This window comes from Triturus cristatus, chromosome 7, assembly GCF_964204655.1.
Source record: "Triturus cristatus chromosome 7, aTriCri1.1, whole genome shotgun sequence".
NCBI lineage: Eukaryota > Metazoa > Chordata > Amphibia > Caudata > Salamandridae > Triturus > Triturus cristatus.
The window spans coordinates 1596149238-1596221326 of record NC_140590.1 but is presented as its reverse complement, the minus strand read 5'-3'; positions in this window follow the sequence as shown (position 1 = coordinate 1596221326).

Genomic DNA, 72089 nt, shown 5'->3' with positions numbered 1-72089 from the left:
CAGTTCTGTAGTAGGGGTATCTCTGTTATAGTCATAAGCGACCCTCCCTCCTCCCCGGTGGAGTAACCTGACGGTATCAGGCCTGTTGTTATACACCTTCAAAAAGAACTGAAAGTAACTTGTGTTGGCTGTGCATCCTGGGATACCGGGGGTCTCTGGAGAGTTTCTTAAAGGCACGGTATCCCTTTAGCAGACACATAATGACAGCCTATAGGGCTTGTCTGTCCACCCCTTCCTCTCTATTGTTTAAAGGGATTTTGGTGAAGGGAGTGTGTGATAATAAAGGAACATGTCAAATGTGAATAAAAATGACATTTCAACTTTATTTTGGCTTTTGTGTTCACTTCAGAGGAAGTGCTGGCCAGTGCAGCCTTGTGGTGATTAGGCTGTATTATTTTGTCTGTCTCTTAAGTGTCTTTGCAGGTTTGCAAATGCGGGACAGCTTAAGAGATATTTTTGATTGCTCCGGGGTCCCCGCACATGGGCGGGGATTATTCATAGATTATGACTATAACAGAGATACCCCTACTACAGAACTGGAGTTACAGGTAAGAAACTACTCCTTCCAAATACACATATACATAAGGTCACTAAAATGTCAAGCCTACCTTTACTCTTATTTTTCCCACATCAAACAGGTATCTACTGACACTGAAAACAATTTTTTGAGAAGTGTCAGTTTTCAGTATTCTTTCTGCCTCAAGACAAGACCTACTGCCCATATTTCGGCAAATGGGTTTGATCCATTTCTTCCTAGGTTTAGCATAAGCAGGGCAAAATAATAATACGTGTAGGTCATTTTCTCAAGTATCAGATTGGCATAATACACAGCACTCACTATTGTTCTCCCCTTGTTTACGGACCCATTTCGATGTGTTTGAGTTGATTTGTAGAACACCATATCGAAATGTCATGTATAGTGATTTTGCTAACTGTGGCTGCACTTCATCAAGAAATGGCTCTAAATTCGAAGTTGGCTTCATAAGAAGAAACTGAGTTGTTAGTGTAGCAATAGCAGAATTATGGGACACAATATTTTGGATGTACGCCCAAAAGGTGGATTTTTATGTTTTCTTATAAGCCAGTGTCAGTTGAGCGGGTTCTTCTCAAAAGTGCTTCAGCCCTAGTTTACAAAACCAACATAAAGCATGCTTGAGCTACTGGAGACTCGTACTTTGATCAAACCTTAGAATTTCTTCTAGGCCATCTTTATAGTGGGCAAGTTCTATTGTAGACCACAGTCGTACCCAAAACAATAATGGTCTCAGTATGGCTTGATGATCTATACGTTTAATGTTTAGATCCATAACAATAGGGATTAGAGGTGTGCGCACTGGGACACATAGGTGCCGATTACGATCCTGTAAAAAAATTCCCCGTACGACTCGTATCCGGTCTTTTTACCGTACGAATCGTACAAGTGCCGTACAAATTGCCAACTACGATTCGCATGGGAAAAAGTCCATACGAATCGCATTGGGAATAAATCCCCACACGTCCTCGGGTCGGAAAATGTGTCCGACACGTCCCCGGACGATTTACCGTACAAATGTGAAAAGTGAAGTCCGACCGCGCAAGTACGATCCATCCCGTGCGTCCGATGTTACAACCGTATGGAAAAAACACCGTCCGCACCAAACTCCCATAGCAACCATGGAGACATGTGCCCGCATACGCGCCCAACCCTCCCCCCAGCCCTCCAATGTACGAGTCAAATCCCCACCCGTGTATGTACACCCGTGTATGTACGAGACGTACCCCCACCCGTGAATGTACACCCGTGTATGTACACCCGTGTATGTATGAGACGTACCCCCACCCGTGAATGTATGGAGCGTACCCCCACCCCAACCGTGTATGTACGACACGTACCCTCACCCGCGTATGCATGGAGCGTACCCCCACCCCAACCGTGTATGTACGGACCGTACCCTCACCCCAACCGTGTTTGTACGACACGTACCCTCACCCGTGTATGTATGGAGCGTACCACCACCCCAACCGTGTATGTACGGACCATACCCCCACCCCAACCGTGTATGTACGACACGTACCCTCACCCGCATATGCATGGAGCGTACCCCCACCCCAACCGTGTATGTACGGACCGTACCCCCACCCCAACCGTGTATGTACGACACGTACCCTCACCCGCATATGCATGGAGCATACCCCTACCCCAACCGTGTATGTACGACACGTACCCTCACCCACGTTTGCATGGAGCGTACCCCCACCCCAACCGTGTATGTACGGACCGTACCCCCACCCCAACCATGTATTTACGACACGTACCCTCACCCGCGTATGCATGGAGCGTACCCCCACCCCAACCGTGTATGTACGGACCGTACCCCCACCCCAACCGTGTATGTACGACACGTACCCTCACCCGCGTATGTATGGAGCGTACCCCCACCCCAAACTTGTTTGTACGACCCGTACCCTCACCCGCGTACGTATGGAGCGTATCCCCACCCCAACCGTGTATGTACGACCCGTACCCTCACCCGCGTATGCATGGAGCGTACCCCCACCCCAATAGTGTATGTACGGACCGTATCCCCACCCCAACCGTGTATGTACGACACGTACCCTCACCCGCGTATGTATGGAGCATACCACTACCCCAACCGTGTATGTACGGACCGTACCCCCACCCAACCGTGTATGTACGACACGTACCCTCACCCGCGTATGTATGGAGCGTACCCCCACCCCAACCGTGTATGTACGACCCGTACCCTCACCCGCGTATGCATGGAGCGTACCCCCACCCCAACAGTGTATGTACGGACCGTACACCCACCCCAACCGTGTATGTTCGACCCGTACCCTCACCCGCGTACGTATGGAGCGTACCCCCACCACAACATTCTAAGGACGGAGCGCACCCCAGGCCCCAACACCAGCACCTTCACCCAACATCGCGCATGTACGAGTCGTACCAAGCCAGACACAAGGACAGCACTGTACAACAAAATTCTCGAAGTACACAATGTACACACGCTAAAAACGCACGTACACAACCAGGACAAAGCAAAACAACACAAGAATACACCATTCGAATGGCACAAAGCCACAAAACATGTCCAACAAGCACAAAAACAACACATTCACTGACCTGCAACTGCCAAAATCCCAAACAGAGGCCCAAAACACAACCACTCCTTATAACACACCCACCCAAAGTTCAAACACAGCCACACCCACCAATGGACCAATAAAAAGGGCCCACAGACACAAACCATGAGCCTTTGCAACAGACTCACTGCTGCCAGACGCCACAGACAACCTACAGCACCATACTTGAACCTTTACTACACCTTACACTTGCACACCTTCACACACCCACCTTCACAAACACCCCCTCATCACGTTCACACACACACCTGCACAACCACACCCACACACCCACAACCATCCACACCCACACCCCCCACAACCATCCACACCCACACCCCTCACCATGCCCACTAACAAGAATCCAAAGTTCACTAGCCGAGAGTTGGAGGTCCTTGTCGACGAAATCCTCAGAGTCGAGCCACACCTCTTTGGAACATTGGTCAGACAGACCTGCATGTCCGAAAAAACAGCCATGTGGCAGAGGATTGTCGATGCTGTGAATGCTGTTGCGGCCACCAGAAGGACCAGGCATGAATGCCAAGCCAGGTGGTACGATCTGCGGAGGAGGGTCCGAGCCAAAATGACCGACGACCACAACCAGGCCAACGTCACTGGAGGAGGGCCGCCCCGCAGACTCGTACACTACCATCCCTGGGAGGAGAGGGTGATGGCCATACTGCCGGTGGTGTCAGTGGACGGATTAGAAGGACTCTGAGACCCGGGTGAGTACACAAACAACTCACCTCACATGGGGGGAACGTCATCCACAACCAAACTCACAATCAGGCACGCAACCACCCCAAGCTATCGCATGACTCAATCACACTCCATGAACACGCACATGCCACTGGCGCCACCATGCCCCATGCACCCAGCTGGACAATGCAAAGTCACAGGCCACAGAAAACACCAACACAAGACACGGTAAGCCGGATGGCGGGAGTGTGGGCCTCAAAAATCACATAGTGCAACTCAGAAGCAGACAACAATGCCCTCTGCCCATATGACCTAGGTCACAGCCAGACAAACAGTGTGTCCCCACACAGGAAAGACTTGCCAGCAAATGGCGGACGCCTTGCATTAAGACATGGGGGTGAAGGCACGTTTTTGCACATGACAGCAGATAATGAACAGCCAACACTGTGAAAGAGTGGCAGCACACACCACCACAGCAGCAGCGCAGACACAGACACTACACCCAATGGGTGCCTGGAGATCAGAAACAAACTCACATCAACAAGCCAAGGTCCATTCAAAGAACTGCAAAAAGTCTGTGCCTAGGAAGCTGGGCTGAGGTGACAGAGGGTGACACACAGAGGGAGGGAGAGGGGGACAGAGAGGGAGGGAGACACAGGGAGACGGACAGAGGGAGGAGGCTGACACAGGGAGGGAGGGAGAGGGGGACAGAGAGGGAGTGAGAAAGGGACACACAGGGAGACCAATTCAGCCTTGGGGGGTGTGGGAATGTCTGCTCGTCAGCAGGTGGACTGCGTGCATGTAGACAAGGGTGGCCAGTGCCTGAATCCCCCTCTCTTCTCCATGGCAAAACACTGGGCCATGTCTCAACCTGTGCACGAGCACAACGCCAGCTACCTGCATTATATAAGTGTGTGGAACAACTCCATGTGCCCACGTACAGTGCAACACGGAAGGCGCCAATGCATGGCTCGCCACACCTGCTCACTCCACTGCTGACTGCAGTCACAATTGACGCAGCAAGTAAGACTGTGCCACACATAGGTAAAGTCGCAAAAGCTGTGGCCAAGGGACATACCCATGCACAAGTGCACTGTGAGTGGAAAGCAAGACATATCCAAATTCCCTGAGGAAATGTGGCAACTTAGAAACAAATGAAACATGGATGTTGCATGGAACAAAATTAACATTGTCTCTCTCAAACACAGGTCTACGTCGTGGATCACCCCCCAACACTGGGGGGGAAGACTCACAGGACCCGGCTCGGCGGGATGACGGACCCACCGGCAGCGACGACTCTCACCACTCTGTGGACGAACCCGACCCCGACCAACCTGGCCCCTCTGGTGTCCAACCACCTGCAGCACCTGCGTCAGGTACAACTGGGCCAACCACCACCCCCACTCCTGCCACATCCCAGGAGACACCCAGGATCCCTGCCCCACCACCACAATGCAGCCAGGCTGGCCAGGAGGGACACGGTGTACAGGGCACCCAGGAGGAGGCAGGCGACAACGCCAATGCCACCCCTCAGGGGTCCCGGAGACCCGATGTGCCCACAAGGGCAGGCCAGGTGCAAGTGGGCAGGGGTGGTGGGAGTGGAGGACGGCGGAGGCGCGAGTCTGACCAGTTGGCTGCAGAACCGGTATATTCCCATGTCAGAAACATCCTGGACACATACCGGCAGGACACCAAGGGCATGGCCCAGGTTGTGTCCATTCTCGAGGAGATCAAGACCCAGCAGGCCCAGCAACATGCGGAGCAACATGCCTGTCTACTGCGACACCAAGGGCGGATGGAGGACAGACAGGCTGAGCTCGTGACGATGCTCACGGGAATTAACCCTTCACTCCGTCGGATAGCCGACAACATGGGCAACCCTCCCTGTGCCACCAGGCGTAGAACATCACCACCCACAGGGAGGGAACAGGAGGAGGAGGAGACATCCGACGGAGCATCCCAAACATCGTCACGGCCTGCTTCTGAGGGTCCCCGCAGGAGGGCGGGTCGTCCACGGAAAAGACCGTGAGGGTCAGCGCAACAGCACCATCTACCAGGACACCTGGCCTGGCACCTGGCCCACTGGACCAACAGCAGCACAGCAGCAAAAGACATTCTCTGCCACATGGACTTGCTGGTCACTGTCTGACCAATGTTGACAAAGACTGTGGCATGGACTCTGAGGATTTCCAATGGCAAGGACACCAACTCCCCTAGTGAACTTTGGATTCCACACACCCGGAAAGCCCCTCATGTCTTACCCCCCCCCCCCCACGTACCCCAACAAAAATAAAAAGTTACACGATTAAGAGATGATGCCTACATTTTGCATTATTACCTTACATGTGTCATGTAAAGTCTAACCATGCCTGAGTTCTCATTTGACTTCAACCATCCACACCCTGGGGCCTGAGTCTGGCACAGGACACACATGGGTCACAATGTATTAGGCAACACAGACATGGAGCACCATACACACCCGTGATGGGCCCAACCAGCTGAGGGGGTGGCCGCACAACCGTGCCGACAGACATATTGAGTACAGCGACAGCCATGCGCAGAGGTCAGGGATCATGTGGAGTGTCCTAGGGGGCACCCAGGTATGTGTGGACAGGTGGCAGAACCATGTCCTGCAAGTTTGAGTCAGGTGGATGCAGAGAATGGTGGCCTGCCCAACGTTGGATGCATGGGGATGGCACATGTCACAATACCCACACAGTCATGGACATCATGCACAATACACAGTCTAATCCCACACAAACAGCTTGCATCTTGCTACTCGACACATAGACACATAGCCACTATCAGGGAAAACCATGCCAGACATGCCGTATGCACCGTGGCAACACACCAGCATTGACTGAGAAGAGGCACCTTGGAGGCATAGGGACACATTTATTATTCATGTATTCGGGAATGCAGAGGCAACTCGGAGTACACATAAACAGGTCATGTGGAGTAACATGTGGGTCCAACACTGGAACCCCCCTTCTGCAGCACAAATGCGTGATAGCCATGGAACTGGCACACAAGTGTCGGCTAACAGCTAAACACCCCCTGCTGCTCACGGAGAGGCTGCCATACACCATTGATCCTCTGATGTGGAAGTCCCACACCATGTCAAGCAAATGCAAACCGTATGTGTCCGAGGGCAGTGTTACACACATTGATGCCATCATCACAATCCACTATCCCATCACAGATGACTGGCAACAAGTCTGACCATCTTATCAGGTGTACCCAGCTACATGTCATGTGTCCCATGGTGATGCGACATGTCTGCAGAGGAACCAAACATTGACAGGGGCAGTGTGCACACATCGTAAACAACTGCCACACCCAATACACCCCTGATGCATCCCTTACCCTAAGGAGACTTCCAAACTTGTCCGTGCGTGTAACGCTGAGTCAGCATACGATGACGTGTCCATGAGGAATAGCAGTGCCACAACAATGCAACCAGCAGACGGCATACGCAAGTACCTGGGGATGAGAGACACACAAGAAGTCAGCCACAAAAAGCACAGCCACTTGCATGTGCATGTACTCGACACATGTAAGGATGACAACATGCTAGGTCACAATTATGACTGGGGTAATACACTCATCACTGGCACCATCACTCCAGTGACACATCCACACACACCTCTGACTCACGTGGCATACATGCAGATGGACACACACATCGCAACACATGCCACACGGGGACCAATGCGTGCACACACAGACACTGGTACTCACCACTAAGCAAAGAAGTCGCGTATGAGCCGACTCCGGATGTCCTCTTGCGGAACCACATCCTCCACATCACTAGCCCCATTGCCAAGCCCTTCGTCCTCCACGGGTGGATGGTCCTGATCATCTTGATCCAGGATGAGTGGCACAGCTTTCTCAACTGCCATGTTGTGCAGCATGCAGCAGACCATGAAGATTTTGCAGACCTTCGCCGGGGCATATGGGAGGGCGCCGCCGGTCTTGTGGAGGCATCTGAATCGGCTCTTCAGGAGGCCAAATGTCCTCTCTATCACTCGCCTTGTCCGGCCATGAGCGGTGTTGTAGCGGAGCTGGGCCGGCGTGATGGGGTTGCGGAGAGGTGTGATCAGCCATGGCATGTTGGGATAGCCAGCGTCCCCTACATGGAAACCACATGGACATAAGTAGGACAGGAGAAGCGGTCGTGCTGGAAGTCTACGCAAAATACAGGACAGACAGAGTGTACCCACCAACAACACATGCTCGTTCGTTGCGCAGCTGCGTCATAATTTCAGGCACCCTGCTACGCCTCATGATGTAGGCATCGTGTGCTGATCCTGGAAAACGAGCACAGACATGTGAAATCACCATGTTGGACAGACACACCACAAGGGCATTGATGGAGTGGTAGTGCTTGCGATTCCTGTACGCTACCTCCTGTGCCTGTGGTGGTACCAAAGCCACGTGTCCCATCTATGGACCCAATGACATGGGGCATCCCTCCCAGGGCATAGAATCCACGCTTGACCCCAGTCAACAGTTCAGGAGTAGGGAAATGGATGAACTCATCCAGATGAAGCAACATGGCCTCTAATGAGCTATGGTATATTGAAAGGTACCCGTGGCAAGAAAATGTAGGGCTGCCATTACCTTCAGCTTGGGTGTCAGTGCCGTAGGATACCTGTGCAGCGGTTGCAGGTGTGGTGCCAGCCTTGCCGTCAACTCCTCAATCAACGGTTGGGGGAAGCGGTAGCACCGGATACAGTCATTCTCCCGCATGTCAGCCAAGTCCGGAATTGGTCGGGGAAGAGGCGGCGCTCTGCAGTAATTTGGAAGTGACAAGGAAGAGTGAGTGCACTACAACAACAATTTATTTGTACTGAGCACATGTTAATCTGTCAATACACATATGCTACATACGGAGTCAGGTATGTGCCACATGCCCTGGACACGTATGGCTGCCAGGTGACACTCCTACCAAGACCCAGCTACACACGGAGATTGTGAACCTCCACATGCCATGGCATGGGATTAGCTGTGTCCCAGTGTAAGTGAACAGCCAGACGCAACACAGGAGTGACATACATCAACACATCAGCAGAAGTAGGATGTCGATTTCAGAGACAGGTAGCGGAACACATCGAGCCACAGGTCACATGACATTACACTAGGACAGCCCACACACCTTGCCAATAAGGTGTACATGTAATGACTTACCACACATTCATTGAGAGGATGCAGACATGTCCTTGTTACGCTACTCCGTGTCCCATGCATACATACGCACCTCACATCCGATACCACATGTGGCCTGGTGTGCGTAACAGTGTGCCATGTCCATCTACACACAGACACATGTTGGTTGCTGCAACAGCTGATGCTCTTGAGGGAACACCAACATCAAGCTAATGGGAACACACCACACATACATGACATAGACACATCGTGCACCGTGGGTAGTCACATGTCTGGTGTGGTAACCCCTGTAGCGGGCATCAGGGGACACTTGCGTGTGTTGTTGACTGTGCCATGCCAGTGATGCTCATCCCAAGTGTGCAGTACGACATGCACACATGTCAAAGGAGTTAAGGGCATGCCTGGCACACATTGCACCGTCACACATAACATCTGTACACATCTCATCATACATCTGGTGCCTTCTCGACTCAGGAGTAATGTGCCACATCACAGCCTTTCACACCTGTGCCCCACACATGTAGTACTGCCCAGACAATGCCTTGATGTCCATCCATGGACAAGTATGTCAGCTCTATTCCTTCCTGTGTGCTGCCTGTCACCACTGTGATGTGTGAAAGGCACCGTACATTCGCTCAGAGGGCCTGTGTACGTTCCCTATCACCATGGGAGTGCTGCCGTATGCGTACCCATAGTGATAGTGAGCGTACAGGCGTGTGTACGGTCCGTGCCACTATGGGTACGCATACGCGAGAATACCCATAGTGGTACAGACCTTACACATGCCTGTACGCTCACTATCACTATGGGTGTGCTCGCGTATGCGTACCCATAGTGATGCGGACCGTACTCACGCCTGTACGCACACTATCACTATGGGTACGCATACGCGAGCACACCCATAGTGATAGTGAGCGTACAGGCGTGTGTACGGTCCGTATCACTATGGGTACGCATACGCGAGAACACCTATAGTGATACGGACCGTACACAAGCCTGTACGCTCACTATCACTATGGGTACGCATACGCGAGCACACCCATAGTGAAAGTGAGCGTACAGGCGTATGTACGGTCCGTATCACTATGGGTACGCATACGCGAGCACACCCATAGTGATAGTGAGCGTACAGGCGTGTGTACGGTCCGTACCACTATGGGTACGCATACGCGAGAACACCCATAGTGATATGGACCGTACACACGCCTGTACGGGCCGTTGCTATGCATTTGGGGTGCCCTAGGGCCCCGGTACGCACCGTACCTGTGTGTGAAACTCCAAATTACATAGGGGACACATGAGGGACAAGTATAAAGGCCTACATGCATGCTGGTTGTCATGGAGACCAAGTTTAAAGTTTGAATTTTTTTCAGCAGGTGCACAGCAGTAGTCAGTTTGAATGAATCTACTTTGTTGCAATGTGGTTCTGGAGTTGACATCATGCTCAAGAAAAAAACACAATAAGAACCCATTGACTGTGCTAGGTTTGAAGGGATTGGAGGAAACATAGGATGCAAATGTGAGTGACCAATCACTCTGTACTCCTGTGCATGAAACAGGCCAGCAAGGCAGATATAAGGCAGCCAGGTCCCATGAGGGAGCACTTGCCTGCACATCTTTGGATTCTACGACCCAGCTGCTGCTACTGATTCCCTGGAACCATGTCAAGGTCTGTGGAGAGGGCACAACCTTTCACCCTGGAGGAGAACCTGGCATTGCTGGATGTGATCCTCCCACAGTACCCCCTGCTGTATGGGCGACCAGGGTATCAGGTGAGTGCAGAGTCTACTAGCACAGACTGTGTCCCTTGTTTGTGACGGTGACTTCTGGCATTGTGTCCAGGTGTGACACACATGCTATGTACTGTAGGAGGGGTCCCAGGGGGGGGAATGCCTGATGTCTCCCAGCCAGAGCATGCTGTGGTGCATGTCTGCCGTCCTCACTTGCATTGTGTTTACTGTGACAATCACTGCATGGTGCATGCCACATTCTGCCTGTCTTGTCCTCCTGGGAATGTAGCCTCTACAGTCCTCATTTGATTATGTGGTCAGCCCAGTGTGACAGGTGACTGTACCCACAGATGTGTGTTAGTTCTGTGTACCTGTGCTGAGAGTGTCCACATGATGTGTTCGTACCCTGGACATCGGTGTGTGTGTAAGTCCCCTGTCATGTGGGTGGGTGCATATGTGAGTGTGGCACCCGGGCTGCATGAGGGATGGATATACCCTGCCCATGTGATGTGAGCAGGGAGCAGTGCTGTGTGTCTGATGTGCAGAGCCAGCCCAACACCTGTGAGCCCCCCCCGTCTAGTGGCACATGTGCAGAGTAAGGTTTGTCGCTGCATTTGGCAATGGCAGGTGAATGTCCTGTGCCTGTGTGTGTCTGTGTACTCTGCTGAGGTAGCGTCAGTGGCCTGGGGCATGTGACTGCTTAGAGGTGCTGCACATTATCCTGGTGTAGCTTGTGATGCACAGTGTGAGCCTGGATCATTGATTGTGTCGTTGCCCTCATTCCACCTGTGTACTTTCAATGGCAGGTACTGCTTTTGCCCTTCCCCAGAGGATCATGTCCCTATGACAAAGGTGCAATGCGTTGGATGCATACTATGCCTTGTTGTAAACAGCAGATTTGTTCTAATATGTGTCTCTGTGACATGTGCCAGGTGTATTGATGTAGTGTCACTTGTTTATCCTCACAGGCAGGCGCCTCTGCCAAGAAGCAGATCTGGATGAACGCCATCAGTGCCGTGAGGAGGACGGACGGTCGCAAGCGGCGCCTGGCCCAGGTGAGGAAACGCTGGCAGGATATCCGGTGCTGGATGCGGAGGATCGCACGGGTCCTGCTGGGGGACTCACCTGAGACCCATAAGAACCGCGGGCGCCACTGTCTGACCCACATCCACAAGCGTGTGCTGGCGGTGGTATTTCCAGACTTGGACAGGCGCTTACAGGAGAAGCAGCAGCAGGAAGGGGGTAGGTACATGTGTGTTTGTTGTGTGTCACCAGCATTTGTAAGTGCACAGTTGCATGGATACACTGCCAGGGTTTAAAGGTGCTGTGCAGATCCTGTTACCCACAGTATAGCGGTGCTCTCCTGCCTCCCTTCCCCTCCTTGCAATGTGTTCCCTGGTCTGTGTGTAGTCACTCCTTCACAAGGTATGTAGGCTGGCACTTTCTCCACGTGAACTATGCCTGTAGCATCATGTGTGGGGGTGGTGTGTAACAGGTTTTGGGACCTTGCCTGTGCCTTGTCCAGTTCAGTACTTGTGGGTTCCATGTCAGTTGGCACTGATGCTGAGTCCAGACATGGGAGTTAGTCTCTCAAGTGTCATGCCTTACAGCACGCATGTCCTATGTTGTGGCCTGTGACATGATGTGCATGAGTGTGCGATACGCATAGTGCAGGGATCGTGGCGTGTGTTGCAGTCATTCCCATTCAGGACCATGGAGTTGTGTGGCCACTATTGTCCTCTGGGGCATATTTTCCTGTGTGTTATCACAAAATGTGGACACTCTCAGTGTCTACAGCATAGGTTGTGCTCTGTGCCATTGTCCCCTGGCACCATGTATATTGACGTAAAATGTAGTACAAGTGTCCACTGTACAGCCTGACCTGATTTTCCTTGTTCATACTCACGGTGGCCAGTGCCTGTGTGTCTTGTTACAATCATCTGATGATGACCATTTGTACATGATTATTTGGACAGGCGCACCTTGAGTATTTGGTGTCCAATCTTGCATTTATGCAGCCCATGTGTATTTCACCCAGACTAAGAGATGTAAGTGCTTCCTGTGTCTCAACAAATTGTCTCATGTAGGGGGTGGTTGGTGCGGGCAAAGCCTACATGTCAAAACCTGATATCTCCTTGCTAGGTCTGGCCAGTGTGTGATGTTTGTCTGCACATACACTCAAGGTGCAGTGAGCCAGTCATGGTGGGCATGTTTTCAGTATTACCTATGCAGCATGTGCCTCAAGTTCATGGATATGGTCCCTGCTCATCCCTATTTTCGGCAACGCTGTGTGGTGCAGATGCAGTGCTGGATTGTCCCCAGGGCCTGGCTCCTCTGTCAAACTCCATTTCATGTCATTTGCTATTGTGTCATGCTCTCCATAGTTTTTCAGTGGCATGGTGGGTCAACCAACTGTGTGTTGCATGCCCTACATCTGTACCTTGTTTTGTAGATGTTACTGATCTTTCTTTTCAGGCTATGCACTGTAACCTATGTAGATTGGACTCATGTGACATATGTATACAGGTGTATGATTAATTGCTGTCTCTTCACCTTGCCCACAGCATCGTCGGGGGACACGGAGGGAGACATGAGCACAGACGGAGCGGAGGGACCGAGCACCAGTGCCAGCGGCGACATCGTGCCTGGCACATCGAGTGGAACTGAAGCGGAGGAGAGTGAGGCCGAGGACCTGTCCACTGGCACGACAGAATATGAAGCTGACGGGTCCGAGGATGATCTCTCCGAGTGGGCGGAGGCTGCACCAGCAGCTGACAGCGGCACAACATCTCTCCCCGCCCCCTCCATTGCCATCAGCCGCCTCCCACTTGCTCGTGTCCCTTCCCAGCGTGCCCAGTCACCACATGTCTCCTTCCTGCCAGGCACCGCACCCCCTGCCCCTGTCTCCACTGCTGCCGCCAATGCCGAGTCTGTGGACATCCAGCGGCAGTTGCAGGTTGGTCAGGCTGCGATGCTTAATGTCCTCCATGGCCACAGCCAAGTGCTGAACAACATGGAGGCATACTTGGAGGGCATTTTCTCATCGCAGGCTGACCAAGGCAACTTGCTGAGGTCCATTGACTCGACACTGACTGCAGCAGTGGGTCTCCTGCAGCGCTACGTCCAACCCCCTACCCCTGACCCATCCACACTTCCCACTCCCATGCCTGTCCCACGTACACCCAGACGTCAGCATGCACCCACCACAACAGACACTGGCACCACACCAGCAGGGAAGTTCAAACGCACACCTCCTGGCACGCACACACAGGGTGAAGTAGGCACACCCACTGGGTCGGGGGGCAAACGTAAGCCACGCAGCCTGAGTGGGAATCCGCATTCCACCCAATCCACTCCCTCCAAATCCCCTCCCCTCAGCTCTCCTGGCCACATATCCGGCAAAGACTCCTTCATGGCCGCTCTGTCCCTGAGCCCCACAGTGACACCACCCCGCAAGCGGTCAAGGGAGTCCCCGGTCAGGGTGGTTGAGTCCCCCCCCTGTCCACACCCTCCCCCAGTGGCGCTGCGACCCATCCCTCCGCCCCCCCCCCCTCCTTGGGGCCTGTGGTTCCTTCGGGTGCAGGGGAGTCACTGGAGGACCTTGCTAAGGTGTGCAGCGCCATCCTGGCCTCCGCCTTTGGCCCTGCCCCACCCCCTGTGGTGGAGTCCTCCATCCCTGCACCCACGACGCCTACCCTTCACCCTCATGTCCCTGCGGTGCCTGGTCCTTCCCCCCCACATGATGCCCTCCCCGCTCTGGAAGACGAAGGAGTCTGACTGTGCAGGCAAGCTAGGGGACACGCGTCCCACTGTGTCCCCCACCTGGATTTGAACTTTGGATTGCCCTATGGGCATTGTACATTTTGAACTTTCAAGGGACAAACAGATTTTTGGATGCTGAATAAAGCAATTTATTTTTCCTTAGTACACTACTGTCTGTCTGGTATTGCTGTTGGTCGACCTGCCCCATTATTTTGGGTGGTGATTATGTGTTGGGTGTGTGGGAATTGTAGTCTTGTGCTGGTCATAGGGTGGATCCTGGTATCTGTGTGCCATCACAAGCTGTTGGCTACATAACTTTGTTCATGTACGCAGTTACTGCATGGTGACATCGTCCCAAGGTGTGTTCCTTCCTCTGTGTAACCTGACATCTTCCCTGCAGGGTCTTTCCAATATGTGGTGCTGAGCTGTGTCTACATTGGCTGGGTGTGTGACGGACTCGTTAGACTTGGGCCATGCATGCTGAGCGATGTCTCCACCTGCATCATTCGTGGCGTCCTTGGTGGTCACTGTACTTGTGTATGTAGACTGTTGCCATGACTTCATGTGTACATGTTTTCTTTTTGGCGCTATGCATGTGTATACTCCCAGCCTCGCACAGATGTGGTACATGTACTGCAGGATCGTTGTGCACCTGACTGACATTTGTGGGCATTGGATCTGTGGGTACTCCACCCTTTTCTTTGCAGGGGCACTGCTGTGAGTGTTAGGCACCCACCCCTCCTGTGTCTGGGCACTGCTGGGAGGACTCTGCACACACCCCTCTTGTGACTGGGCACTGCTGGGAGGACTCTGCACACACCCCTCCTGTGACTGGGCACTGCTGGGAGGACTCTGCACCCACCCCTCCTGTGTCTGGGCACTGCTGGGAGGACTCTGCACCCAACCCTCCTATTTCAGGATATGTACGCTTAGAACATACACGGGTGTGGGTTCGCTCCATGCATACGAGGTGGGGGTACGGGTCGTACGTACACTGTTGGCATGGGGGGTACGCTCCATGCATACGCGAATGAGGGTACGGGTCGTACTTACACTGTTGGGGTGGGGGTACGCTCCATACGTACGCGGGTGAGGGTACGGGTCGTACATACACGGTTGGGGTGGGGGTACGCTCCATGCATACGCGGGTGAGGGTACGGGTCATACTTACACTGTTGGGGTGGGGGGTACGCTCCATACGTACGCGGGTGAGGGTACGGGTCGTACATACACGGTTGGGATGGGGCTACGCTCCATGCATACGCGGGTGAGGGTACGGGTCGTACTTGCACTGTTGGGGTGGGGGGTACGCTCCATACGTACGCGGGTGAGGGTACGGGTACGGGTCGTACTTACACTGTTGGGGTGGGGAGTACGCTCCATGCATACGCGGGTGAGGGTACGGGTCGTACTTACACTGTTGGGGTGGGGGGTACGCTCCATACGTACGCGGGTGAGGGTACGGGTTATACTTACACTGTTGAGGTGGGGGGTACGCTCCATACGTACGCGGGTGAGGGTACGGGTCGTACTTACACTGTTGGGGTGGGGGGTACGCTCCATGCATACACGGGTGAGGGTACGGGTCGTACTTACACTGTTGGGGTGGGGGTACGCTCCATACGTACGCGGGTGAGGGTACGGGTCATACTTACACTGTTGGGGTGGGGGGTATGCTCCATGCATACGGGGGTGGGGGTACGGTCCGTACATATCCGTACCCACGCTATGGAATGCTTGTGCGGGCCGTACCCAGGCCTTTGCCACGTGGGTACAGCCGTCCCGCCATTGTTGGGGTGACGTAGGTGTGGGCGTGGTACGACTCGTACCTACGCTCTTAAGGCGTGGGTACGGGACGTACCTGTATTGTTGTGATGCCGGTTCGCGTCGTCAAGCACTTCCGTTGTGGCAGACGCTGGCTTTGCTGGACACGCCCCCACCCCCTCGTAGTGACCAGGGCCTGGGGGTCAGGTATGTCCAGGGCATGTGTGCTGTGTGACTTTGGTGGGGGATTTGTGGCCTGCCCCTGCTCCTGCCCCCCCCCTTTCCCCCCTCCCTTTGTTGTTCTGACCTTCTGCGGCGTCTGCGTCGTAACCTGTAGAGGAGGTCGACTGCTATGAGGGCCGGGATGACACATAGGTTCGGGTCCATGTCTGTCCGTCGCGTGCAGGTACTCCTTGTTCGCGTCGTCCTGATTTCCCGGCAGTTTTTGGCTGCCGGAAAATATTGTCTGTGCGGGATGACGTCGGTGCGAATCGTACTTCCTGGTTCGTGAATGGCAGGCTGCGTGCGTCCCGACGTCACGTCAGCGCTTTCCCGGATCACATTTGTATGTTTATTTTCGTCGGTCGGGGTTTTGTACGATTCGTACGGAAATGGTATTTCCGTGCGAATCGTACTTCCATGTTTGTATATTGTTACGACCGGGTACGTGTCGGACGGAGAATATGCTCGGTCCGACGGTTCGTACCCGGTTTTTACAGGATCGTGATCGGCACCATAATAGCTTCCTGAAAAATTTATTTTCTCCTATCGCAAAGGTATACTTACATGAGGTCCCCCATAATTTCGCCCCATAGAGGAATGACGATTGTACCCTGTACTTGTATACCTCAAGGGCAGGGGATAATGCCTTAGAAGTACTACCCTCGTGTTTCTTTACTATTGGTAGGGAATTTTGGAGCAAGACAGTCTTGCTTTTCTCCAATTGCGGTTTCCAGGTCATTTTGGTATCCAAGGTTATGCCTAAATAATACAAATTTTGCACATATTCTAGCTTCTAATTTTAACCCTTTAAATTCTTTCTAAAAGATTTATGTAGGTTAACTGCCATGTATTTTGTTTTGCTAGAATTTATTTCTAGGCCCTTAGTATCACAGTATGCGCTGAAAGAGTCTATTAGACATTGTAAACCTTTTGGGGTTTGAGATATTAAAATAGTGTCATCTGCGAATAAAAGGGCTGGTACTGCCGCCCCCCCCCTAACTTGGGTTAATCATGTGCGTAACCCAATAAATGCTCTGGGATATCGTTTACATACAATGAAAATAGGGTGCGCGCCAACACACACCCTTGCCTTACGCCCCTTTTTACTGGAATTGCCTCAGTGAGTTTGTTCCTCGGTCCCCATCTAACTTTTGCATAGTTATTCTAATGCAATCTTATTATTTGCACGAGGAGTTCTCCTGGTACCCCTTGTTCTTTTAATGATTGCCAGAGTAGATTTCTAGGGATGAGGTCGAATGCGGCCTTCAGGTCGACAAAGACAATATACAGATGACCTTTCTTTAAAATTGTATATTTCCAGCTCATACAGAGAAATCTAAAGACCTGGTCAATTGTGCTGATTCTGACTCTAAATCCAGCCTGATATTTTGAAAGAATGCAGTTCTCCTCAATCCAATCATTTAGTTTTATTAAAATGTGCCTAGCATACATTTTTTGTAAAATATCTATTTAATTAATCGGCGGTAATTTGAAGGGTCTTGACGGTTAACTTTTTTTAAAATGGTGGTAATTTCGGCCCCTTTCCATGATTCTGGGATTGGTGCACCCGCAGCTACTGAATTACAAAGAGAATTAATGTAAGGGCCCCAAACAGTTTTGTCATGCCTCAGTAAGTCTTCTGGTATCTTATCTGGGCCTGATGCTTTCCCCGGTTTTACTGCATCAATTGCTGCCAGAGTATCTTCCAAACTAAAGTACAGGGGGGCTATGCTAGGGATGATTACATGATCTTGCAGGTTGTGTGTTATTTCAGTTGTGGATATGGAATAAAGGCAGGAAAAGTGATTGACCTAGGTGTTGGCGTCTAAAAAGAGGTCTTTACTACACCTTCCTGTTTTATTGCCTTTGGCTATCAATCGCTAAAAACTGGCTTGATCTTTAATTTTTGCTACACTAATCAATTCTGTCCAGATATTATCATCCCAATTTTTCTTAGTTTGTACAAGTAATCTTTTATACTTAATCCTTTTCTCCCTTAAGGCCATGACATTGTTGATTTTTGTTGCCAATACAAGATCTTTTTTTGCCTTGCGGCATTCCTTGTTATACCAGGGATTAACTAATTTGCTTGTATCAGTTTTCCCCCCTCTGCATTCTTTAGGGATACCACTCATAATAGGTTTTAATTGATCTGACAATGCATGATGCACAGTCAGTATTGGGAACTCTGCAGCAGGTAAATCAATGTATAGAGAAATTACGTCTGCAAAGGTGTCATAAATATGCGTCATAGCTTTATTATTTCCCACTATGGATGACCATTTTAAGGCTCCACGGTTATTACTTACTAAGGGTTCATCCGAGATAGGGTTATTGTCTCCATTGCTCCAAGAAGTCGGTTGAAAAGGGTGAGCTGCTAATTTCAAATGTAGGGGGTAATGATCGCTATCTGTTCTGGCATCAACTACCAAGTCATGTACATTTGGCCAAAAGCCAATGGATGTCAATATGTAGTCAATGCTACTCTTACAATTACCCCTGTTAAATGTAGCGGCATTTGGACTATCAGAAGGAAATCGACCGTTGCAAGCTCTGAGTCCGTGCCCTGACACCAATCTTGTAAGTTGGGCAACTGCAACTGAGCAGGGTACTGCCGGACTACTTTCCAGAGAGGGGATATTATTTGCCATATCTTCCTCTTCAAAAATGTTTTCAAGTCCCACAACTGGTTTAAATTTGCGATTAAAGTCACCCCCCACAATTACAATTGCCCTCAGGTCAATTGAACCTAAAAACTGATCTAGCTGGTCTATCACCAAAGATTCCTTGCTGGATGGGCTAGGTCTACTGTAGATATTTATTATATATTTCAGTTTTATCCCATGTACAAATCTTCATACCAACTATATCCTGTGATGTAAAATCCAACTGGGTCATGTCAATACAAAGGGTGATTTTTACCCATATAACAAGGGCACCCGAGGGCCTACCTCTAACCGAGGGGGTAGCACTAACCCTACGGGGTCGATTAGGATGTAGGGCGGATCACCTCCGTCCTACATCCTTCCCCGCCTGCCACCCATACTAATATGGCGTGGGGAACCCCGGCGGACGAAAAGACCGTCCGACGGTTTTCCGCCGGTCGACCGGGCGGAAAAGGGGCTATAAATGGTGGCGGTGTCTGCTAGACGCCACCATCCATTTAGCATGGGCAACAGTGCATGGTTTTCCATGGCGGAGACCCCGCCATGGAAAGCCATGCAGAGTCTGTTTTCGGGGGCCTGTTGCGGGCCCCCAGGGTATTGGGGGGTGCACATGGGGGGTACTTGCATGGACATGGTGGCAGGCACCTTGCGGTGTCTGTCACCTTGTGCCTGACAATGCACACAGTGCATTCCCAGCATTGGGGCGGCCGGTGCTGTAAGCACCGCCTGCCACACTAGTGGGAATGGAGGATGCCACCGCCACGGTGGCATCCTAATTGCAGGTGCGGGACTGCCGCACCACTGGCGGCTGGTCCCAGCACCACTAGGGTGGCGGGCAGACTAAAGTCCGCCCGCCATCCTAATCGGCCCCTACATGTCAATTCAACAAATATTAATAAACAAAAATTATTTAATACATGTAATACAATTAAATTACTTCCCACCCTATTCCCCTATAAACCCACAACCTGCTACGGAACTAAAAACACAAACCTCTAATAAAAAATAAAATAATAACTGCTCAAAATAATAAATACATTTATATAATTAAATTACTTCCCACCCTATTCCCCTATAAACCCACAACCCGCTATGGAACTAAAAACGCAAAATTCAAACAAAAAGAATTAATAACTACTAAAATTTTAATACATATAATAAAAAGACAAACAATTCTTATACAAAACATACATACATCACACACATATAAAATATATACTAAAATACATAACATGAATAAAAGTCTTGGGATGATGGTGTTCTTGGTTATTTCTTTGGGTTTAATTTGTTAAAGGAGAAAATGTATTGTATTCTAAGTCCGTTTGCTTGTTTGTGATAGAATCCTCTGGTTTTCTGGAGTTATGGCCTTGCAGTGTTCTAGTCTAGATTGTTATACTTTGATTGTGAACATTTGGTCGAATCTGCCAATGGGCTTGCTGTCCTGCTGTTCTGCTCCTGTTCATGAATTGAACTTCAGCTGTTCCAAACGCTTACCTTGTCTGTGTGGTTCTTCACAGATTATATTACTTAGAGTTGGAATGAAGCTTCCACTTTGGCTGGGGTCCTTGATGGTTTGCTGAACAACTTGTTTACCAACAACGCATTAAACCACATTCCCTGTACATTTGTGTTGCCGTCTCACATTGTATCTGTAGTTTGGAACCTGTTGTCAACATCTGTGCAGGAGAATTACTTACAATTTCCCTCGGGCAATGCTAGTTAACTATTACTGTTAATACATTTGAACAATAGGCAGCTGCTACTCTGAGTGGGTTGTTGACTCCCACATTGGTCCCTAGAGTGTTACTGACGCATTCAGGGTCCCTTCCAGGGTAGCAGTCATGGTGCCCCCTGGATTCAGACAGGATACGGGAGAACGTGTTAACCTAAGTGATGAAGGACATCCACTGTGGTACTCTAGAGATAATGGAGGCTTTCTGGGAAATCCGTAGTACCCGGGCACGCAGAGTATGAAGGACTGCACGGTTTCTGGGATCATAATAATGTTATTAGCCAACTTCATGTTACCAGATACACTATGTTTCTCTCCAAGGCTTTCTTTGCACAGCCCAATATGTTCTTGGAGGAGTTGTGCTTGCTCACCTCCAGTGAACACACTGGGCTTGTTCTCTGGATTGTTATCCTGATGAGCTGGAGCAGCCCCTCTCAGAATCCCTTCAAGGGTGTGTTCAAAGTGAAAGAATTTGGCAGAATGGGACCTCTAGTGAGCGACATGTTAATGCCAGACCTCGCAGAGTGAGCAGCGCAGCAGACGAGACTGCTCAGTAATTCGAATTGTTGCTGCTGGAAAAATGCCATTTTCTGGAGGTCATGAATTCCAATCTTATCAAGGCGGACTCGTTCTTCTGAGTTCATAAATTGAATATTATAAATATTCTTTATGTAGGGTGCTTAGTAAAAGAAGAGCTGTGTCCTATGTGTAAGTGCATCAGTGTTGTGACTCGGAATTGTTTTTTGGTTTGAAGCATCACTCAGACAACATTATGATAGGTCTCATCCATAAAGCCATACACATTCAAAACAAAACGCAATTGGATATATCTGATCTTTTCATTCTATTTGCATAGGTGGAATTATCAGTGGTGTTTACTACTAAAGTGGAAATTGGGACTGGATCAATTTACAGCGGGTTTAAACTACTACGCAAGTATTTGCTTTTCATTGCACAAAATTTTCAAGAAACTACACATTTTTGTGGTAAATGTATTTATAAATGCAATTCGTGGGCACGCTAGCTGTGCCTTTTTTATGTAGTGTCCCAAAATGACGTACACTATGTAGAAAGTCCAGGTGACCGTTATTGGCTTACAGCGCTTAAATTAATAATTCCAAATGCTCTCTTTTGTGGTAGTGTGGCCGAGCAGTTTAGTCTTATAAAAGGGTAGTGTTAAGCATTTGTTGAACACACAAAGTCCATAAACGATACAAACTAAAGAAGAAACTCAAGACCATTTCAGAAAAATAACAGGCATTTTTATACATATTTTAACACCAAGAACTTTGTATTTGGGTAAGTACTTTCCGAGATATCAATTTTTACAGGTAAGTAAAAAAGTAACACAAATGTGATTTTAAGCGGTAATGCTTTCCTATTGAGAAAGAAACATATACTGAGTACAGGTAGTTGCCATCGTAATCTGGGGGGGGGGGGGGGGGGTCTCCTTTAGGACTTAAGGTGCCAGGAGGCCTAGGGCCAAAGCATCAACAGCAGTTCGAGTTTACCTGCCCTGGAGTGTCTGGGTGCAGAAGTGCTGGACGGGTTGGTAGTCTTGCTTGCTACACCGTAGGCAAAGAGGGGGGACACCTAGAAACAGGCTGCAGAGGAGAACTTGGGGACAAGTCGGGAAAATTCCAATGGGGGGCATGGTTTGTGATGGTGCTGAGAGCAGGGGGGCACAGTCGGCTGTCGTGGACCCGGGCCAGGGAGCTCGGGTGTAGAGGGTTTTGGTCAGCTGGCCCGTGCATCAAAGGCACTCTCAGTTAGACCTGTAGAGGGGGCAATAACAGGCCAGCTGGGCAACCCTCGCTGCTGGCATCTGCATTGCTGACATCCCTCATCGTCTGGTCGATCATTTCGGTGTTGAACTTCAACAAGCTTTGGTTGCTGCAAAGGGTATTGGTGCAGGGCGGTTCCGGTTGGTCCTGGCATCTTCACACTTCGTGGGGAGACAGATCTGATCTCCTAGAGCATTGTGACCTCCTGCGCAGCTGCAGCAACGATTGACCTGGTGGTCAGTAGAGCGGTGAACTGGACATTGCGATCGGTGCCTATAGATTCCAGGGAAGTGACTCCTCCACTTCAAGGGAGATGCTGACAGCTCGGTGAAGTGCTGAAGATGCTCCAATGCATTTGGAGGATGCACAGCTGCAGGACAAGTCGGGCTGCCACAACAGTCGGAACAGGAGCAGGCAGGCAGGGTTTGTCCAAAGTCCACCAGCAGTCTGCAGTTGTTACGTCTTCAGCTCTTCTTGGTCCTTCTTCTTTTGTCAGGGGAATCGGAGTTCCTGGTGTCAGGGGGCCACCTAAATGCTGAATGTAGGGGTCTTAAGGGGTGTGTAGGGTAGTAGCCAATGGGCTACTTACCCTGGGGTTACTATGCCCCCTATATGACCATTTCCTGTGGGGATTTGGTATAACCCTGTCCCAGAGTTCCTAATCCCACCAAAATCATGATGGTGGAATCCTTCTTTTGTGGAGCACATCAGGCAGCTAACCCTAGGGGTGGCCTAGAAGTACACCATGCCTCTTCGAAAAGCTGATTTCCCATCTGTCCTAATGCCAAATGGGCCTCAGGACAGGGGGTGCCATCTCCCAGGTCTGGGGGAAGGCGGGGGCGCATATCAAAGGGGGCAGAGATTTTGAAGTCCCTGGCCTTGGTATGCAGATTCACTAGTCATTCTGCTGTAGGAGGTGTGAACACCGTCCTCCAGTGCAGCCATTGTTTCTGGCCTCAGACAGCACAGGCTTTCACCTGCAGGGGGTCAGAAACATATCTGTGGTGGCAGGCTGGACTATACCAGTCAACCACCACACTAAGGACCCGATTACGAGTTTGATGATGCGGCACCGGGTCCGCCCTGCTGTGTACTGCCAAACCAATGGTGAGGCCGTCCACCAGATTAGGAGTTTCCTCCTGTCTGACGGGCTTTTTTTGGTGTTCCCATGGAGGTGCCTTGATAAACAGGAACCGCAATGGGAACGCCAAAAACAGTTCCTGCATGGTATAGACTCGAAAGTCTATGCTGTGCAGGAACTGGTGTGCATGCACACAGGGTGCTGAGGCACCGGGGGCCCCCTTTGCTTATTTTCTGCCAGGGTTTACATGGAGGAAGAACCGCCATGAAAACCCTAGTGGAGAGGAAATTTCTAATATGCTTGGTGGAACCGCGGCAGTCCCGCCAAGCATATGGATACATCCTGACCACAGCTACACTGCCAGGAAACGGCGGTTACTCAAGTATTGGAACTTTCATAAATTCACATGCTATAATCACATGCTTGAATCATTTCCCGTCGTCATGATGGGAGTCCCTGGTACCTTTAATATAGTAGTATCATGATAGGTATAGACTAGAAAAAAGGCCTAGGCCTCTTAGTTTAGTAACCTATCATAGTCATTATTAAAAAAGAGATCAAAGTTTTGCCTTAACCAGCCAGCATGAATCGCCTTCTAGAACACTCCTGAGAAAAGATCAGTACCTCAGATTTTCTACCGCACGTTGTGCTGGGGACTCTCCTCTGAGCTCTGCTCAATTTTTCTCAATCTTCAACTTCTGACAGAAGATTTCTGGACTTCATTCTTCAGGAAAGTAATTTCATTTGATAAATACTCTTAGACAGATATATATTACAGTCTTTTATATCTGTTTGTTGGATTCTAAATCTGACTGATCTATGTCAGACAAGGCAAAAAAAGCTCTCTTCAGAGAGTGTGCCACTTGCTTGAAGAAGTGATTATGTGTAGAAGACCCTCACAAAGACTGCATTTATTGTTTGTACCCATCCCATAAAGCATCAGACTGCAAAATATGTTGCACCTTTTCACATAAGACTCTCAGAGACCGTGAAGGATGTTTTCTCATTTGGCTCCAAAAGATGAAAACCAGGTCTGATCCTGTTCCAGGCTCTGAAAGCGAGCAGTAATTTTCCCTCAAAAGGGAGAGGGATTATCAACACTCAGATAAGGAGCCTCACACTAAATATGCCAAGAAGTCCTCTTGTGAATCTTCTACAGAGCGCAAAAAAGGTTCTCACAAAAAAAGAACAGCCGACCAAGACTGTATCTGAGCCGAAAACGTCACCTCTAGAGTTTAAACTGACTTTCAAAGGACTTTCTTCTGACAGGTCGTCTACGAGCTCTCTGCCGTGAAGAAAAGTTGGGCTGCACCGTTGATGATGAAAGGCTACACTTCAGGGACTTCGACTACTTTCTCTACTGGCCTCTCATCGTCGACATCTCTATCGTCGTCAACACAGGCCCCAATTTCGTCAACCATTCCTCTGTCATCTTTATCTAAGGCGGTTGACCCATCCGCGCTGAAGCACTCGTGGTCTCTAAAAATTAAGCGGACCTCGACGGAGAAGCTACCGCTGACAACGTCATTGTTGACGGAGAAACCAGGGTCGACGAAGATACCACTGTTAACGAAGGAGCCACCGTCAACGAAGGCGCCACTGATCCAGCGGTTCAACACCAACAGGTACTCCACTACCATATACACACCTGGGCCCATAAAACTCACAGTACGTAAACCCGCTGGGGTCAAGTTTATAATTTCCACAGTGTTCAAGATTAGTTATTTAATATTCTGAACTAACCTTTCACTGATCAAAAAGTTCTTTCCTCTGGTCAATGGACCATTAGTTGAACTAGTTGATGGTGAAAATTAACATAAAACGAACTATACCTTTATTCAATGTAAATAACCACAGACTCAGGAACATTTTAAAACCTTTATCTAAATTGAGTGCATGTGAACCACTTCAAAAATACAGTAGCCACCTTCATTCATAGGAGGGAAAATTCAATTAAAGTATCAAACAAAAATAACAAGGACTTACTCAATGAACGATGTCTAAGGAAAAGGAGAGGATAGAGAGAAAAGAACCTCTGCGAATAACGTGAAATTATAGTTACCAAGAATGGTGTGAAGACCAACCCCCTGGCCAAAGGGCTGGTAAGGGTCCCCCGGGATAGGTCAGGCGACAAAGACTTAAGGACAGGATTCAGGACAGGATAGTTGACCTTTCTATAATACTGACGGTTGCCCGCACCCCTCTCTGACACTCTCTTCCTCCTCGAGATTCTTCCGCGATCTTCTTATCTAACCCAATTAAATTAGGATAGAAGGTTTTGCATTCGGCTCTTCATAAGTATCTCACAGCATCTCTCCCAGCATCAGCATCTCCCGCTCCAAGCTCACAGCGTTCAGCTCTTTCAGCAGCCTCTGTTCTGACTAACTAACTAAAACTATCTTCATTATACCTTTCGTTCTTCATGTACCACCCACTAAAGTTTCAATATTGTAAAAATATGAAATCTAATTGGTCAGGCAAGGGGGGAAGGTCATCACACCATGCTTAATGTCATCTAAATCAGTTCGACCATTGTTCACAAACCCATCTCCTTAATTTTTATTCATAACTTTATTTCACACACGCATCCACGTCTTATTTGCAACATTTTTATTAACAGTCTTAATACGAGTCCACATAGTTGAAATTTTCACCATCTGTTGCCAGGGTAGAACACTTTGTAACCTTGGCTCCCGTTCAGCATCTAAGTCCTCATTCCGGGTTAACTTTCAGTGGACATGCGCAGTCTTCCTTTTACTCAGCATACTTCAGTTATACATGAGAGGCCAAAATGCGCACTAGTGATAAAGTCAGAAAGACAAATATTAAATTAACGAACATATGGTTTCACTGTATACCACCCATCTCTACTCTATTCCCCTTTACTTATTAATACTTTCCCCGCATTAGCATTAGTAAAATAGCTCATTTTTGTTTCAGCTAAGCAGATGCCATGCACGCAAGTCTTCAAGACTTCATTTTAGTGCCTTCTGCCCATGCGCAAGAATTTCACACCAAGTGATAGCTCGTCATACTGCGTAGATGCAGTTGACACAGGCGCAGTAAAGATTTCCCGTTTAAAGCGGTATTAGTCCGTTTTCATTGTTATCCACATTAGTACACACATAAGCACGCTTCACTAACCCGCGTGTTCAATGTGGTGCGCATTAGTTGTTCACAAAACAAATTTTAATAACTTGTTAGTAAGCTAAATGAGCGGATTGCTTCCGAGCAAGTCTCTTTTCTACGAGTCTTTGCTCCATGAATCCCCTCTCTATTGGCATTTTGAACTATCACAAAATTACCCATCCCTTCTCAGATGCCAACTTTCAGCACTTCTCATTCGCTTCTTCTTCTTTCTTATTTTCATCTTAGTTTTCTAAATCTTTCATCTTTTTGTATATCCTTCATTTCATTTCCTCCATTTGTACCTCCTCGTATTCCCTCTTTCCTTTCCCATTCACTTTATATCTTCTTTCCTTTCCTTTGTTTCTGCAACATTTACATCAAATCATTATTGTTAAAAACTATTATTGTTATACCAACTATTGGAAGAATTATTTGACCTAAAATACTTTTCCCTAAATCAGAAAACCAAGTCCCTATTGAAGACATACTTTTTGTTAGTCTTTCCCATGCAATGTCAACCTCCAGTGGTTTAAAATCTTCATTAAGTTTTGTAATATTCTTAATATACCTTTTGATTTCCTTACTTTTGTCAGGAATGTAAGTGCAACAATGTTGAACTTTCAGCATTCTACAGACTCCGTCCTCTTTTGCTAATAAAATATCAAGCGCAAGTTGATTTTGTAAAACCATAGACCTAATTGCAACCATTTCTGTATTTATCATCAAGAAACCCCTAGCACTACTGTCGATAATTTACAAATTCTATGTGAATTCAGAATGACTCCCACTGAAAGTATCAATGCACCAAATATGTCACCTACTATTTCTGAAAAACGAGCTCTCTTTCTCCGCGTTAGTCCATTAGTGTTTTCATTGTTTCCAGTGATTCTTTTTACATGATACATTTTTGGAAATACTATCCCAAAGTAGCAACTTCCGTACCACCTTGCAGCAACTTATAATAAGCATTATTCCCACACACGTAGTAAATACTGGATCAGTTCCCCCTTTTAGTCCCCAACCTCCCAAAATTAGGAAGTTATGTTCACATTCACTGGAACCAATAAATACGTTATTATAATCCGTCTTTAACCTATGGAGGCAGGTTTTCCCTTTCTTCACAAAGTCCAGGGACATCGCAACATGAGCCTTGCCAGTTGTATAGATTCCCTCTTTCCCAGCCCATGGTGGTACATGGGTTTTCTGTTCAGCAGCTTTCTTTTGAAAATCCTGTCTCCTTCCCTCGTCTAAATTCAAAAACACTTTCTCTTCTTCACGTAATATACATGTTAAATTATTCTTATGTGCCTTGACTATATCTATTGATTTCATCGTTAAGAAAAATTCACCCATGAACTATGCATCTTGGCTACTGAGTACCGGATTCATATTCTTTCGAATAGGAAGTTCTGGAAATACTACATCTAAGTTTGAATAATAGTACTGAAGTTTTCCTGTTGCATAAAACAAACTTGCCAGAACACTACATGATATACCATATGTTAAAGGTAAATGGTGATATGTAACTCCCTCTGACACTGACGCTGGTAATTTCATACAGACATAACAATCACTAATCTCCATTGTGTCTACATATTGAAATAACCATTCACTTGCTCTGGTCTTTTGTTTGTTTTTCTCTGATAGTATCTTAGTCTTTTCACTCCACTGGGCCAGTTATCACCTTTTCTGACCCTTTTAACCAGAACTGCACTTTCACCCTCTCCGTCTTTTTCTAGAATTCTTTTATTTTCAGTATGTCTAGGCACAATCTGTTCTTGTTCTGAATCACTCTCTACCTGTTCCTGTTCAGGTCTTCTTATTGTTATTTCATCCTCCTGAACCTGTTCTTCTTCCTCTATCTGGTCCTGTTCAGGTCTTATTTCAAATTGATCTTCTTCTTCTGCCCGAACTTGTTCTTCTTCTCATTAACTGGTCCTGTTCAGGTCTTACTACAATTTGCTCTTTTGATGCCTGAACGTGTTCTTCTTCCCTATCTGTCCCTGCTCAGGTCTTCGAATAGTTCTGTTTTCCTTTGCCTGTGTATATTCTTATTTCCCTGTCTGGTCCTGCTCAGGGTCTCGAGTAGCTTTGTTCACTTCTTCCTGAGCGTGTTCTTCTACACCTATCTGTTTCTCACTACTTTTCTGTCTCCCTAATCTGGTTCTTCTTCTTGTCTGAATAAAAACTTCAGGTATGTCAATCACTGGTGTCCATCCCTCCTGACTTGTGCTCGGTTGTTCCTCGTCTATTACTTCAGAAACTATCACTAAAGATTCTTCGACTTCACAACCTTCAGCTGTTTCACCTGTTTCTCTCAGTTGCTGTTCTTCTTCAGTAGGGCCTGGAACTCTTTTGGTATGACTGGCATGAATCCAATTGGGTAAACCTGCACACTTCACTGCTGTTGTAGTGACCAGTATTACTTGACGAGGTTTATCCCACCTAGGTGCTAGGCATGACTTTCTGGCGTGTTTCTCCACTACCACCCAGTCTCCAGGATTCAAATCATGCGCCTGCGTTGGCTACCTGGCAACCGCGTCTTCCCCAACCTGGTGAGAGACAGAACGCACTAGGTCAACCAATCCTTTGCAATAGTCCAATACCAGATCATCGGTTATATTTATCAATTTATGTCCAGGAATAAATGCTTGTCTCATTGCCCTTCCCATGAGTATCTCATGTGGATTCAATCCTGTTTTTCTGTCAGGAATACTTCGGAGTTCCATCAACACAAGAGGCAACGCATCTGGCCATTTCAGTGATGTGGATGCACACACTTTCCCTAACCTTGACATGATTGTGCCATTTAGTTGCTCAACCACTCCAGAAGCCTCTGGACGGTATGCACAGTACAGTTTTTGTTCAATATTGAATGCTTTACAGATTAATCGAATTATTTCATTATTAAAATTAGGTCCTCTATCTGATTTCAAAGTGACTGGGAAACTGAAACGAGGAATCAACTCTCTTAACAGCAATTTAGCAACTGTTAGACTGTCATTTCTCTTAGTGGGGTATGCCTCCACCCATCGTAAATACAAAAACACATTTTGACAAGGACGTACTTCATTCTGTTGCTTGGAGGCAACTCTATGAAGTCAAGCTGCAGTCTCATGAATGGTCCTTCTGCCTTTTCAATTTTTCCCCAACTGACCACTGTCTTTATGCCTGGATTTAGCTGCTGACAGATCAAGCATCTTTGGCAGAGGCTCTCTGCGACTACCCTGAACTTTGGATTGTACCAATTATGTCTGAATAGCCTAATCATTGTGTCCCTACCAACATGTGTGTCCCCATGATACATTCTTGCCATTTGAGAGAGTAAGCAGTCTGGCATGACTGATCTGCCATCGGTGTATACCCAAACATCATCTTCTGTCCTTCTTGCAGAACCTGACTTTATCCAGATGTCCTTTCCTTTTGCCTCAACTCCATACTGCAACTGTCTAACCTCATCCCATGTTTCTAGAGCTGAGAAAAACATAAGTTGGCAGCTGATTTCATTTGTTTCAATTTTTCTGTTAAGTGCCATGTTATTTCTTGCACAATATTGAGCAATTTGGTCAGCGTATCTGTTACCTGACGCCACATAGTCATTTCCTGACTGCTGAGCAGCACACTTGACCACTGCTATTTCTTTTGGCATTTATATTGCTTCTAACAATTCTTTTACATTGTTGCCATTTCTTATAGGAGACCCTGAAGAGGTCAGAAATCCCCTCTGCATCCAGAGCTGGCTAAAGTCACGCACAACCCCAAAACCATATTGACTATCCGTAAATATGGTTATTCTCCAATTTTTCCCAATTTTGCATGCCATTGTTAAGGCCACCAATTCGGCTACTTGTGCAGACTTGACTCCCGGTAAACAGGATGCTTCAATGACCTCCAAGATTTTACATACAGCATAGGCTGCATTAAGTCCTCCTACCTCTGTTCTCATGCATGACCCATCTACAAATAGTTCATGATCTGGCTCTTTCAAGGGCACTTCTTTTATGTTAGGACGGGGCTTGGTATATCTCTCAGTTACATCCAGACAATCATGATCCACTTCATCTTTCACTTCTTCACAACATGGGTCTGGCAATAATATGGCAGGATTCATTATTGTACATCTTATTACTGTCACATTTTCCGCTCCCAGAATCACTCTTTCATACTTAGTGATCCGACTAGGGGTAAGGTGCTGTGTTCGAGTTCTTGTTAAAAGAATCTCAACTGAATGTGGGACGTAGACTTTGACTGGATGTCCCATCACAATCGACTCACATTGCTCTAGACACATACAAGTAGCAGCTACTGCTGTTAAGCAGCCAGGTAATGCTGAAGCCACAAGATCTAGAGTAGCAGAGAAATATGCTACTAGACATCGGCTTAATCCATGCCTTTGAGTCAAAACTGAAAGTGCACAACCTTCTCTCTCACAACAGAACAGTGCAAATTCTTTCGTATAATCAGGAATGGCTAAGGCAAGGGCCTCACATATACAATTTTGTAATTTCACAAACGCTTCCAAGCACTCATCATTCCAGACAATCGGATCCTATGTTCTTTTCCGGGTCAATTGAATCAATGGTTTTGCCAGCAGGGAAAACCCAATAATCCACTGCCTACAGTACCCAACCACTCCGAGAAACCTTCTAATTTCCCTTTGTGTTTGAGGTAATTTAATTTGCTTAATTATCTTTATGCTCTCTGGGGTCACTTTTCTAACTCCTCTTTCTATTTTGTGGCCTACATATTTAACTTCTTGCTGACAAAACTGCAGTTTCTCTGGAGACACCTTGTGTCCCCCTTCGGCCAAATGGTTCAGTAATGCAATTGTGTCAATGACACAATTGTTATATCTTGCTGTTTTTCTCCTCATTTCTTTCTCTTTCTCCCACTTGGTATTGCCCCCCCCCCCCTCCCTGTTACCTCACTTTCGGTTCCGTCCACCACCTAGAGGGCACATTAGAATGTTGAGATTAGGTCTGTGGCGAGAGCAGGGATCTGACGATCATTAAACGTCTCTTCACACTTCGCTTTGTGTGAGATTTACTTTATTACAGATTGGCGACGAGGATGGGATGGGGACAGCGTCAGTTTCCCCCCTGGTCTTCAAGTTTCGCCTGCTTTGAAGCTCTCCCATCCGTTTTCCTCATCGCTCTGACTATAGTACCCGTCACCTCGAGGGTTCCCACTTCTGCTTTGCCTCTCTTCCTTTACCGAGGCAGTGTCTGAGGAGTGTCTGCGCTTATCATCGACCCAGCTCTTCGCGTGTGTCCCGCTTCGGCGCATGTGCATCGGCAGGGGTGGTCCGTGGCAGTGTCTCTTCAAGCGCCTGCACAAGACATCACGGAAGCTTATCGAGAGCAGTGTCCTGTTTCGTCGCCTGTGGTCTTAGATGCATACAGGGAAGAACGTTCCTGCTCCAGCGTTTGCCTTTGTGATCTTCACCTTCTCCTGGGTGCCACGAGGCGTTTTCCTCAGCGACCCTTCTTGTCCTTGTCAGCGGTGCTCTGGCAGTCTTTGTTTCCCGCTAATAAGATTCCGGAGAAGATACAACGCTTCCCCTATCTTTGGTGAGGTTGCTCCATGTTTTAAGTTCCCAAGTACTGTAGGTGCCTGCGCTTACGCGCTTCTCCAATGCGCCTCAATTCTTTATATCGTTTATTTTCACAAGACGGTGGTCTTTTAAGCTTTTGTGAGATGATTTGGGGATATTGGGGTTTTCCTCCGTGCAATCTTTCCAAGCGCCAGTGTGTTTTTTCCTTCTTCTGCGCGCCTGTGCTCAGTCTTTTTGCTATTTTCAGGGGTTCATGTTAAAGGATTGTTTCAGCATGCCTTATTTTTTTCCTTTTCGCTTGGTATTTTGTTTTCTTCAATCAGCCCAGGGGCAATCTGCTTGCGTTTTGTCTTCACAGAGGTGTACTTATATATTCACGCTGACAGGCACAGTTTGCCTGCAGTTTCCAAGTAACAATCCTCAAGGCTTGTTCCGTCGTCACAGAGGTGCATTTACAGATTCACGCTGACAGGCACAGCTTGCTGCAGTTTCCAAGTATATTCCTCAAGACTTCTTCATTTTAAATTTATCTTTACAATAATATTTTCTTTTTCCACACAGTATTATCAACTGTCTAATTCATGTACAGTAATTAGCATTTTTCTTCTTGTGCAAATTGTGGGAGTGTTCATTTTCCTCTTGTATGTGTATTACCTTCCGGTTTTTTTTTCTGATTCTTGCATTTTTCCTGGTACAGTATTTTACAAACATGTCTGTTGCGAATATGAGTCAACCTCCTCCATTTTTGAACGACGATGGGGAACCTGGTATTCCTTGGGACAGATGGGTTAAAATGTTACACACTTATTTAATTGCTATTGGTGGGGAGAAGTTTTCTTCAGTAAGAAAGCAACATATCCTCCTGCACAATTTGGGTACACAAGCGAGAAAAGTTTATGAGGACCTCGCAGATGAAGGAGGTGAAGGGGATGACGATGTTTTCACCACTACTTTAAGGAAATTGGGGTCCCATTTCAAAGACAAAATCAATGTAGTTTTAGCAAGACACAAGTTTTTTAAAAGGGTCCAAGGAAAAAATGAGAAAGTAACATCGTATATTGCAGCTTTGAGAGGTCTTTCAGCCACTTGTGATTTTGGTGCACTTAAGGATTCCCTTATTAGGGATCAATTAGTTTGTTGCACCAATGACCACAAAGTGCAAGAGAGGCTTCTAACCCAAAATCCTGATTTGGATGAAGCTGTAAGTATAGCTAAAAGTATAGAACATACTGCTTACGGTGTCAAAGAGATGAAAACCAGTAAAGATTTTTCCCATGACGAAAAACAAGTAAACGAGATTAAAGAGGATGAGGATGTTTTAAAGGTAACTGAAATTCAAACCTCAAACAAATCAAAAGTTAAGAAAGACAGTTTCAGATGTTATAGTTGCGGCAATGGTAATCATCTTGCCAATTTTCCCAGGTGCCCAGCAAGAGGAGTATGCTGTAGGAAGTGCAATAAAATTGGCCACTTTTCCAAAATGTGTAATTCCAAAGAGTGAAGTACATTTAGTACATGATGAACATGTTTCTGTCTCTTGGGACAATAAGTTTATATTTCAAGTGAGTGACCAAGAGTTGGAAGAAAAAATTAATTATCCTGTATGTGAAATATTTTTAGATGGTAAGAAAATTAATGCTTATGCTGACTCTTGTTCTCCGTACACTTTAGTAGATGGAGAAACATTTAACTCGTTGTTCCATAACTGTGCATACACACTTGAGAAACCAGATGTACACCCTGGGGGATATAATAAGGAACCCATACCACTAAGAGGTAGGATGAAAATGCGCATCACGTTCAAGGATAGACATACATATGGCAAGGTGCATATTACTGAGATGGGGAGCAACCTACTGGGGTGGAAACACCAAAAGGATTTGGGTATCACCCTTGACCCTAACAACAAAGAACAAGTTTTACTTGTAGACAGATCTTTAACAGGTGGGGGCATATGTGAGGAATTCCCAGAAGTCTTTTCTGACCAGGTAGGAGTATTAAAAAATTATGAACACAAGATAAGACTGAAAAATGATGCTGTTCCTGTCGCACAAAAAACCAGATCCGTGCCTTTGCTTTTGCGAGAACCTCTAAAAAAAGAGCTTGAGAAATTGGTGAAACAGGGTATCATACAAGTTGTTGACAGCTCGGAATGGGTGGCCCCCATTGTGATCACGTAAAAAAAAAAAACGGCCAAGACATTCGCATGTGTGTGGACCTTAGAAGTTTGAATTCTAGCATATGGGTGGACAGGTTTCCGCTCCCCAAAATCAATGAAATGTTATCGATCATAAATGGAGCAATTGTTTTGGGGGTATTCGATCTTACATCGGCATATTATCAAGTACCATTACACCCTGATTCACAATCACTAACCGCGTTCACCACACCGTTTGGCACATATACATTTCTGAGATTGCCATTTGGGTTGGCTTCTGCTTCATCCGCTTTTCAAAGAATAATGCAACATATTTTAGCGGACATAGATAAATCCTTATGCTTTCAGGACGATATTCTTATCTATGGGTCTAGTGAAATGGAACATGATTCCAATTTGAGAAAGGTGTGCAACAAAACTAAGAGAGGCAGGTCTTACCATAAAAAAAAGCAAGTGCAAAATTGGGGTAGCCTCAGTAGATTTCCTTGGACACACACTCTCTAGTGAAGGGATTAAACCTAAAATGGACTTGATAGTGGCTGTTGTAAAAGCTCCCATACCAATGAACAAAGAGGAAATCAAATCATTCCTAGGCTTAGCAAAATACATGTCTAAGTTTATTAAAAACTTCTCAGAATTAGTACAACCCATAAGAGACCTGTTGAAAAAAGACGTAAAGTACGTCTGGTTACCTATTCATGACCAAGCATTTTCAAATATCAAAAGGGAAATAGTTTCGGCACCCTGCATAGGTAATTTTGATAGCATAAAAGACACTATCTTAACCACGGACGCCAGTAACAGAGGCATTGGTGCCACACTCTCACAGTTTCAAAATGGCAGGGAGGCAGAAATCAATTACTCTACAATTGAGAAAGAAGCCCTCTCGTGTTTCTGGGCCACCAATCACTTCAAATATTTTCTGTGGGGTCTACCGTTCAAATTAAAGACAGATCACAAACCGTTAGTTGCCTTGTTTTCATCAAACGACATTGAAAAGACCTCACCAAGAATTGGTAAATGGTTGGTTTCTTTACAAAATTACAATTACACAATAGAGCATGTGCCTGGTAATAAAAATCAGGTTGCGGATTTTCTTTCTCGCCTCCCCATTGACATGCCTAATGATGGTAACGTAGAAGAGTTTGAAGTTCTTCAGGTATCCATTCCCGCAATTCTTGAAGATGAGTGGAAGTTATCTTATAAAGAGGATTCCACACTTAAAGCCGTGAGTGAATTAATCAAGAAGGGTTGGCACAGTAAGTGTGGAAATCTTTCTAATGAGTTGCAGCCTGATTGGAATGTAAGAGAAGAGTTATCCATTGTGGGTTCTAATATTTATAAAGCTGAGAAAATTATACTTCCGAGGTCCTCAGGAAACGCATTTGTGATTTAGCGCACAAAGGCCATTTGGGGAGGAGTCTAACTAAAAGTAAACTACGCTCAGGATATTGGTTTCCGGGCATGGACACCCATATTGAAGAACTAGTCAAGGGATGTCATGCATGTGGTATAAGTGACAAAACAAAATGCACAAGAACACCTCTTGTATCTGTACAATTTCCCATTAAGCCATGGGAAAAATTGGGCTTAGATATTATAGGGTCATTACAAGTAACAGGTCTGCAAGAAAGGTTTATTCTGGTGTTAGTTGATTATTTCTCCAAATGGATTACCCTCAAGTTTGTCAACAAAGTGGATACCAAGGCCATTAAAATCTTTCTATCTGACACATTTGCCTGTGGAGGTATTCCACATACTTTCATTGCTGAAAATGGGGTTCAGTTTGTCTCGGAAGAGATGAAAGAGTTTTTGGTTAGCTTAGCCATAAAACACATTTCTACCCCGTTGTACTGTCCCCGTGCTAATGGGTTGGTAGAACGCTGCAACAGAATGATAAAAGATGCATTGCAGTTAGCCATAGCTTCCCACAAACCCATAATCCAATCGATCAAAGACATGATTTGGTCGCACGCTATAACCCTGAACAGTGTAACAGGCTATTCCCCTTTTTGTCTTTTGAGAGGACGAAAACCGGGATCCAAACTTACGCCTAACTGGTTATTTGAGGATAGTACCTTTGTGTGTGATAAGCAAATTATTCAAGAGAGGATCCGGAGCCATCAGAATAAGTACAAACTACAGTATGACATAAGATGGGGAACCAAGCCATGTGAGTGGAAAGTTGACCAACAAGCCTTGGTGAAGATACCAGTCACTGGTGCTAGTAGGTACAACAAATTCTATGGTCCTGAAAAGATAAGTGATGTTGGTAAAAACGTTGTTACCATGGCAGATGGCAGGAAATGGAGCATGGACAGACTGGTTCCTTATTCTGAGCAAGTCACCAGTAACAAACCAAGTAGTGTGTCAAGCGATGGGCCTGGAAGTATGGACTCTAGGCGCAGTAACAGAACAATAAAGGCACTGGAATGGCAGAAAGACTATGTATTGAAATAATTTGTATTGTATCTTTTATCTTCTGTTAGATTTCTAAGGAAAGGAAGATGTGTTATAGCTTGCTGTTTTTCTCCTCATTTCTTTCTCTTTCTCCCACTTGGTATTGCCCTCCCCCGCCCCCTCCCTGTTACCTCACTTTTGGTTCCGCCCACCACCTAGAGGGCACATTAGAATGTTGAGATTAGGTCTGTGGCGAGAGCAGGGATCTGATGATCATTAAACGTCTCTTCACACTTCGCTTTGCTTGAGATTTACTTTATTACAGATAACTTCTCGTGTTTTTGATGCCACCAGTAGGTCATCAATGTACTGAACCAAGACTGAATTTCTGGGCATGACCAATGTCTCTAGACACTTGTTCAGGATTTGATTAAAAATTGAGGTACTCTCTGTATACCCCTCAGGAACTCGGCACCATGCCAAGACACGGTCTTCGAACCTAAAGGCGAACAAATATTGGCTATCTGGGTGCAAAGGAATAGAGAAAAAGGCTTGGCATAAATCAATTACTGTAAAACACTCTGCATTCCAGGGTATTTGATAAAGAATCACTGCTGGATTTGGCACTACTGGGCAACAAGGCACTACAATTTTTTTGATCTTTCTCAAATCCTGTACTATCCTGTATTTTCTGCTAGGCTTTTTAAGTCCCATTATTGGTGAATTACAAGGACTACCCATTATTTCTTTTAAAATTCCTTGTTTAATCATTCGGTCAATTTCTGGAGCAACTCCTGCTTTCACTTCTGGACTCATTTTGTACTGTTGTGTGTTTGGATAAACTGCACCCTCTTTCACTGTTACTTTCACTGGATCTACATTTGTCATCAGCCCAACACCTTTTCCTGTAAAATCCCACACTTCTGGATTTACTGTGGTTCTCAACTGTTCTGGTAATTCACTTTCGGTTATCAATGAAAATATCTCATCTACTTCAGTACCTTGCTTAGCGAGCATCATTTCGTATACAACGTCTTCATCAGGGTTTGGAAAGCAACACCATCTGGTGTACGGTAGATCGTGCAGTTCATTTTGCACAATAGATCTCTTCCCAACAGATTTAATGGACTGGAATCGCAAACTATAAACCTATGCATGGCTTTAAAATTTCCGATATGTACTTCCATTGGTTTAGTGATCGGGGTTCTAATCTGTTGATTCAACACACCTACAACTTGAATAGATTCTCCCGAGAGGGGTAGGTTTGGGATGTCTGCTGTTCTCACAGTAGACCGGGTAGCACCAGTATCCAATAGAAAAGTGATATCACTACCTTCCACTTTCCCATCAATAAATGAACCTCACTGATCTACCGGCAAGGATGCGCCAAGCACGCACTCCTCTTCCTCCCCCCTCAGGCACCGTCACTGTACATAGTCCGCTTCGTCATTATCATTCTGTAAAAAATATTGTGTAACCACAGAATTTTTCTTACCACTTTCTTCGTGAAATCCGGCGTCCGCACTGTATTTTTGAGTGTTCACAAAGTTTGGCATAGGAGCAGGTGGCACCTGATACCTACTGCGGCTGAATCATAATCACTTCATTCTGCGTCTGTGGATTTAAATTTTGGTTTGGCCCATTATTATTCTGAATATTCTTACACTCGTTCTTCCAATGTCCAAGCTTTCCGCACGCACGACAAGGAAACTTCTTCTTCGCTTCCTCTCTATTCATTTGTCCTCTTACTTTAACACCATTCACCGCTTGATCATTCTGATTCTGCTCTTTCACCTGATTATCAGTCTGGGTATTTAATTTATTTTCCTGCTGTTCTGCTAATTTCACTTGTACCCACATGATTTTTTTAGCTTTCTACGCCTTACCTCAATGTTATCTCCGCAATACTTGGCATACTTCAAAATCTCATTGATCGTTTTACTCTGCCAGCATAACACGTGCTGCTGAATCATCTGACTAATCTCCGGCTTCAGAACATACACAAACCGATACACAAAATGTCCCATATCCTTATCACCAATATTCTCAAAGCCACTATACTGCTTAAACACTTGCAGCAACCGCTCATAATATGCATGTACAGACTCATTTGGGTCTTGAGTTGTCCTATCTATCTTTACCCAATCTGTTTCTTTAGGAAGGATTTTCCCTTTCAGGAAAGTAATTACTTGATGATATTTCTTCATCACCTCCTCTGAGGGTGCTCCTGTTTTCGAGTCTCTCGGATACTCCTCATTTGGCCAATCAACTGTGATCTTACACTCTGTCCATAAGTCAGCAGGTACCACAATATCAAACAAACCATCCAGATCCTTCAACAGAACCTTCGAAACTTTCACAAATCTTTCAACCTGTTTGTACCATTCAACGGGTTTCTCTCTCAACCTGGGGAAATCATTTGTAAATGACAAAATATCCTGTCTGCTCCATGGAACATGAACATATCCACCACCAGGAACCTCTCTCATGGGACACAATCTCTCCACCTTTTCTGATTCTTTTAGTAAGAATGCAGATGATGCTTCTTTGGCGTGTGCTTCCTCTTTCTTTCTGGTCCACCTAGTCCTCCACTTGTCATTGTCTACCCACTTCTGCAAAATGTTAATTAACTCCTTTATCTAAAGTCGTTTACCAGACAAATTCATATTCTCCAATTCCTTGTCAGTGAACTCCACTCTATATGGTTTCTGTAATAATTTTTATCTCCTTATATCCACTCCCATCTCTGAAGCAACCTCTGTCAATCTCTCATGAAACGATTTTGCATTTCTGGTCACACTTCTACATATAAACAACAACTCTTCGTCATTTTAAAGGTTCAACCTCTCTATTCCCACATTTCCAACTATCATCTCTTCTAACTCCACTTTCAATCTGTAAATATCTAAAATCTTGGTTGTTGAGCTTAGTTTTTCTATTCCCTGTGCCCATCTTTCTAAATCTTCTGGAGTAACTGCTGTTGAGCCTCTAGTTCCTAAAGCTACCATAGACCCTTTTTCTTTCAATTTTCCGGGTGTAACTCTTCAGAGTTTCGGTTAAAGGTTCCCTTATTGGAAGGTCCATTAATGAAATGACTGAATCGCACTCACTAGCCTCATCTTCAGATATTGCTACCTCTTTTCTGGGATTATTCAAAGGAATTGTTACTTCTTGAGGTTTTGGGCTACCCAATTTATCTCTATATAATGGGATGACAGGACCTATAGTTATAGTTACAGGTACTGTCAAAGCTTCAGTATTTAAATTCAATTGACTTATTTTCTGTACTACTTCCTCCCTAGTTCTGTTCAATGCTTCTCTTTCTTTATCTTGAAGCACCCTATTAACTGGTGTATTATGTAAAATTTGAGGAATTAAGGGTGTTCCCATTACCAGTGCACTTGAAGTGACTCTACTGGGTTCTTCTTGGTACGAGGATTTTTAGTTAGAATTTCTCTTTACACTTGCTTCACTTGTTCCTCAGCCATTAACACTGGGTATAAACCTTCTGATACCACAGCTCTTCTCCATTGTTTCATCTGACCTTCGCATGACTCATGCATATATTTGGGAAAAAATCCTCTATATCTCTTACCACCTCTGCTTTTCTCTCGTTCAAATGACTCAGTCTCCCATTCTTCCAAAGCCTCATACTGAGTTAACCTAGGTCTTCGTTCCAAATCATTTATTCTCATTCTTAAATTCTGAAGAATTCTCCCATTAAACGTACCATGTTCTGGTAAAGCTAGAACTCCGTAACCTTTTGTATATTCCATCCAATTCTCCAACCATACACAAGTATGATATCCTCTTTCCTTCATCATAAAGGAAGCAGGTGTCTTTGGTGGCGGAATAGGAATTCCCTCTCTAGTCAACACAGTCTTATCTTTCTTAAAGAAATTCTTAATTTTCTTTTAATAACGACATTTTTCTCTTCTCTCTATACATTCTAGATGAACGATATATGAAAGAATATTCCGCAAACCCTTGAACTCTATCTGTGCGACTCACACCAGCAGTCAAATCAGAATCCAACGTACAATTTCTTCTTAACCAATGCTAACAAAGCTTTTATCTATTAACCAATTAAAGCTCAGGTATGCGCTGTTTGTTTAACCAATACAAGCGCGGCTTCTATCTATTAACCAATCTGACTCAGGCTCACGTTGTGGTCTGACCAATGCCAGCGTGGCGTTTTGTGACATCAGTTTTGCTCCTTACTACTGACGCCTCCTTTACAATCTGCTTCTGTCTCACACCCGCTGTTTCAACCAATCCCAGCACAGCTCTCTGTGATGTCAGCACAACTCCGGCGACTGACCATCCCTTCACAAGGTAATACGAAAACGTATTTCTTTACATTTCTTAAAATAAAACTTTGTTAGTAACAACATAAAAACATTCGCTACTCTGCCTGTTCCACTAAACAAAGGACAGATTTTCGACTTATTCTGGAGTCTCAGAATTGCTCCTCTTCTGCTGCGAGGAAAACCCCTGTTTACTCTTCATTCAAGTTTGGGAGAACCTGTTACTTCTTCAGTGTTACCCCTACTGGGAAATGAGACCAAAGTTTCACCAGCGAACCCTCTGCTATCACTCACACTCTACTTTTATATGAAAGAGTCCCTAATTTAATACTGCCAGCCCTACGTAGCTTCTCAGTATTATTCCAACAGATGAGTAACCTCACTGCGGTGTGGCTTCTGTCACCACCCGCTATTCATAACCCCGGTATTTCCGGACAACATAAAACAAGACACTAACTCTTTTGTTAAACAATAATCAATATTTATCACCAAACTAGTCAATAATAACCATAACACTGCTACCAGAAAACTGATCCTGCGGTTCAACACCAACAGATACTCTGCTACAATATACTCACCTGGGCCCATAAAACTCACAGTACGTAAAACCGCTGGGGTCAAGTTTATAATTTCCACAGAGTTCAAGATTAGTTATTTAATATTCTAGATTCCATCAGCAAACGGTTTTCAGCAATGTCAGCACTGATAGTGAGGGCAATGAATTCTCTGGCAATCTTAGGGCGCTATGATCGTCAGATGTGGTCAGACATTGCTCCCTACATTGACCAACTGCCAGGGGATGCCAAGGACGAAGCAAGAAAGATTTTGCATGACGGAGAGAAAGCATCCAATAAGATCATAGATTCAGCCATGGACGCACTATTCAGCCATGGACGTCGCAGTTAGCAGGGGTGGCAGTTCTAAGAGGATAGAGATAGCTCAAGGCCACCTCATTCTGTCCGGAAGTTCAAAATAAAATACTGCACCTCCCGTATGATGGAGAAGCCCTTTTTGGAAGTCATGTGGAGGAGGCCTTCAAAGAGATCATGGTGGACATGGATACCACCAAGTCTTTGGGGACGCTGCAGTTCCAGAAAACTCCTTTTCGAGGATCCCGAGGAAGAGGGCAGCCTTCTTACAGAGGGGGGTATCAGCAGTACTGATACCCTTCCTATTCCTCGAATACTCAATCTTACCGGTCCCAATTCCAGCAGAGACAACCACCTCAGACAATATGTCAGATCAAATAGGGGAAAAACACCACAGACTGGCAAAGATGCTAACGCCGGCAATGATATTATACAGGCTCCGGCACCATCTCCTCCTCCTCTACATTATCCTCATTCTTTTCAGTCTCAACCTCCCTACCTTGGAGGCAACATTTGCAGGTACCTCCACCAAGGCGAATTATTACCACAGATCGGTGGGATCTACGCCTGGTACAATTTGGACACACATTAGAGTTTATCCATAGACCAACCAGAACCCCCCCCCCCACAACCCTCCCTCCAGAGGCATCTCAAAGCTCTTCAACAAGAGGTCAAAGGCATGCAAAAGTTCCCACTTTCCCACATGGGCAAAGATTTCTACTCCTGTTTATTTTTGATCAGAAAAAAAGTTAAGGCAGTGGTGACCAATTTTAGACCTCAGAAACCTCAACTTCTACTTGAAAAAACAATAGTTTCGGGTGGTCACATTGTAGGAAGTACTAAAGCTCTTAAACCAGCACAATTTCGTGACCACCCTAGACCTCCAAGCTGCCTAGTTCCACATACCCATTCACTCAAGACACAGTAATTACATGAAGTTTATGGACGCCACTACCAATTCAGGGTGCTCCCTTTTGGTCTCAAATCCGCGCCCAGAATTTTTACAAAGTGCCTTGCTCCGATCGCAGCATTTCTCAGACAACACCAACATCAAGTCTGAACAAGGCACCTTCCAAGACAACAGCGAGAGGGTCCATGAAGGCCTGCTCAACTCTCTTACGGCGGTTGGGTTTTACTCTCAATCTATAGAAATCCTGACAAAACCATTTGCAATCAATTGCCCTTCTAGGAGCCAAGTTAGACACGGTATGCTTAAAGACGTATCCTGCAGAAGAATGAAAAATGTCTCTTTTGGCACGTCTTTACAAATCACTCTTGAGAAAGATGTCATCATGCATACTGCTGATCCCATTCTGTCCCCTCAAAATGCGCCCCATTCAGGAGAAGCTGGACAAGCAGTGGGTACAATCCGTCGGTTCCTTCAACAACATCATCAAAGTAGCTCTCCGCATGCCGAAAGCCTAAGAGTGGTGGAAAAACAAAAGTCATCTGTCAACAGGGCTGTCCCTAAAACAAATAACGGCACCATTGGTAATTACTACAGATGCGTCCCTGGAGGAATGGGAAGCTTACCTTCAAGAGCTCCAAGTAAGTGGCATCGAACTCGAAGTCAATCCCACATAAATTTGCTTGAACTGAAAGCAGTGCATCTGGCCCTCCAAGCTTTTCTTCCCAGAACACAAAATTCAACAGTGCTCATCTATACGGACAATACCACAACAATGTACTATATAAACAAGCAGAGCGGCACAAGATCTTTCCAGAGATGCACAGAAGATCTAGGAGTGGACAATAACTCACGAAATCTCCCTCTGAGCGGAACACATTCCGTGGAAACAAAATATGGTTGCAGACACACTGAGCAGGCTCACAACGTCATGCCACGAGTGGGAATTACTCCGGCAGACCCTACACAAGATCTTCCTTCGCTGGGGCAAACCAGACTAGGATCTATTTGCAACTCCCCAGAACCGCAACTGCTGGTACTATGCAAGTTGGTGTGATGCCTTTTCAATTGCTTGGTCCGGCATCTTTGCTTATGCTTTTCCTCCCATTCTTCTCCTCCCAAGAGTCCTCAGGTAGTTTAAAGCCGAACCCTGCAAGCTGATTCTCATTGCTCCAGCCTGGCCACGTCAACACTGGTACCGAGAATTCCTTCTCCTATCCCCGGTCCCACACATCCGACTTCCAGTCGTTCCCAATCTTGACAATGAACTAAGGGCAGAACTTACACCCAGACCCCAGGCACCTCCACTTATCGGCATTGCTCCTGTGTACAATAAGTTCCAGCATTTGAACATTTTCAGGGAATGTAGAGAAATCTTAGCCAGGGCCAGGGCTGACAGTACAAACAAAACTTCCCACTTCAGATGGACGTGTTTCTGCATCTGGTGCCATCAAGCAGGGATAGATCCGCTTTCAGAGCAAGTCTTACCATACCTTTTGCATCTGGCGCAGTGAAGCTTGGCGCATAGTTCGATAAAGGTGCACCTAGCAGGTATTTCCCCTTTTAGAAGATCACTTTTCTCTCCACCATTATGGTCTTCTAGAATAATCAAAGAGTTCCTCAAAGGACTATTTCATGTTTTTCCTCCTCTAAGGCCTCCATCGTGGCAGTTAAACACAGTTCTTTGCAATTAATGAAACCTCCCTTCGAACCAATTCACAAAGCGGAGATCAAGTTGCTGTCATGGAAGTTGGCTTTACTCCTTGCCTTGACCTCAGCCAGAAAAGTCAGTGAAATTCAGGCTTTTGTTATACAGGAAACATTTTTGCAATTCAAAACTGACAGAGTTCTGCTCTGCACAGATCCAAAATTCATACTCAAGGTCCCTTCTCACTTCCATCTTAATGAGCCTGTGGTACTATAAAACTTTCGTCCCAAATCTTTCGACAGCAGTAGAGAGAGCTCTTCACTCGCTAGATGTCAAGCGCTGCCTTAAGTTTTACCTTCAAACGACGCAAGCTTTTAGAAAGACCTCAACTGTTTGTCGCATACAGTGCTGCATGAAAGGGTTTCCCAGTCTCCAAGCCAAGTATTTCTAGGTGGACCCCAAGTGCCATACAATATTGCCATCAGAAGGCTAGCAGACATTTGTCTTCAAGAGTTCAAGCCGGTTCCACGAGGGCTGTATCTACTTCTACAAATTTATTTGCGGAAGTGTCACTTCCTGAAATATGCAGGGCGGCAACGTGGAAGAATAGACACATATTTACTCGACACTACTGCTTGGATTCTGCAATTCTAAACGACACGGAGGTGGGCCAAGCAGTACTCCGACATATTTTTTATTAAGGTGAGCTACCCCTGTCTACCCTCCTACCACTATTGCTGTATCACATTTCCATAGTTTGAGACGATTTTCTGTTTAATGCTTAAAGAAATATATTTCTTAACTATTATTCCGGTTATTACTGTTAATATACTTTCTATATATTGATTGCATGTTGTAGTGATAAACTGAAATATATCTATTAAGACGTTCAGTGCTATTGTAAATGTGCTACTAAACTGCTGGCTATTTTGATCCAAGCAGGTTAATCTATGAAAGCTCCAATACTGTAGTAAGAAATTTACCTTTAACTATAGTTCTCCAGTATTGGAAGCTTTCATAGATTCACATGCGACCCACCCCCCTCCCCGAGGGAAGCTCACCTTCATCTATCTCAGTATATTAAGGCTAGCACTAGTGCTCGAAAATCTGAGGTATTGAGCTTCTATCAGGAGTGTTCTAGAGGGTGATTCCTGCTGATTGGTTAAGGCACAACTGTGGTCTCTTTTTTAATAAGGACTATGATAGTTTACTAAACTAAGAGGACTAGGCCTTTATTCTAGTCTATACCTATCATGGTACTATTATATTAAATGTATCAAGGACTCCCGTCATGACGACGGGGAAGGAGTCAAGCATGTGATTCAAGCATGTGAATCTATGAAAGCTTCCAATACTGGAGAACTACAGTGACAGGTAACTAACTAATTTCTTCCCTGGCAGCTTCATCGGGCAGTGGCAGTCCCACTGCCCATCTCGCAATAGGGCGGTGGGGAGACAGTCACCAACGCGTCCCGCAATGGTAATCTGCATGAGTTTGGTGGTGGGTCCCTTAAGGTGGCACCATACATGCGGCAAGCGCATAGAGACCTTCTTTAGTACTCATGCCCTAGGTACCATGGGTATCATTTACTAGGGACTTACAGAGGTGCTAAAGATCTTGCCAGTTGGGGAACAATTGAACAGTTACTGTGTTTCAGGGAAAGAACACTGGTACTGGGGTCCTAGTTAGCAGGAACCCAGTGCACTCCAGTCAGAATTGCATCAAATACCAGGTAAAAAAGTGGGGGTGACTACGTCAAAAAGGGGCACTTTCCTACACACCCCTGAGTACTGATGCCACTTCACTTGCTGCACTGTTGAAAGCCACACCTCTGGTTCTATGAGACAGGCCATCTTACACTGATATATGAAGTATATCTGCATATCTAAAGTTCAGATGAGGTTGAGGGACATGAAACTAAAATTCAGTCTTTAGAAACCTGAGTTCCTTGCTTACTCACCCAAGCAAATACATTAACTTGCCAGTGTAGTAGGTACAAAAAGATTATCAAAATGAAAATCACATCAAGAAGCGTCTCTTCCACTAAGTCAGTAGGTGTTCTACTTAACTCAAAACTCAGCCTGGACTATTTTATAATTATTTGAAACATCAAATATTTTCTGCAAAAAGCAGACCTAAAGAATTGTGTCCAAGCCATGCTCATAACTAGAATTAAATACTCTAATTCACCAGCCTTCCGTAACCTTTTTCGCACCAACCACTTAAAGCAAACTTACCCTCCACTGCCCGACTCCCCTCCAGAACTAGGAAATTCAGTCACAGCACTCCTGACATCTCTAAACTGATTACCCCGCAGCAGCTGCAAGACTCCATACATTCCTTACAAGGCCCTACATATTGTATTGCATTGATATGGCGCATACTACCCCAGACGAGGTTGTCGAAGTGCTTTTTCGGCGAGTAGCACGCTACTCCGGAACCCATAAAGGATTAGTGGTGAATTAGTATAGTGAAATATGAAAGTAATTTGAGTGGTGGATATGTTAGTCTGTTATTGGGATTGAGAAGGATAGTGGAGGGATAGAAGAGGCAAAAAAGGTTTGCATTAATATAGCGAGTCCTACCCCTGATGGGGCGCTGAAGCGCTTTTTCGGCGAGTAGCACGCTTCTTTGGAACCCATAAATATTAGTGGTGAATTAGTATAGTGAAATACGAAATTAATTTGAGTGGTGGACATGTGAGTGTGTTATTTGGATTGAAAGGGATTGTGGTTGGATAGAAGAGGGAAGGATTTAGAAATATATATATTTCTTTTTTTGGGAGCCCATTGCAGTTGTAGGAGGCTTGGGATAAGTAAAAGGGAGGTGGAGGGGGGAAGTCAGAGGGGAGGGTTTAGAAAGGCTTGTTTTGGGGGATCATAATAGTAAAAAATGTATGAGATGATGCAAGGAGGGGTAGAGTAGGGAAGTCCAGAAACGGTTGTTTTGGGGATCATACATATGAGTGGCAAGGAAACTACACTTGGTGTGTGTCAGACAGGCCCAGTCTTACAGCAATTTTGGCATGAGCAAGAAACAGCTTGTAATTCGGCAAAATTAGGTCAAATACGTTTGAAACAGTGCACAATCTCTATTTAAGATTCAGACTTTTCCTTTGCTTGTGTACCTACTCTTGTCAAACACTACTGGTCTAGCGAATATGGAAGGTGCACTGGCAGTCTTAGCTAAAGTTATGATTATTATATGTAAAATATCAAAACAAAATCAAATTGCTATTCACGTGTCAATACATTTTGCACTGTAGCTGTGCAGTGTTTGAGGGAAGGTTATATTATGCCAAACAAAACAGAAAATGAATTCTGAAATAATTCCCAGCGCACACAAAACCTGCCTTGACCGATGTGTTTTTGATAGTCACAGAGAGAATTGTTGATACCGTAAGACTTGGCAGAGGTCGTGATGCTTCTGACAGTTTTTGTACACTGCAGTGAACTTGGCAACCCTGCGCCGTTTGCTTCAGCTATTGAGGTGCATTTCTCAAAAGCACAGAATTGCAGAGATCACTGGAGTCTGTTAGGAACTGTCTTGCCTCTGCGAAATCTCAAACTTAGTCAGTGCCAGAGTCTGTATTGTTTTTTTTAAATATAATGCTGTCTGTCTTCCGAGGAATTTAAGGAGATGGCTAGCGGTAATCTTTCGCGCAGCCACGCAATTGGCCGGTGTTCGCCGCCAGCGGAAACGGTAGGAGGCAAGGCGCGTCTGCCGCCTGGGGAGAGCCCGGACTACAGTCAGCGGTCCAGAGGTTCAGAGCCGAGACACTTTTTTTGCTAAATTATATTTGTGCTAGGATCCATCGTGGCCCGCCTGGGCTAGCAGGGAGAGTTGGAGTGCAGACGCAGGCCCCGTGAACTCGTGCACCAGAGACAGCAGTACGTAGATATCGAGTCACAAAATGCCTGGGGAGGCGGAAGTGACATCACTCCTACATCACCTGACCGAAAATTACATCACGAAACCTTTGGTCCCCGCCGATGACCTCTAAAATAACAAGCAATGAAAATTCAATAGATCTCGCCCTCGTTTAAGTTAAAGCAATTCTGTTTGTAATTAGGCGGTTTTTTAGCTTCGCTTTTATTAGTGTTTTTCAAACTTTCATGTACATAACATGCATATGTATGCATATATGTATATGTATGCATGCATACATTTGTATTTATGAGAGGTAGAGGTAGAGAGTAGAGAGTAGTAGAGAGAGGTAAAGAGAGAGAGGTAGAGTGTAGAGAGCGAGTAGTATATAGTGAGTAGTAGAGAGTAGTAGAGTAGTAGAGAGTAGTTGAGAATGAGTAGTAGAGAGTGAGTAGTAGAGAGTGAGTAGTGGAGAGTTGGTAGTAGAGAGTGAGTAGTAGAGAGTGAATAGTAGAGAGTAGGTAGTAGAGAGTGAGTAGTAGAGAGTGAGTAGAGTAATAGAGAGTGAGTAGTAGAGAGTAGTAGTGAGTAGGATAGAGTAGTAGAGAGTGAGTAGAGAGTAGTAGAGAGTAGTAGAAAGTGATTAGTAGAGAGTAGTAGTAGAGAGAGAGTAGAGAGTAGTAGAGAATGAGTAGTAGAACCAAGCCTCTTCTGCCACTCAAAGTGCAGCAAACCCAGCCGGAGTAACTTCATTAAGTCAAAGTGTATTTTGCAATGTAAGTGTAGGCCCGGCCGATAATGTTACAGACCATATGGTTTATGAATACATAAAAAATACACAAACCAGGGCACAAGTTCTAAAAAAAGAAGTGGGGGGACTGACCAAGTTAGGCAGTTGGTAAGTGACTACCTGATGCGTGCCATCAGAGCACATGACATGACGCATGACATTCCATGTGGCATCACAGGAAGTGACCTCACTGGAAATGACATCACAAAAGTGACATCAGATACTAAGATCTCACACATATGTTTATTAGGTACATCATGAGTACATTTAAGTGTTAACAAATGATATTTGGAGTCGAGGTTGTGCCAAATAAATGGCACAATCCTGATGCAAAATCTGGGCCTCAACGAATACATTTGTTTTAAGCCTGTCAAAGAAATTGGCAACAAGGAAAAGCATGGTAGTAGAAGTTCTGCCTAACTGGTTGCAAGGTCTGCGTTTTAAAATATTTTATGGGGTTAAGGCATCTGCTGCAGAGGTGCCCAGTAAATCTCTGGGAATAATAATAATGATGAGATAACTTTGGATCCTAACACATTTGTTGGAGAGTTCTGAGTTTTGTGTAGTCCCAAATTTGAATCAAAGAAGCATAGAAGATTAAGTAGTCTCTTGCCAAACAATCATCCACTGTTCGGGATTTTTACATCTCTATTTAGTTGCTACCTTCTTCAGGTTTGTTATTTATGATATCACAACACACATGGTGTGCATTTTAAACAATGTTGTGGGCATTAATCTACCTCTTAATTACACAATATTGCTCTGATATGTGTATGTTAACATGTGCAAACTGAAAATGCACTACAATATGTTTTTTTTTTAAGTTGTCTCCTGAAAAGCATATCATGTAACATGCAGATCACAGATTTTTTTATGTAGATAGGTAAGTGGGTTACTGCTTTTAACACAAATATGCTTTTGTTATTTGAAGTTAAACTGTAATCCTTCTAGTAGACCACAATGAGCTATAAAGGGTATTTGACTCCTACACCTTGTAACCCTGACTCATGTAATGCACCTTGTACATTGATTTACACACTTACATGATTTGATTGGAATGGATAATGTGTGTGTTATGTAAAGTGCTCGAACATACTACATTTTGATAAGTAGTGCTATAAAAGAAATAAAATTGTGCTATTTATATTATTTGTCTAAATACTGGGACAGACCAACCAATCTAACATCCTTACAGTACCTGTAAAAAGATAAGCCATGTGCTTTTGTTTCCTTGCCAGCAATTTTACGAGATTCCAGGATGCCTCCAGTCCTATACTCGATCAAAAGGAGGCCTGATGGCCCTTTACTTCTGTATTTATCTGTGCCCAGCTGGAGGTGAACCCTCCCCCTCCTGCCTCAACGTTGCTGCTGGGAATGGAAAGGTGCAGGAACTGCTAAACGTGTCCCGGTGTTTGAAAATTACTCTGGGACAAGTTCAAAATATTTCTGTGGGGCCCAACTTCTTAGAAGAGTGGACGGCGCACACCCTGTGAAAATAGTGGGTGGACGCCGTGTACCCCCGACTCATGCCATGACATAAACCCGATGACAGGAGGTTCCACTCACCCCAGCCCTCTGAAGGCACTGCCAACCCCACTTTTCAACCAATGAGCACAACACTCGCACCCTCAAGCTCAGATTCACACTAGGGAAGCCTAACAAGGACACGGAGGATAAAGAGACCATTCACCTTCTGTTCAATTTCATTTCATGGTCACAACCGTTCCGACGCTTAAAATGTTAGCTCGACTCCCAGAACATTAGCGCGAAAAGTGACCTTCCTTTACTTCTCCAATCATTTGTCTACTACCTACGTCTTGCCATCTGACAACGCCACCATGCCCCTTTGTCAACTTAGACTACTGGACAACACCCAGTCGGACTGACCCCAGTTAAAACTTGGCAAGCAGTAACAAGGGTAAAGGGGGGGGAGAGTCACCTACAGCTGGGATTATAGTGGGGTATCGTGACAAGCCTGCAGCCCGCTGCTGCTGTGTGGTCCCCAGATTTACGAGGAATACATCTTTGAACTACAACTGTCCTGTGTCCTGAAGCAAACCCGGGATATTTATATCTCCATTAATGCACGCACTCTCACCTCTCGCACGTCTTGTAGGCACTCGAACACGGCAAGGTTGTTGTGCCACGTCTTCTTTGGGCAGACATGGCTCAAGTCTTCCCGGCAGGCCTCATCATCAGACAGCTTCCATTTGCCGGGCCCACGCCTCACGGGGGACACGACGACTTGCGGCTGCTGTGGCGCCGTCACGCCCCCGGCTTTCGGGATGTCTACTGCTATGCCATCCCCACGTACCCTCAAAGTCCACAACCCGCATAACAGCAGCAGCGCCCACAGCTCCATCCCACGTCCACAAGCCGACATCTTGGAACCAGCTACTGACGCTACTGAAGGGGGAGGAGGAATAGGTGACGTAGTTCGTATTAGTGACGTATGCGGAAGAAAAATGTACTCTGCTGCACAATGACTTCATGTTAGTGTAACTGGCGGCCATTCTGCAGTGTATTCACCCCAGGATTTTTAAAGGGCGAAAAACAAAGAAACCATCAATACTCCCAAACCTTTGAGTTTAGATTTCAATATGTACTTGCAGCACGACTCTTAGATTTTCATAATGCCGTGGTTGAACCAACATTCCAATCTTAATGGTAAGTGGTCACTGTAATCGAGATTTTCATAATGCCGTGGTTGAACCAACATTCCAATCTTAATGGTAAGTGGTCACTGTAATCGAAATAGAAAATTGTAGAAAACGCAACGGGGTCGCCATATTTGAACAAATCATGTGTCTCACAGGTGATATTTAAAATAATTATCTGTTACTGCCAGAGCGTACCGAAAGCAGTACAACTGAACAAGCGCTCGCCATGACGTTTTTTTTTCCCTTTTTCTGCCGTCCCAGGCCTCGCCTGCTAAAGGTTTCTTATCTTTATGGGGCCATGTGTTTGTTCCCATAAAGATAAGAAACCTTTTACGCCAGCAGTAAGTCGGGGCACTCTGTTCAACTGGGGCGGCTCTAAAAGAGAAAAGTGTACGTCACTGGAAGCTCTTTTCCAATGGCTGGCCACCGTTTAGCATAAACGGTGACGCCAGCCAATGGAAAAGAGGTGCGGGGCTTAAACCCCGCTAGTGAAAGCTACCCTAAATCATTAAATCTCGCCAGCGAGACTGCGCATGTCTGCACAGCCTACGCCAGCCGAGACCTAAAAACAAATATATCACAGGCGGTGACATTATTGTGGTGCGGGATAAAGTCTCAAAGCGCTATTGAAGCAGAGTTCTTGCTCACTTTTTCCACAGATTGACTAAGATACTGTCATGATATGCCAAAGCAAAGTTGCCATCTAGACACATATCTTTATCACATTCCGTTGAATGCTAAAATGCCGAAGCATATCCCAAATGCTTGTGTGAACATTCAAAACAAGCATTCGTAATGCAATAGGTCTCACATTTACGCGAGTTTGAGCTATTGACATTGTAAATGACAATGCCTTTTATTTATGTTTTAAAAACGAAAACAAAAATAAAAGGCATTGTCATTTACAATGTCAATAAATCAAACTTGTGTAAATTCGAGACCTATTGCATTGCAAATGCTTGTTTCCCTCTCTCGTACTCTCTGGAGGAGGCGTGCAGACTCGGCTCGTCTGGAGGAAGCTTTCACTGTGGGAGATTCTGAAGAATGCAACTTTAACTGCACTTTTTTCACCGTTGGTTACCTGAGTGTGAAATGGCAGCCCGAGGGATATTGTGGGTACGAGATCAGATGGACGACCCTGTGAGGTAGGGTATGGATAGAAGAGGCACCAGCTTGGGGTATAGCACTAGGGGAAGAGGCGCTCGTGTGAGGTGGGGCATTGGTAGAAGCGACGCTGGTTTGGGGTAGGGCATTGGAAGAAAGGGCACTGGTTTGAGGTAGGGCATTAGAACGGGCACTGGTTTGAGGTAGGGCACTGGAAGAAGGGATGCTAGTTTGAGGTAGGGCATTGGAACAAGGGGCACTGGTTTGGGATAGGGCATCAGAAGAAAGAGCATTGGTTTGAGGTAAAGTATTGGACAAGGGGCACTGGTTTGAGGTAATAATGAGAAGAAGGGGTGCTGGTTTGAGGTAGGGCATTGGAAGATGGGGTGCTGGTTTGAGGTAGGGCATTGGAAGAAAGGGCACTGGTTTGAGGTAAGGTATTGGACGAAAGGGCACCGGTTTGAGGTAAGGTATTTGTTATCAGGTCCTCAATAACTGGCACAACTCCTTGGGGTTTTAGTGAGGGCTTTATTGTGCACAACACACGTCTCCTTCGTGTAGCCACGATAGAGGCACAACAGAATAGCGGGGATAGGGATTATGTATGCAAGTGAGTGTGTCATGCTGCAACTCAGCATGCTGGGCTGCATAAATCCTAAAAGAAAGTTCCCATCGGAGACACATGAACCACAAAAGCGGCCGAAAACTGTAGTTAGGCGGTGCTGCTTCCGGAATAAACGGACATGATGTATCGGATCGACAGCCAATAATAAGCCAGCTCAGTAGAGTAACGGCACAGTTAACCAATGGCAAGCGGCAGGAGAAATTACCCTCCATATTGTGTTAACTATAGGTCTTGCGACAGCGCATGCGCTGTCTATGCTCAACCTAAAAAAGGGGGTGAGGATGTGGCCTAACGGGTAGAGCGGTCGACCTGGAAGCTGGTGAACCAGGTTCGAGTCTCGGCAGGGACACTCAACATCCTGTGACTCTTGGCAAATTAATTCATCTCCCCGTGCCTAATGAACAATGAACGTGTCCATCGGTAATGCAACTGATGCTCATGTAAAGCGCTCTGATACCTTGTGACAAGTCCCCCCCCCTAAAAAAAGGCGACTGTCTTATGCACACGCAGACCCTACACATATCGACTTGCAGCGTCATGTTGACAAGTGTAGCTGCATAGGCCATGTACAGATGCATACAATGCTCCAGTATAGTCTCAATGTCCAGTCCATTCTCTGCAAGTAGAAGCATGCACCATCCCAAGTGCAGACATAACCTGAAACAGTGCAGCCACTTTATGTATTTGTTTAGTTTTAAATGCTCAGTGCAGACTCATATAGGCTTCAATACTCTGTGCAGTATCTCCACATGCAAATATGGAAAATTTAGTGGCAATTGGCAGGATATAAATTTAGTCCAGTTGGTTTATATGAAGCAAAACAAGACAACAATTCCCAGAATGCAAAAAAATAAAACCTAGGATTAGAAAGGTGGTGTTCTGCCAACATGAAGTGGTCTTGCAAGTGAGACAGTGTTTAATGTAGAAGTTTGCGAGATAATAAAAGTCAAAAGAAGGAAAAGTACCCGACTGACCCTGGTCATTAAGGCCAAATGAATGGAAACTGCTAGGTGATTGTCAAGACAGAGCAATGAGGACACATTCGCTAATGTTTTCTTCGTATGAGGAGTCATACTGAGAAATTGATCAACATAGCTTTACATGTGGGATAGCCACTATACCCTATTAGGTATGGTTCCTTAAACAGGTATTTATAACACCAAACTAATGCTCCATGAGCTTTTTCACAGGAGGGGAGGAGCGCTTGTAGTCATACAGTCCTCAAGGTCGCTCACTCGCTAAAGGTACTGCCTCACCGTGGCTCCAGGCGCTCCTCCCCTCCAGTGAAAAAGCTCATGAGGCATTAGTTTGGTATTATAAATACCTGTTTAAGGACCATACCTAAAAGGGTATAGTATTTAAGTGCATGTCATTTTATATGCATTATTTCCGCTCGATTCAGTAGCAGACCACATTGTTGTTTTGTCATAAGAGTGGTATAGGGATCCGCAAAGGTCCTGATGAGAAGCCAGGGGGATGACTTAGAAACATGTCGACTAAGGAGGTGTTAGCCCATTGCAGCATAGAACCTCCATTCCCCACTTTTAACAATATCAGCTAGAAGGAACATAAACATTTATTTTTCCACATAGTCAGGTATTTTTTAACGTATTCCACTACCCACACTTTTGACTCTCCCACTCTCACTTCTGCATCACACATAGTGTATCCACTACCAAGTGCTCCCATGTCTTTGTTGGTCGTAGCACGCCCCGTTCTGCAGCGGGGCAGGAAGAACCCGATGATGAAGCATGCCACCAAGGGTCCTTTTGGTGGGTGAGGGTTATTTTAACAAAGCTGTGTGCTTCCCTAGAGGTCAGGAGGGGCACACAACTCGCAAGTAGTGTTAAAACACTCTGGAAGGATATCTTCATTTGACTCCTTTCAAGGTGGATTCCTTTTGTTTTCTTTATGACTTATTGAGGAGGACGAGTCCACCTCTTGTTTTTCTCTACCTCTTCACTCCCTCCTTTGTTTTTGTACATTTAATTTGGCTACATAAACTATGGGAACTGTTGGGAATGGAGAAGTTAACAGCTGTCGCTACTCATAAACTCCCCATTATTTGATAAGCTGTGGCAGCCATGTATTCAATACTTATTAGAGGAATTCCAAGAGTTGATCTGCTGACTTTATCTGCAGATTCTCCAGCTAACATCATCAAATGATTCTCCTTTACATACACCACCACCATGTTAATTATCACACTCTCTCAGTCAATGACTTTTATGCATAGTTTAACTCCTTACTCTTTCTCCAATACTCATACTGTCACTCTTTCCATCGCTTAGTCCCATGCTATCCTTTTTCATTGTTAACACACGTTCCTCAGCTGTTCATCACCACCGGCCACTGGATGTAGGTGGGATATTGTTGTAATACATGTTTCTCTATAAACAATAAAAAGATCTAAAATCTAAAAAATAAAAAAAACAATGGCTTGAACTTTGGAGATTTTGCCAATGGTGGGGATATCATTACTTTTTTCCTGTCCCTCACCATGAGGTTGTACCTCCAAAGGCCCGACTCCATTGGGCAGTCAGGGGAAGGTTTACACTGATGGACTACATTTAAATCTGTTAACATAAATTTGGAAATCCCCTGATTAAGAATCAGGTGGCCAGACCGCTCTACTCTGCAATCTTTGTAGCGGAGCACTCTCTCCTACAAAATTTAAACTGGGCCCCAAGACTTTGCTCTACAGTCCTTACATTTACCGGTCATACTAGATTACTGATTTCTCACACCAATTAGTGAACCTGTGCCAGAAGTAGCCAAGAGGGAGCAACACCAAGCCTGCACAGAAGCTGCCATTCTGCAGGCAATTCTAGCTGTGTAGTTCATATCTGAGTGAAGTTCAGCGATTTCCTGGCTACATTTAACAAGTGATTGCCATGTTTGTTGGAAATGGTAGCCACACTAATAATGACAAACACAAGATGCAGCCAGAGATTTGATTTCATGAGATGAGATTTTGGGCACACCCCACCTCAGCCTTTCTACCTCCGTCCTTCAGGAACTCGTTCTCCGAAGGAAACCTGTGATTCTTTTCATGGGGAACCCACAATTTTTTGAGTTTGTATCTTTCGGGAAATGCACTGGAGGGTGCAAAAACAAAAATATCCACCCACACTGCTTTCTGTCCAAAGCTAGACAGACCTAGACCCAGACTAGAGGCGCCTGGATACCCTATAGAGTGATTAGCCGCACTTTATAAATCCTGATTGATTGATTGATCTGCATTTTGAATCTTTAACTGGAAGCAGCAGCATGGCTTGATTTCCAAACTACCCTGCACGAGAAGCACTAGAACAAGCCAAGAACTTTGTCTAACTGCAGCATCTTATATAAATGCGCTACACTACAAGCTAGACCCAGACCTCACTGCAGAATGCATCATGCATACAACACACTATATGCTAAAGAACAAGCAAGAACTTCATGTAGACCGCATTTTGCATCGCGAGCACAAGCTACACAAAAAGTCTCCTTGCATAATGCTTTGCATCTCTAAAACATTGCAAGCTAAATAGCCTTACCCTCCTGAAGTATACTTGACGGAAACACACTACATATTTTTTTTAAGCATATATTCATTTTGATCATTACCTGTGCTACTTACGTCAGTTCATGTTTGGTTTTGGGTAATTTGAACCAACATTCCTCATTCCGTCATGGTAGACTTGGCCGATAAACTCAAACAGCTGCTGCTCATGTGGGTACAAACAAGAGACATAAGCCACATCTTTAGCATATGTCCAGCCCTCTTGGAATTGAATTGAGAAGGTACCTGCTGTTTTTGCACGCATGCACCTACAGGCAAGCCGTAATCTACTGGCTAAGTGGAGTGTCAATTCCCCTGACCTGCCAGGGAACTACATTTCTTAGCTGGTGAATCAAAAACTCGGTGCTTCATCAAACTAAGGGCCATGATCTAAAGTACTCTAAGTAAGATGCAGGACAGATAGCTTTACCACACACAACACACTTGTGCACTTTCGTTCCTATACAATGGGCGTTTCATTGCAATAAATGAAAAAAAAATGTTTCAAAATAATGATCATGCATGGTCTCTTTAAAAAATATATATTTTATTTTGTAATTATTTTAATTATTCATCACTAGAACGTTGGAATGTTGAGCACTCCATTGAAGACAATGAAGTGCTCCAGGCTTCTAATGGCTGAGGGAAGCCCGGAACAGCAACATTCCAATGTTTGTTCATAACTGTTGCTGTGAACAAAGGCCTCGTGGAGCCCAAGGGGATTTCAACCCCCTTGGGCTACAGGAGGCCTTTGTTTTACAAATTAGAACATTCTCCCCTCTAGGGGCAGAATGATAGAATAGCCTTAGATCCCTCCATCGTGAGCTCTACTGGCATTTAAAGGCCCGCTCCCTTATAAATGGCCCTCTCCTTCGGCTCGGGCCTTTAACGCTGGAGCAAGCCTTTAATGGCTGGTAGAGACCACTATGTTAGGTTCAACGGCTATAACAAATACCTACTTACCTGTGCTACCTACAATTCATTTGCACACCAGGCAAGCAGCACAGATACCACACTTTGCCCACTCCAGCTGCCATAGTGCATACTCATCTCTTGTGCAGAAGCCAGCACTGGACAGATGTAGACTGGGACTAAGGAGGTGTTAGCCCATTGCAGCATAGAACCTCCATTCCCCACTTTTAACAATATCAGCTAGAAGGAACACAAACATTTATTTTTCCACATAGTCAGGTATTTTTTAACGTATTCCACTATCCACACTTTTGACTCTCCCACTCTCACTTCTGCATCACACATAGTGTATCCACTACCAAGTGCTCCCATGTCTTTGTTGGTCGTAGCACGCCCCGTTCTGCAGCGGGGCAGGAAGAACCCGATGATGAAGCATGCCACCAAGGGTCCTTTTGGTGGGTGAGGGTTATTGTAACAAACCTGTGTGCTTCCCTAGAGGTCAGGAGGGGCACACAACTCGCAAGTAGTGTTAAAACACTCTGGAAGGATATCTTCATTTGACTCCTTTCAAGGTGGATTCCTTTTGTTTTCTTTATGACTTATTGAGGAGGACAAGTCCACCTCTTGTTTTTCTCTACCTCTTCACTCCCTCCTTTGTTTTTGTACATTTAATTTGGCTACATAAACTATGGGAACTGTTGGGAATGGAGAAGTTAACAGCTGTCGCTACTCATAAACTCCCCATTATTTGATAAGCTGTGGCAGCCATGTATTCAATACTTATTAGAGGAATTCCAAGAGTTGACATGCTGACTTTATCTGCAGATTCTCCAGCTAACATCATCAAATAATTCTCCTTTACATACACCACCACCATGTTAATTATCACACTCTCTCAGTCAATGACTTTTATGCATAGTTTAACTCCTTACTCTTTCTCCAATACTCATACTGTCACTCTTTCCATCGCTTAGTCCCATGCTATCCTTTTTCATTGTTAACACACGTTCCTCAGCTGTTCATCACCACCGGCCACTGGATGTAGGTGGGATATTGTTGTAATACATGTTTCTCTATAAACAATAAAAAGATCTAAAATCTAAAAAATAAAAAAAACAATGGCTTGAACTTTGGAGATTTTTGCCAATGGTGGGGATATCATTACTTTTTTCCTGTCCCTCACCATGAGGTTGTACCTCCAAAGGCCCGACTCCGTTGGGCAGTCAGGGGAAGGTTTACACTGATGGACTACATTTAAATCTGTTAACATAAATTTGGAAATCCCCTGATTAAGAATCAGGTGGCCAGACCACTCTACTCTGCAATCTTTGTAGCGGAGCACTCTCTCCTACAAAATTTAAACTGGGCCCCAAGACTTTGCTCTACAGTCCTTACATTTACCGGTCATACTAGATTACTGATTTCTCACACCAATTAGTGAACCTGTGCCAGAAGTAGCCAAGAGGGAGCAACACCAAGCCTGCACAAAAGCTGCCATTCTGCAGGCAATTCTAGCTGTGTAGTTCATATCTGAGAGAAGTTCAGCGATTTCCTGGCTACATTTAACAAGTGATTGCCATGTTTGTTGGAAATGGTAGCCACACTAATAATGACAAACACAAGATGCAGCCAGAGATTTGATTTCATGAGATGAGATTTTGGGCACACCCCACCTCAGCCTTGCTACCTCCGTCCTTCAGGAACTCGTTCTCCGAAGGAAACCTGTGATTCTTTTCATGGGGAACCCACAATTGTTTTGAGTTTGTATCTTTCGGGAAATGCACTGGAGGGTACAAAAACAAAAATATCCACCCACACTGCTTTCTGTCCAAAGCTAGACAGACCTAGACCCAGACTAGAGGCGCCTGGATACCCTATAGAGTGATTAGCCGCACTTTATAAATCCTGATTGATTGATTGATCTGCATTTTGAATCTTTGACTGGAAGCAGCAGCATGGCTTGATTTCCAAACTACCCTGCATGAGAAGCACTAGAACAAGCCAAGAGCTTTGTCTAACTGCAGCATCTTATATAAATGCGCTACACTACAAGCTAGACCCAGACCTCACTGCAGAATGCATCATGCATACAACACACTATATGCTAAAGAACAAGCAAGAACTTCATGTAGACCGCATTTTGCATTGCGAACACAAGCTACACAAAAAGTCTCCTTGCATAATGCTTTGCATCTCTAAAACATTGCAAGCTTAATAGCCTTACCCTCCTGAAGTATACTTCACGGAAACACACTACATATTTCTTTTAAGCATATATTCATTTTGATCATTACCTGTGCTACTTACGTCAGTTCATGTTTTGTTTTGGGTAATTTGAACCAACATACCTCATTCGGTCATGGTAGACTTGGCTGATAAACTCAAACAGCTGCTGCTCATGTGGGTACAAACAAGAGACGATAAGCCACATCTTTTGCGCATGTCCAGCCCTCTTGGAATAAAATTGAGAAGGTCGCTACTCAGATCACTGTTTTTGCACGCACGCACCTGCAGGCAAGCCGTAATCTACTGGCTAAGTGGAGTGTCAATTCCCCTGGCCTGCCAGGGAACTACATTTCTTAGCTGGTGAATCAAAAACTCGGTGCTTCGTCACACTAAGGGCCATGATCTAAAGTACTCTAAGTAAGATGCTGGACAGATAGCTTTACCACACACAACACACTTGTGCACTTTCGTTCCTGTACAATGGGCGTTTCATTGCAATAAATGAAAAAAAAAATGTTTCAAAATAATGTTCATGCATGGTCTCTTTAAAAAATATATATTTTATTTTGTAATGATTTTAATTATTCATCATTAGAACGTTGGAATGTTGAGCACTCCATTGAAGACAATGAAGTGCTCCAGGCTTCTAATGGCTGAGGGAAGTCCGGAACAGCAACATTCCAATGTTTGTTCATAACTGTTGCTGTGAACAAAGGCCTCGTGGAGCCCAAGGGGATTTCAACCCCCTTGGGCTACAGGAGGCCTTTGTTTTACAAATTAGAACATTCTCCCCTCTAGGGGCAGAATGGTAGAATAGCCTTAGATCCCTCCATCGCGAGCTCTACTGGCATTTAAAGGCCCGCTCCCTTATAAATGCCCCTCTCCTTCGGCTCGGGCATTTAACGCTGGAGCAAGCCTTTAATGGCTGGTAGAGACCACTACGTTAGGTTCAACAGCTATAACATATACCTACTTACCTGTGCTACCTACAATTTATTTGCACACCAGGCAAGCAGCACAGATACCACACTTTGCCCACTCCAGCTGCCATAGTGCATACTCATCTCTTGTGCAGAAGCCAGCACTGGACAGATGTAGACTGGGAATCAAAGCCCTGGAAAGCAGGGCCGGACTCGGAACCTAAAGCATCCCGGTGCATAGTGAGCGAACCTGATCACTACAAGGGGAGTTTGGGAGTGGGGTGTGTGCAAGTGTGAAGCACTGGCTGGTCCCGGGAGGTTGGAAACGCAAGTGAGTGGATTATGCTTGCTTACTGCTTTTGTTACTGGGGGACCGATATCGCAGAACAGCTGCAAAACCAATCCTCAGTAACAAAACCAGCCCCCACCATTTCAGCCTCCCGCGGAAATGCCGGATGCCCTGTACAGCCAGTTCGGCCCTGCTGGAAAGGTTTCTTAGAACAGCCCCATATTGCACCAAGTTAGTAAGCCAGACCACCTCAAGATGGATATTCTCCGATCAAAGGAATGCTTGAAAAAAATAAAGTCAAAACTGTTCACTTAATAACTCATATTTCCAAATATATCAACGTATGTAATACATTTCAGTGCATGCTCCATGTTAGCAATGCGTCCCCACTTAATGTTGATCATAATTATTTTTTTTATATAGCTCTTCTACCACACTTGCACCATTTTGAAAAACTGTAAATGACTATCTGTCAAATCAAATCAAATCAAAACAAGCTTTATTCGATTTAAGGTAAAATCATAAAAGCACATAATACAAACATTTTTTAAGCTAAAACAGGATCAACAACATAAGCTTATTCGATCATACATTCAAGATAAAATATCATTAAAAAGAGATTCAGATCATAATAATTCGGGAACAGATTAAGAACATGAGGATTGCATAGATTTTCTAAATTTAATTACTAATTTTAAGAAACTTGAAACTGCATGAATAAGGGAATCATCTTCTAATAGCAGTAATTTCATGTATGCTGATTTACAGGTACGAATCCCCCATGCCCTCAGAACGGGTAACAGAAGAGCTCTACGCGGGACTTTGTAAAATACACAAAAAAAGACACAATGTATATCCGATTGTCCGGAGATATCATCACATGGGCACAAGGGAATTTCAGTGGACCAGTCATTACAGAGGGGAAAAGTAACTAAGTGAAAAAACATGCCTAATCTGAGGCGAGTCAGCAATGTACGTGCATATGGACTTAATTCTGAGATAAGATAATATTGGAGACCCTCGCACTGAGTAATTTCCTGGAACCGGAGTACAGTAGGTTTCATTTTCTCCTTGTCCCATCTTTCCATTGCCCGGTGGTCAAGAGCCAACTTTTTCAAGGCGGCTCTCGATAGCCCATCCAAACTGGGCGGGTTATCAAAGAATTCTGGGTGTCCTATCTTTACACAAAGATTTTTCACGTAGGAGAGCCACCTAATATTGGCCATTCCGTTCATTGTGAGACAGTCGGTAATTACTTCCCTATTTAAGGATGTCTCCTCTGTCACCCAGACCTTATGCCACAATAAAAGAGGGGAGTTGTTAACAATGTCACTAATGTAGGGAAGGCCTACTTCAATATGGGTCATGTAAGTTGATGAAAATTTAGAGACTCCTAGTAAGTGGCAGATAAACTGATTCTCACAGCTTTGTAGCGTCTGCACATTTTCTATCCCCCAAAGCCCTGCCCCATAGGTGGCTGAGGAGACAACTTTGGCCTTATAGATTTGTATTAGTTCCATAGCTGGCTTCCCCCCAATTTTTGCAGAAAAATTGTTCAGGGCTCCCGCAGAACGTAAAAAGGCTAGTTTCCTAGTTGCTATTGCCGGCATCCAGCTCCCCCTCCTATCAAAAGTCACACCTAAATAACAGAATTTCTCAGTGGTTTCAATTTTTTGGGCGTCCAGATAAATAGAACAAGGTGCACTTCTAAGGCCCCTGCCACAGACCATGTTGTAAGATTTAGAAGTGTTCACCTTTAATTCCCTATCCCTCATAAAGGAGGTAAATTGAACCACCGCCCGCTGTAGACCTATCCTAGTACGCGACATAATTGCCGCGTCGTCAGCATAGAGTAATAGGGGCACCGAGGTACCCTTTATGGCGGGGTAGTCATATTGAAAATTACTTAGGTGTTCTCCAATAGAGTTAATGTAAATAGTAAACAACAGGGGAGCCAAAATGCACCCCTGTCTGACCCCCCGCGAGATAGGGAATTTATCTGAGCATTCCCCCAGACGTCCGAATCTGACCCTTGCCCCTGCATCCCTGTAAAGTTCACGAATAAACGTGATAATTTGAGCATCAAGGCCCAAAGAAGAGAGTGTTTTCCAGAGAAATTCATGATTCACACAATCGAACGCTGAGCTTAGGTCAATGAAGGAAATATATAACTTTTCGCTCTTCGCTTGAGTGTACTTTGCAATGATTAAGGCCAGGTTCAAGCACTGCTCAACCGTTCCCTTGCCCGTCCTAAAACCATATTGTAAGTTAGAGATGGCCTGATTTTCAGTCTCCCAGCTCTGGATCCGGTTTAGGATAATCCTACCGGCCACCTTCATCAGTGCATCCAGAAGAGAGATTGGCCTATAACAATTTGGGTAGTTTCTGTCACCCTTCTTGAATATTGGCACGACAGCAGCGTCAGGCCAAGATGCCACAAATCCCTGTTGGTTAGACTTGTTTAAAACATTGGTAAGTAAGGGTGCCCATAAATCCATCTCTGCCTTATAGACGTCGATTGGGACACCGTCGGGACCCGGAGCCTTACCAGGTGGACTGTCCTTAATAGCTTTAATGACCTCTTGGAGGCTGAAGATAATATTCAACGGAAAAGCATTTCGCTCGCCTGGTCCGCCGGGGTCCGTCAAACTGAGAGTTAGCGAAGGAGGACAGTGCCCTACAGTCGAACTATTATATAACTGCTTAAAATGGTTCACCCAGGTGTCCCCTGGGATAGCCACGTCTAAGATATCTTCCGCTCTGCTTTGCAGGTAAGGGGCATTTACCACTTTCCAAAATAGTGTACTATCGCGTTGTAGCGAGGCCTCACGTAAGGCCGCCCACGCCTCCCGCTTAAGGGTGGCTTTTCTCGTTTTAATGGTCAATTTGTAAGCTCCTCTAGCTTGACGGATTAGGTCTTGGTTTTTTGGTTTAGTCTGTAGGGCCTTTTTGAGAGAAGTCAAAGCTTTGGTGCATTTATTATCAAACCAACCCTGTGGGCGCTTAGCTGTTTGCCTATGTTCTCTAAATAAAATATCTTTTACTGTCCGTTGGATATTAGAAAAGGCAGCCGCGACTTTATCAGGTTCCATGTCAGCTGTTAAACATACATGAATATCCTCAAGAGACGTCGAAACCAAGCTCTTTAGGAAGCCAGCTGGCTCAACTTTATCCCATTTGACAACATACCCATTTACAGCACCGAGATTAACCTTGGGGGTATAATTAGGGTTCTTCTTGGGTTGACTACATTCTCCCATTGTTTTTACAGAGAATGATATGGGGTAATGATCTCCGAAGAGAGCATTTCCAGTCTCCCAGAGGGTTATGCAGCCGACATAGGCCGGGGACATTAAGGTAAAATCTATGGTGGAGTTACACCCTCGCCCATTGAAAGTTGGTTGAAACGGGACGATCGGGCTGCACAATTCGTTTACAAAGGATAAATTCAAATAGAACATCATGTTATTTAAGGAGTTGCCTAATTTTTAGTGGATAAAATGGGTAGGGCAGTCTTCCCCATAATCTGCTAGGCCGCACAAACCAGTTGCAGAAAGGGGGCAGACAGTGCAATTAAAGTCACCTACCCAGATTAACACCTTCTCACCTACAAGATTGTCTATTAAAGATATTACGCTATTTAGAAGGTTGTGAAGAACGTGCTCTATATGGATAGATGGTACGTTATTATAAAAATTAATTAAAATTACATTGACAGAGTGGGGCCCTTTAAAGATCAGGACCTGATAAAACTCCGCGTTAAGACACTTGTTGACCCTGAGTTCCGCAGTTGTAGCCACATAAGTACAAAGGCCTCCTTTATTCCTGCCCTGCTTACTAATAAGTGCGGGCGAATGAAAGGTTTGGAATCCTATAATGTGGATTTCCTCGGTCGTCCAGGTTTCCTGCAAACAGGCTATGGTATGTTTATTAATAACATCCAGCCATGCTTGCTGGTGGACCTTTTTACTCAAACCTGCCACGTTCCACGTAATCAGGCTGTAAGATGAAGAACTCGGCCTAACTTCCGTGGTTGCTACACTGGAGCTTATACTAAAGCTAATATCGCTGGGTAAATGTTGTGTCGTTAATAGCTGAGGAGTCACAATGGAGGAAGAAAGCCTACATTCCCTGTTGGTTGTGCTAGCACCGTCAAGCGCCTGTGTCCTAATTACCCCAGTCCCCTCTGTTTCGCCAAATATAACTGGGTTGTTTAAATCCGGTGTGTTGACATTGTCCATAATAGACTTTGGGTTAATGGGGTCAATCAATGTTAGTGGTCAATCGACCATTTCTAGACCGCTGAATCGATTATGTGTGGGAATACCAGACCAAGGAACCCGGCGCGTGCGCTCATGGTTTACCTCCCTCCACGTATGTGTCCCACCCCAACTGTCCCCGTCTCTACCCAGGTGTCGATGCCCCATCGTTTTCCAAGAATTGTCATATTGGGGATGGCAGGGACCCATTGTCTGCCTGTGGCTGTCATGGTCGAAATAGCGGGGACCCATCGGTTGCCAAGATGGCTCTTGGATGTTTGACAACCTTGGTGGGTAAAAGAAGGAAAGCCGTTTGATGCTTATTCCTCCGCTTTCATAGGATTTTTCCCATGCACAGATATGGTCGACTGCTCTAGGATCATCAAAGGTTACCACGATGCAGTCGCCTGGCAGTGATTTCCGGCCTTGGCCCACCCAGGTGGTTCTACGTACCATAAGGATCCTGTAGGACCTTGTCGGTGGGACAGGGCAATTAGTGTTGAGCCAGAATTGCACTTTATTCTTTAGGGACCATGTGGGTTCTGAATTATAATCCAAGAGTTCAGGGACACCTGTCATTACTGCCACAAGGGGGTAGGCTTCCGGGGGCAAGTCGACAGGAAGTCTGGGCGGTTGATCTACCCTCATACCACCTGTGTCAGAAACTGAGGGTGCCGATTTTGAAGCTATCAACGGCCAGGCCGAATTTGTTGAGGCTTGAGCATTTTGTACCGTTGTTATTTGGGGCAAGGTACTTGCCACTGTTGAGGTGGCAGTGTTTTTAGGGGCGGGTTTTACTGGACTATTAATTTTTGAGTTAGTAGATGGAATTAATTTTTGTGATGGGGCAGTAGGAGTAGAAATACGATTTTGTGGGGGTGCTGATTTGGCTGGATTCTGAATCTGTTTTTTTGCTCGTGGAATTTGTGTCCCTAATACCTGCTTAGTCTTATGCAGATTTAAAAGATTGGTCAATTTATTTTCTATTTTCGTTAACCTAAGTTCTATTGGGGTGAGTAGTGATTTCAATAGATCCGCTATACTGTTTAATGACATCTGTAAGTTATCAGACCGGAGTGGGTCTCCACCACTAGGGACATCAGTCAATGAGGCCCCAAAGATGGGGTCGGAACTATCGTGTGCTGAGCGATGTAGTATCGCAGAGTGAACTACTTGTACCTTTCTCGAGTGTAAGTTCTCAGTTGAACTAGGCCTAGAAACTGATTTATTGAAAACTGGTGTATTGGGATCTAGAGAAGGCTTGTTTGTGTCTATCTTCCTTTTCCTCACAGCACCCTCCCTCCTCCCTCTATCTCTTCTTGTTTCGTCTGGTGTAACTTGCGAGGATAGCTGTGGGGATTGCGGGGGGAGGTCGGGGGATTTTTCCAGATCTGTGCTGGTCTGTAGGTCTGATAGCGGAGATGCAGATAAATCTACCATGCTTGGTAAGCTACGCCTACCTTCATTCAGGGACCTAGATTCAGGAGCAGTAACTAGCTCAGGGGATCTTACACTCGCTAGAGTACCCAAGGAAGATCTCTTGGCGCGTGCAAGGTCTAAAGACACCCTACCCTCCATAAGGCTGATACTCTGATCAATAAAAGAGTTTGCCTTAATGATAAAGTCGTCCATTGGTCCTAGGAGGTTACCCACCCCTCCCGCGGCCTTTTTTTCCTGCCTCTTGTTAACACCATTGTATCAGTGGGATAAATGGCTTGCCGGTGAATATATAAAGGGGCAGGTATACGAACCCCAGGGAGGTCCAGGCGAGACGGGACAGATAAAGGGGGGGTGGCCCGGTCCCGGCCTCGACCGTCCTCAAACGGCCTCAAACGGCCCACTCTTTGCCCGGTCTTCGCCCCGGGCGCGGACCGCTGGCGCGGTAAGATGGAATGGATATATCAGTGGAGGGAACGGAGGGGGGGGCGGGCCGGGAAGAGTCTCCAGGTGTGCGAAGTTAGGCAGTCAGGCAGCACCCTGGTCCTCGCAGTCCCGGCTTCTCAAACGTCACAGCGGCCCCTCCTCAGGCAGCACAGCCCACCCCTCGGTAAGTGAGCAGCAACGGGGGCAAGAACAAACTCCAAGGGCAATGTCAGCAGCAGCGAGCGGCTCCCGCGAAGCGGGGGCCGCGAGGAGTAATGTAGGTAGTGGGGGCGGGGCCGGGAAGAGTCTCCAGGTGTGCGAAGTTAGGCAGTCAGGCAGCACCCTGGTCCTCACAGTCCCGGCCTCTCAAACGTCACAGCGGCCCCTCCTCAGGCAGCACAGCCCACCCCTCGGTAAGTGAGCAGCAACGGGGGCAAGAACAAACTCCAAGGGCAATGTCAGCAGCAGCGAGCGGCTCCCGCGAAGCGGGGGCCGCGAGGAGTAATGTAGGTAGTGGGGGCGGGGCCGGGAAGAGTCTCCAGGTGTGCGAAGTTAGGCAGTCAGGCAGCACTCTGGTCCTCGCAGTCCCGGCCTCTCAAACGTCACAGCTGCCCCTCCTCAGGCAGCACAGCCCACCCCTCGGTAAGTGAGCAGCAACGGGGGCAAGAACAAACTCCAAGGGCAATGTCAGCAGCAGCGAGCGGCCAATGACTATCTGTCATTATTACCCAATTTAGTGGTATTGAGATTACTAACCTCCGATGTATAGGAGCAGGGGCGTAACACAGGCTCCCGCAGCCCCCGCGGTGCTGGGGGGCCTCACGCTCCAGGGGCCCCCTCTCTCAGCGGAGGGGCTGCGCCTACAAGCAAGCCTCTTCAGCCTCCCCAAGTCCCCATAAATTAAACTGTGCGCGCACGCCACGGTGACGGCATCTAAGCCTCCGAGTCTTCCCTCTCATTCTGTCTCGCTCCTCAGTTAGTGAAAACCGAGACTTCAAGAAACGGGTATTACCCTCTCTTTCCTTCTTTGGTTTATTTGCTCCCCTGTGAAATGGATCCAAAAAAGAATAACATTTTTGCTGGAAACCTTGTCTTTTTCTGAAACAAGTGCAGCCTCGGGGTGGAGAGAAATAAAACATTCCAAATGTGAAAAATAAATAACAAATTAAAGCAAGACAGAGTGGTTGCAAGGTGTCCAGATTGATTTATTTACACCTAAACACATTAGCTCCACTTTACAGTGTTTGCCAGTGAAGTGATACTTTTGTTTTCTCCTCTCTCTTTGAACAACATTGTTTTCCCTGTGTGGGAAAGTGCACCTTGCCTGGAGGTACTGAAATACCTGCTTGATGGGTGAATTGGAAAACAAAATGTGTTCAGCGACTGTGTGTTTACGAATGTGGTCTTTTTAAACCATACTGCCTATGTTTGGATATAAGCAATGGGCACTGAAACGGGGCCCTTCCGGGCCCTCTAGTCATGGCCTTACCTTTTCACGCAAAAGCACTCACTAATTTCAGAATAGGGAGTGTAAAGGAAAAAGGTAACCATGTTGTCCCTGCTTACATTTCACATGCATTACTTAATCTTGTATTCCCTATGAGTGTTTGCTTTTTCTAGGATGTTGTTATTAATTTTTTTAGGCAGCATATTGCTCTTGTCTAGTGCGCAATTAGAATTGAGTCACATCCAGGTGTTTATAGCGGGTCAGTGCAGTGCAAGTTTCTCTAAGTGGGGCAGTATGGTGTTCAGTGGGGGAAAGGATGTGGCACTATGGTCAGAGCTGCTGAAGTGGAACTGGTGAACCAGGTTCAGCCTTAATGACCAGGCTCCCAGACCACTCTCCTGAGGGAGCACATTCCTGTGCTACACCTTAGAAGGCGCCGCAAGCTCTTAAAAGCCCTGGTGTCTTAGCACCAGCAGGTGGACCCTAGCGGTGGCAAGTGTGGATTAACCTTGAAGGCCTGTCCACCACTATCCATGAAGTTCAACTCCAGTCTTGGGGACAGACCTATGAAGCAGCACACCATAGAGTGGCAGTGACTCTGTCACGGAGGTCACAGGACCCTTGAGCAGGGTGGCTCTAGGGCAGTGCGACCACTCCGAGCGCTAACTTCAGGTGGGGGCATCGTGTTTGTAAGTATATTATGGTTTTAAAAGCACTTGCTGCCTCCTTCCTGGCCTCCAACATTTTTGGGCAACAATAAAAATGTCTTGATAACTACAGTGATTAATGATCTTAGTAGAGAGAGATGGTGTTTTGTCTAGTGGAAGGTTTGACTCATGAAAAGGAATGGCAGAGGTGTAATGTGCATGCTGCTAAGAACATGTGCCATGCAGATCACAAAGTGCACATAATGTGAATAGGTCAGTGGGTTACTGCTTTTGTCAGAGACCCTATTGTTACTTGCAGTTAATAAGTTAAAATCCTAACATAGAACAGCGAGCTATTAACTGTCATGTAAGATCTGCATGCAAACTCCATGGTATAAATTAGAGCGTTATGTGTTTTTTCCCCAGTCTTCGATTATCCCAATGTTGCAAAAAAGGGTTCATTTGGGTAGAAATCAATTCTGATTATTAAAGAGAACCCCTAACCATGGTATTATGTTTTTAATTCTGAGTTTGTGTTTCTGCAGACCAATCACTATTAAACTATGCTGCCTACTAGTATGGTTGTCATGTGACTCCTTTGTCTTATGTAACAGTTCCTACACAGTGATTTACACACATATGAATGATTGTCTCTGTGTAATATGTGTGATGTAAAGTGCTCTGATACCCTACACTGGTATTAGTGGTGCTGTACATTTTCTGATACTTTATTATTTTTGAAATTTTTACACATGCTAACAGTCTCTTCAAAGATTTTTCCTTATTAGTACTAGTGGAACATACAACTGCAGCAATGAGAAAGGTGACCAGTCAACCTTTGCAAAGGGCCCTCCACTTCACAGCAGCACAAGTCACATTTTTTAGTAACTTTTGATGTGTTTGAGCTATAAACAATTTATTAGTTAAAATCGTCAGATGATGTATTATGTGGCAAATATGGCAAAGCCATAGTTATGTGGAAAACATTTGCAAACTAGGATATTTTGCCATTCATGTTTGAACTCTCTCTAGGCACCTTGAAGCTGGAAAACTCCTGCATCAATCCCAAACTGGGTTTCGCCCCTCTCAAGGGACTGAAACAGCCTTACTGGCAGTCGCGGAAGACTTTAGAAGGATTCTTGATGTAGGTGGTTCTCTAGCCGTGATATTGTTAGATCTCAGCGCGACATTTGATACGGTTAATCACCGTATCCTAATTCATTGACTCACAGATCTGGGTGTGACAGGAACAGCTCTGAATAGGCTGTGCTCTTTCCTCGAGGGTAGATCCTTCCAGGTCTTCGAGGGCGAGGCCATTTCAAGCCCTAGGCCCCTTTAATGTGGAGTGCCTCAGGGGTCGTCCCTGAGTCCCACTCTCTTTAATGTTTACATGGCTTCTCTCGCGGACATTGTTCTACCGTTTGGGGTGCATGTAATTACATATGCCGACGACACTCAATTAGTGGTGGTATTTATCTACAAAAGCAGTTCCCCTACTTGTCTTGGCCCATGCCTCGAGGAGGTGATGAGGTGGATGTGCCATTCCCATCTAAAACTGAACAGTGATAAGACCGAGCTTATGTTGCTCGGTAATCCCTCCCCCCTCGAGGTGTCCTCTATCTGGCCAGCATGTATGGGCCCTGTGCCTGTCCCCAAATCCAAAATAAAGAGTTTGGGTTTCTGGCTTGATTCTGAGCTTATCTTTAAAACCCAAGCAAGGAAAGTTGTTGCCTCCTACTTTGGTATTCTAAGACTGTTGCGTAAAGTGTTGCCTTTGCTACCCCCTCAAGCACGAAAGCTTGTGGTCCAGGCACTTGTCTTATCCTGCCTGGAAAATGGCAACGCTCTTTATCTCGGTGCTCCCTGTGCGGTCTTTAAGAAACTTCAAATCATGCAAAATTGTGCCGCAAGGATTCTTGAGGGTTATCCAAGCCGCCATTCAGCCGAAGCTGCACTTAGGTCTTTACATTGGCTTTCTATTCAGGAAAGAGTCAACTTTAAAACCCTCTGCACCACCCATAAGATGCTAGGGGGTGTGGGACCGGCTATAATTTCTTCCTTTGTGCAGCCCTACCAAGCCAACAGGCGGTTACGTTCAAATGACCTCCACCTGGCGTCTGTTCCCAGAATCAAGAGGTCCAGAAGTGGCGGCCGGCTCTTGTCTTACAACGCCGCTAAACTCTGGAACTCCTTGCCGCTTCAGCTAAGTAAAGAGCCAGACCACACCGTCT